The sequence below is a fragment of the Mustela erminea genome, chromosome 3, assembly GCF_009829155.1.
Source record: "Mustela erminea isolate mMusErm1 chromosome 3, mMusErm1.Pri, whole genome shotgun sequence".
Taxonomy (NCBI): domain Eukaryota; kingdom Metazoa; phylum Chordata; class Mammalia; order Carnivora; family Mustelidae; genus Mustela; species Mustela erminea.
In genome coordinates, this window is record NC_045616.1 from 142,062,502 (window position 1) to 142,134,590 (window position 72,089).

At 36.1% G+C, this 72,089-nt stretch overlaps 2 pseudogenes; both read right to left on the bottom strand.

Annotated features, from left to right (window-relative positions):
- Positions 1–5,773: 5,773 nt before the first annotated feature.
- On the bottom strand, positions 5,774–37,513 carry LOC116587262 (annotated as a pseudogene).
- Positions 37,514–68,847: 31,334 nt separating this feature from the next.
- LOC116587342 lies at positions 68,848–69,024 on the bottom strand (annotated as a pseudogene).
- Positions 69,025–72,089: the final 3,065 nt, after the last annotated feature.

Genomic DNA, 72,089 nt, shown 5'->3' on the forward strand with positions numbered 1-72,089 from the left:
TACCTGCAGAGAATAATGAATGAAACAATTCTTAAATGCATGCAAACACCCAATAGACTTTGTTTCTCATGTCTGCTCAAGGGAAGCTATTAACCGGCAAAGAAGTAGATTTAGACTTTTGAAATGGATACCACTAAGCACCTGGTGTTTAGACTCCTTGACTTGATGTCGATTTATTGTTCTTTCAAACTTCTTTGCTATTAACAATACTAAAACATACAGATATGAAAAACATTGATTTAACTATAAACTCTAACTGTATTCTTATGGAGTAAATGACACAAAAATCTACACAATGACTCAAAATTCCTTTCTTGGTAAGAATAAAATATGCCTTTTCAAAGCAAATATTATATGGTAAATGTTTGCTATAAAAAAAATCATTGAATTGCTTCTGACTAAACAGCAGGGCTAACTATTTGAATGGGATCTCAGTTTCTAATATTGTTTCATGTATTTTTTCAAGTATTTTTAATATAAATTCATACATTGAAATCATTGAAATATACCATTAGAGCAAGACATATTCAAATCTTGACATTGCCCACTTACTCTTAGACAACTTGATTTTTGTCTTTGATTCCCCTTTAACCCATCGGTGAAATGGGACAGGAGATTACTACTGGGTATTCTTACAATTAAAAAAAGATAATGAAAAAAAAAGATAATGAATGTAAAACCAGTAATAAGATGTTTATTTTATGGACATCCTATATAAATGCTAGTGGTTGCCATTGTTATTAATTTTGCTATTAAATTAATATAGTTTTACTATCATTATTATTGTTGTTACACATTTGTAAGCATTATACAAATGCTTTATACATTATACATTTCAAAGTCTTTGAAATATTCAGATAATCTTCATCCATAAATTTATATCCTGGTACATTGATTCTTCAAAGTTATTCTAGAAGAGTGGTTAAAAGAATGAATGTTGGAATCAGGCATGTATCTAAATTCCAGTTTCGCTACTTGTTAAGCTCAGTTTTTTCATCTACATTTGCTCAATTCCATGCATTTATACATCTATGGTTACCTCATAGGGTTTTTCTTTTATTTCGTTACCATGGCGGTAAATCTTTCAAGAAGATCAAAAGCAGAGGTGAAGCTCTACTCTTTGGTGAGAAGTCTAGATGCAGAAATATATCACTTCTGCAAATACGACAAAGAGAGGGCTTAATTTTACCAATGGAAATTTTTCATGCAAATGTTCCTCTGAATGTTTGTGTTTCAAGGTCTCCGGGCATAAATGATACATGATGTTACTTATAAAGTGGAGACTGGATTATCAATTGGTGATACCTTTTATTTAGCTAACACAGTTTCTAAACACTTGAAAAATGCCACCATCTTGATTGACTGGAAACTTCTGTCCAGCACCTCTTTTTTTGAGCTCCTCTGCTGGCTCAAAGATCTTTTCCCTTCCTTCCTGGAAATCTTTAGCTTATAAACTACAGTCCATTCACTCTTCTCCATCAAAACCCAGCTGCCATCTCCCTTTTCTCCTCTGCTTCATAAACCTAGGAAGAATTTAACACATTAGCGATAGTGTGATCACAGTTAATATGCAGGCAGCATGCTGATGGTATTCAAAATTAGAATATCTAGTGTTGGCATTACTAAACATTAAAATACTGATGTTAGTGGATGTTAAGATATCAAATACTTCCATACCTGATATGTAACCACAACTTCCAAAACATTACCTGCTTTTTGTTTTGTTTTGTTTTGTTTTTCCTGCTGATGTGGAATTTCACCAGGAAACCCCTCAAGAGTCCCATGATCCTGAAACTAAATGATTAATATTTGGCACCATGGAGGCTCTCCAGAGTTATATGCTAGTACAATGTCTAGTATCTGTGATTGTTCATTTCATTTGCTTTAAGTTGTATCATTTTTACTTTAGATCGAGGAGGAAAATGAGATTGAGAGAGATTATATAAGTTGTAGAGCTTTCATTCAAATCTTGTCAATACTGCATTCCTTATCCTCATCCTACAGCATTTCTTGTCTAGCCTAAAGGACGAAATTTGCTCTAATTAAATATGACATTCTTATTCACAATTTTGTGACTTTTAATTCACAATAAAGATAGGATACATATAAAAATTTAGATGCTCTTTTAAGTATTGTAGTATTTTTATGCAATTGCTTTTGGCTCAGCGGTAGTAGGAAAAGCTTTAGTGAAATGAACAAAATTATTAACATTGAAAGTAGTCCTCTACATATTGAAACTAAAGAACACCTATGTCATTGGAAGAGTTTATGCTATTCCTTAAGAAATATTGTGTTCAAGAGAGATGCTTTGTTTTTGAGAGAGACATAAGCATAAGAAAACAACTTAGCAAACACTTACAAAAATGTTTTTAAAATGAGTGTTTTTAAGTGACTTGATTAACGGTTTTGACTAAGCTTATATTATTTAATAAGCAGCATTGTGTGTGTTTATGTGTGTGTGTGCACAGAGAGCAAGAGAGCAAGAGAAATTTTAAATACAAATAAAAATTTAAATTTATGTGAATTCACATTACCTATCATTTTAAAATATTTTGACATCCGTCACCCTGGGAATAACATACAAATGGAATCTCCCAGCCATGCAAGGAGGGCTCTTCTAAGAAAGTTGGTCATTTAAATTTGACTCTGGTATACTAGTTCTTATGAGACTTTAAAGAAGGTGATGTTGCATCATGAAGAACTTGAAGGTGCTTGTCCTGCTGCATACATCTACCAATTCTTCTTCACTCCTAATAACATGAAGCAGGTAACATAGTCTGGGTTCTTTTTCATGTTTGCCCACTCTTCTCCAGTTGCTTCACACCATATTCATCTTTACAATGTTGTTCCACATTCAACATCTCAAAACTCTGATTTTTTTAAACCTTCCTGACTCTACTTGTCCTTCTTCCTGTGGCTTCCTTCCATCCTTTCATAAATTCTAAAAACTGGAACCTTTGGTGCTTATTAGCTTCTGCCTAGTTACAGTGACACTAACAAGATGAGGTTTTATGAACTGTAAGTGATACGGTGCTCTTGCTAATTGTCTAAGCTCTTTTATCCGTTTGCCATATTCACTCTGCCACCTATATCAAGTTGCTCATAAAATATAGAAACACTAAAAAATATTAATCTTGGAAATTATAGAAAATTGTTTGAAACTGGAAAAATAGATTACAACTATGAGAATAAGATGTCATTTCCCATAGAGAGAAAGTGGGAACGGAGTCTGAGAGCCCTTAAATCTCAAATCTTCAACTGGATCTTTGGTTAATGTTATGAACTGAATTGTGGCCTCACTTCTAAATTCGTATGTCAATGTCCTAACTCTCAGTAACTAAGTATGTGGCTGTATTTGGACATAAGTTTTTTAAAGAAGTAATTAAGTTTAAAATGAGATTATTAAGATGGGTCCTAATCCAATACAACTGGTGCTTTTATTTATTTATTTATGTATTTATTTGACAGACAGAGATCACAAGTAGGCAGAGGCAGGCAGAGAGAGAGGGGGAAGCAGGCTCCACCCCAGGACCCTGGGACCATGACCTGAGCCAAAGGCAGAGGCTTTAACCCACTGAGCCACCCAGGTACCCCCCAACTCGTGCTTTTATAAAAGGAAATTAGGTCACAGGTACCCACAGAGAGATCATGTGAAGATATAAGGAGAAGGTGGCCAACTGATATTATCCGAATGTTTGCATGTCCTCAAGTCTGCAGCCTGGAAGAGAGTCCTCACCATACGGACACCGTGATCTCAGACTTCTGGCTCCCACAACTGTGAGCCCTAAGTTTCTGTTGTTTATGCACTACTCACTCTGGGATATTCCCCTGGAGCAACCCAAACAGACCAAGACTCTATATGAGAGGAAAAAAGTTTTCCTCAACCTTTGTAGAGTCCCTGGCTGGGTATGAAAATATAACTGTCAAAGACTTTAGTAGCAGAAAAGCATCCAAACTTATTTAATGTAAATTTTACCTGACACAGGAGCCTTCATAAGGAAACTAGGTTCCAAGGGCAAGCTGCCCCCAAATGTGCCACTTCGGGGGCACCTGGGTGGCTCAGTGGGTTAAAGCCTCTGCTTTCGACTCAGGTCATGATCCCAGGGTCCTGGGATCGAGCCCCGCATGGGGCTCTCTGCTCAGCAGGGAACCTGCTTCCTCTTCTTTCTCTGCCTGCTTCTCTTCCTACTTGTGATCTCTGTCTGTCAAATAAATAGAAAAAAAAAAAATCTTTAAAAAAAAAAATGTGCTACTTCGGCATACTGAATATTTAAAGTAAAAATTAGTAAGAGCCAGCCTGTGCAAAAAGGACCCTCAGACCCTCCTCGGTCTCCCTTAAAGCAGGAAATAAATGTTTCATTTGAAAGTTACCCTCCCTGTACCCAGAGGTGAAGGGACATCCTTGTCACCAAACATAGGGAATTTAGAGCTGAGAAAGCCATATAAATAACCCTTGTTAGTTTTTATGGATTTACCACCACAGCCCAAAATCTGTTCAGAATTCTGTACTAACTGAAGATTTTCAAGTTTAAGCTTTCTTTGTCCTGTCAATCCCTCACAAATTCATTGTCTCTTTTTCTAAAAATTGTAGAAAATGCCAGCCTTGGTCATTTCTTTGGATCTCAATTTTATTATTGGGCCTCCATGTGCATAAAACTTTGGTTTGTTCCTCCTGTTAATCTGTCTCATTTAAATTTAATCCTCAATTTAGGTGGAAGATCTTGAGGGTGGAGAAGATTTTTTTCCCTACCTTCAAAATGAAAACCTAAAGAAACAGAGCTGAGTATTTTATGCTAGGTCTGTTGACAAGTGGACAGTCTAGGAGGAATATGACAGGTTAAAAAGAAGGAGGTAAGCGTGATGCCCTGGGGAAATTTAGGCAGGTTGGTTTGTTCAGATTCTTCAAGGATTTTATGAGGGCAGGAGGGCATTGGTCTTTGCTGCTTCTGTGATTTTCTCGGTCTCCTTCAGCTTAAAATACTCTATATGCCAAACCGTCATATTTGGGGCTGGCATGTCCTGAGCTTCTCAGCAACAACCACAAGCCTAGGAGAAAGAACTTGGAAGAAACCGACCGTCCTCACACCTCTCAGAGTTCTGGCCTCTAGAATTGTAAGAAATGAAAATTAAGTTGTGTCAGCCCCTTGGTCTGTGTATCATGTGATGGCAGCCCCAGCAAACAAGTCCAGTTAATAAGTGAGCAGTTCGGGTGCATGAGTACCTAGGTGGCTCAGTGGGTCAGCCACTCAGTGGCTCAGACTTTTGCTCTTTAGCCTCTTGCTTATACTATTGCGATAAGCAATTAAAGGCTTGACTGTTACTTTAATTTTGGCTGGGGCCTTGATCCCAGGGTCCTTAGATCAACTCCCCCCCACCCTGCCCCAACATCTGGCTCTCTGCTCAGCAGGGAACCTGCTTCCTTCTCTCTCTCTGCCTGCCTCTCTGCCAACTTGTGATCTCTGCCTGTCAAATAAGTAAATAAAATCTTAAAAAAATAAAATAAATAAATAAGTGAGGAGTCCAGCTTCTGAACATAACACAATATAGGTCCTTTAGGCCCAACCACAGGCAATTACAAGGCTTTCTGTGTGGAATCTCATGGGAGAAAGCCCCCCAAACCGTATATGGTCCTCAGCCGCTGTGGTCTCTGAAGGTAGTGGATGTGCAAGAGTCAGGCCCCACCATGGCCAGCTGAGCTTCCAAACACATCTGCATTCCAGGCTCACACACTGCCATTCGGAGGTCTTCCCCCGGCATGTCTGCCCAGACCTCTTTACAGAGGAGGAGGGGGAAAACTTAAAGGCACTTTGCTCTGTCTCAGGACTTTCTGACTCTCAGTCCTTTTCCCTCTCCCTTCTCCCGGCTCCTGTGGTCCATAAAATGGCAGCCGCTCTTTGTTCAGAGATCCTATGGCAGTGAGACACCCCCCCGCCCCCCGCGTCTGCACTGATGCATCTGGTGCAGCTCTGGGCTGAAAAATCGAACATTACAGCTGTGAACATCATTTGCTCTTTAGCCTCTTGCTTATACTATTGCAATAAGCAATTAAAGGCTTGACTGTTACTTTAATTTTGGCTTGTCGTTTTAATCGACTCTTCCAACAGTGACAGTTCAGCTCTTGACAGTAAGACGTTGAATATAAATGACATGTGGTGACCAAGTTCACATCCCCGCTAAGAGTCAAAATCTGAAAGCAAGAATTGAAGGAAAGCGCCTACCTCCCCCCAACACGTAACGTTCGTACTTCACTTGGAGGTAGTTGCCTTGAAAATTACGAGTCAAATTTAGTTAATTTTCCTGGCTGAAAGTAGTCCATGCAACTCTGCCTGATAATTCAGATGATTAAGCAATTTAGTAAATTTGTTAAGGATTTCAGGAAGCTTACAAAACCTTTAGGAGAGCTGGAAGACCCAATTCAGTAAAAAGATTCCAGGGACAACCACAGACATTCCTAGCAGAAGTGGTCTCGCTAGGAAATGCCATTGCTGCCACAAAGGACTGGATACTGACAGCTTGTCCTGCTGTCTGGGTATTGATTATTGCCGCCAGTCTTGAGAGGGAGAGAGAGAGAGAGAGAGAGAGAGATGTACACTGCTTTTTCACTTCTGTCCCCAGCTCCTTGGTCAAAGTCAAGAGGCAATGTGCATAATAGGTAGTAAAGCACATATCTGAACATTCACAGTATCAGGAGCCATGCATAGTACGCTGAGGACCACAGACTCTGATCCCCGCCCACCACATGTCTCCCTCCTGTCCCCGGAATATCGCTCTGTGGAATAGGAGAGTGAAGATTTTGTGAAAGGTCACATTCTCATGATGTGATTTCTGAAATCTTCTATTTCAGACAAAATTCCTTCCTGATTAACTAGTTGAATAGCTTGAGACCAGGTGATTCTGGGAAGGAGGAACCTATTGCAAGGAGAAGTATGAAACCTCGGGTCAGGTGTTGGAGAAAAAAAAAGCAGCCCAGGGAAGGGAAAGATAGGGAATGGTCAATCCTGGGGCAGGGAAAGCCCGCCTCTGCAGGGCACAGGCACTGCTGCTTTGATTTCGTCCCTGGATCAGAGCACTATTTCTTCAGTTCAGTTGAGGCTCTGTAAGGCGATGAGAAAAAGAAAAATATTTTCTGCTTCTGGAGTGGAAGTATATGAAATCTTACACTTTACACTAGTGTGTCATGATTATTTTACTTTTTTTTTTTTAAGATTTTATTTATTTGACAGAGAGGAATCACAAGTAGGTAGAGAGGCAGGCAGAGAGAGAGAGAGGAGGAAGCAGGCTTCCCACGGAGCAGAGAGCCCGACGTGGGGCTCGATCCCAGGACCCTGGGATCATGACCTGAGCCGAAGGTAAAGGCTTTAACCCACTAAGCCACCCAGGTGCCCTGTCATGATTATTTTACTTAAATTTAATGGCAAAACAGAGGTCAGAGAATGTGCAACATTCTTTGCTGTGTACAGTCATACTTAAAGAAAAACTAACAAAAAATAATTAGGAACAAAATGGCATTCAAAGATATGAAATAAAATGCACTATTTTTATTATTATTAGCATCAATTTAGACAACACTATTGTACAAATCACGCATACACGACTGGGTATATTCATATTCTTAGTAATAACATGATATTTTGCTTCTAACTTTGGCCCAGAAATTGCTCACAGTCAATTACAATTTCTTGAAACCACACCCAATAAAGCTCAACAGAATAAAATGAACACTAATCTATGAATATTGGTCAATTTCTCATGACTTGTCTCATGGAACTCCAAAATTGAGTAAATAGAATAAATATAAAATTGAAGAAATACAACTTGAACATGCCAAAAGCATGGTGAAACTTTAAGAGCACAAACATTTGTATCTTGTTCTTAAAATGTCACTTAATGCAAATGATAATTGCAGTATCGACAAAGAAGACAATGAAATGCCTCCAAAATGATGAGATGCCTTCAAAGTAAAGTTAACCTTATTATGGCTTTAACAAGTAACATTCTTGGAAAGTAAATACAAAAAGGATACCACTGAAAAATTCATTCAGAATAAATCTAAAATGAAAGTGATGAGGGAGCAGGAGGCTGGCTGAGGACAAAGCAAAAGCTGGCGCCTTGCACCCCCTCTTCACCCATTCCCCTCCATATGTGTAGCATTCCTCAGGCACCCCTGACTGCCGTAAAACGGTAAATAGTTAACTTGCAGGGATCGCAATCCTGCAGAACAGGAATCTCCCTTGCCCTACAAGATGTCCTAGAGACCTAAACAGGGAGGTTACCTTATCAATAGCACAAATTTCCAGAGGCAAATAACTCTTGGTTCCTGAAGCCCTAATGTCCCCCTCCCACCATAAACTGGAGGAGACTGGGGTAGAAAGGAATGTAAATGATAGCCAGATCATAATGCCCAACCAAGAATCCCCCATTATCTTGATGTTAGTGCCTGACCTAAAGACGACATTGATCAAGCCATAAGGGCAAGGACTCCCCCCGGCACCTTGTAGACCCTCCCTAGCATGTGAGAACTCTGTCGAAATCTCCCATTCCTTCACCACCTCCCCCCAAACGTGGGGTATATAACATGCCCACCTTCACAACCCGGGGCAGCCGCATCTCTGCCTGCCCACGGGCCCTGTCCCCGTGCTCTAATAAATCACCTTTTGCACCAACGACGTCTCAAGAATTCTTTCTTTAGTCGTGGCTCCAAACCTCCTCACCCCACCGAACCTGACTTAGGTTCTGGGACTTCATCAAAAGGACCTGATAGCAAACTATCAATACATTCACACATATTTAAATGCCTTTATTTATATTCCTATGAAGCATACATACAAAAGAAAATATGTTTATGAGGAGGTGTAAACATCTCAAAAGGGTTAGAAATAAAGATGAGCATGAAAGAGGACAGGGAAAAGGAGAAACATTGTAAGGTATACTGAGTTGCACAAAATTATCTTCATGATCCCCTTTATATTGACATTGTACACCTGAGCAAAAATAGTAATTTAGTCTTATTAATACACTTGCAAAATAATTTTTTATTATGGTTTACTAGAAAAAATAAGTAATAGTTGGGTATTTTGTTTTTAAATTCTGTTCTTTTTGTGAATGTGAGTTTTTTCCATCTGTGGTATTCAAAAATAACACTTTATCTGGATTTTGTGCCTAATAGTATGGGTAATGTTTTCCATATTTTAATTGGATTTATTAACAAATTTCAACTGAATGCATTTTAAAGGTCTTGTTGGCTTTGTTTAATGATTCATGAATGGAGCAATATCCCATCGAACAAACAGAAAGCTCTGCAGAGCTGTACAAAATATAAGATTTTTATAGACAAAAAGAAGGCAGGACAAGGAAGCTACTAGCAAAGAGTGGATTGTTTCAGGCAAGGTCATCTTCCTTCTGGGGACAACAGGGCTCTCTGCCAGGTGTATTATTTCACTAGTGCCAATAAGACAACTCTGGGAGAGGCTGAAAATTCTATTAGGTTAGGTATTAAGTCTTGGCTTGGTGATGGGGCTTAGCACAAAAGACTTAATTTGCAGCCTATTGTTTCGCTCTCTTTTTTTAAAACAGATTTAAAGCACAGAATTTTAAATTACATGTAACACTTGTTGTCAACCTTGTAATGTTATAATTTTATAAGCTATAAGCATATCACTAAGTAATTTTTCATGTAGCTCCGTCTATGCCTATGATTTTTTTGTATAGTCTTAAAAACCATTTAGTACTTATGTGAATATACATAATAGTATGATGAACATTTTTTTTAAAGATTTATTTATTTATTTGACAGACAGTGGTCATAAGCAGGCAGAGAGGCAGGCAGAGACAGAGAGAGAGGGAAGCAGGCTCCCCGCTGAGCAGAGAGCCCGATGTGGGGCTCAATCCCAGGACCCTGGGATCATGACCTGAGCCGAAGGCAGAGTCTTTAACCCAGCTGAGCCACCCAGGCGTTCCCTGATGAACATTTTATTTTTATTACAGTTGATGGATTTGTCTTTTTGGATATCTTAAGAGGATTCAGGATTACTATAATGAAGGGTATAGCTCTTCTGGTAAAAAATGAAAGCACACAAAAAATAATTAATTTCCATCAGAACTAAAAACAAACCAAACAAAAGAAAATGGTAGGGACAGTTAAGACTGTACTGTCTGGGAAAAGGTGGTTTGGAGAATTGATTTTAAGTCTGGAGATGTTAAGGGCAGCTTCCTTCAAATCTCAATTTATTCCCCTAGTCAAAAGGGAAAAAAGAGGAGTTTTTGCTTTAGCCTTAGCCAAAGACATGGATCCTAAACAGATTTCGTTCCACATGTGGAAATAAGAAGGAAAACAATGATGATACACATAGGATTGTGACTTTAAGTTACAAAAAAACGTATTCACTAGTGAAATATAATGTAATGAAACTTCTTAAGTGTTGTCCACTCAGATTGGCCAAAATGATGCCCTTACTTGATAAGCACGTGATGTCTCTGAGAGAAGGGCTGGAACATCTCCTTAGGCTTTTGTCTTTAATGGCAAATCTGAAGTAAAGATCTCTTTACCCAACTGGTTTAAGATTTTTTTTTTTTTTTAGCAAAATAATAATACATTCAGTTCAACCACCTAATTGTATATATTTTCAATGTATTTTAATCCTAACTTATGATTTATTATTATTTCTATATGCGTTTTAAAGGTTCCTAGTAAATAGGCATCACTTTTTCTTATGCTATCATCATTTGCATTTAGTGAATTAGCATCTCAGCTTTTGTTCGGTTCAACAGTTTGAACTCCATGACTCCCTTCCCCTCTGCCCTCACTTGTGTGAACTGTTTGGAAAATAAACTCTTTTCTTAATAATATTTGCTACTAATAAGTTTGCTTCAAAAATATTTGCTAATATTTGCTTTTTCACATAGGGATTTCATTCCCTTATTTCTAGTAGAAGACAAATTGAGACATAGTAACATTTTAAAAGTTTATTTGAGCAAAAATCAGCTCCGATCAGGAAGTGCAAAATCAAAAGGGGTTAGGAGAGTTGTGCCTCTGAGGTGCTCTGGGAGAGATTTAAGGAGAAAAAAGAGAAACAAAGTAAGGAAATTACGGATATAGTTTAAAGCCTAGTTGGCTCTTTGTTATTGGTTGTCCTTAGGATTTGATTTGGTAACCTTGGGGCATTTTGGTCTTAGATGTTGGATTGCTTGTGTAGGCCACCACAGCATTAGAGCAACTACAGGACTCCTTATTTAGTTAATTTAACTTTTTTCAAAATTGAGAAAAGTCATGATTATTCTTTATTAATAATAATTGTAAATATCATTCATTCCAGAAAAAAATTTCCTAATTGAGGTAAAATAAATTGTCTGTAAATAACAAATTAAATTTGTATTCTCTTTTTTTAGAATAATATTATAAAGTGATCTGAAATACACTTCTTAAAAAAATACATTGCATTGAGGTTAAATATTGCAGAAAAGAGAATGCAAATGCAAATCAAATGAGAAAAAGGTGTGCAAACATTCTGACTGTTAAAAATAACATACGGATGCAACTTTAACTCCATTCCATGGCATACATTTAAGATTGTGATGAAACGGTTTTATTTTTAAAATGACTATTTTTTTAATAAGGCAGAAATTGCATGCATTGAAGCTATTTGAACTTCAGTTGAAAATAATCTACAGAACAATATAAAAAATGAGGAAAGGTGCACATTTATATGTTAAAAATAATTTTACAGAAAGGGGAGTAAAGAAAAGGTTAATAAATTGTCTTAGAATAAATAATTTCCAGTGGAATTAATTCATTTTGATAAGAAACATAAACATAAACATAAGGTTTAAACATAAACATAACATAAACATAAACAACCAAGGTTTAAATTATCTTTATTTATAATTTGCCAGAGTAAATATTTCAGTAAAAGTACAGAGCAAATATATCTTAGATCCAAACCCACCATGTTAAAGATGAAGTGAAAAGGATGCTTTAGTAGCATTCTCCAAAGTATTCAGAAATAAAACTATATATATATATATATATGTATTTTATATATATATATATATAGAAGTATATATACCCAGATACAAAGGACCACAGTAAATTACTATGTGGTAAAGTTAAAAGGGATAACTCATACTTCAATACCTCACAAGTGTTCTTCTTTTATTTTAAATGAAAATAAGTATTGAATTAAATGCATAATCACAGATCAGTTTAACTAAAGAAACATAGATATGTGGATATTCTATGAAAAGGGGATTAGATCATTTATTTATATGTAAATACTGGGTTTTAAAGACAATCTTACTGCATAAGGAATATCTTATTGCTATGAAGTGTGTAGACCAACTGGGTCATGTATATTTCTTATTTTATCTTCATGGAAAGAGATAATCCCCTGTGATTTAGAGAAAAGTTCTGACAATTTGAAAGGGCCAAAGAGATAATAAATCATTCAAGGATTATCATGAAATGGTTACTAACATAAAATTAAAGTACTATGCTATGATTATTATTTAAAGAATTTTCAACATAAAAAGATAAGGAAAGAAGAGGAAAAAGAGAAAGAAACCGGGGAGGGAGATAGGGAAGAAAAGGGAAATAAAAGGAACAAAGGAAAAAAGAATAAAGGGGCGTGTACTTCTTGCTGTGGACTGAATCACATGTTTCTCAGATGTATATATTGAAGCTCCAGTCCCGATGTGATAGGATTTGGAGGCATAGACTTTGGAAGATAATGAGATTTACATGAGGTCATAATTATGGCTCCCTCTTGAAGGGATTAGTGCCCTTGTAAAATGAGACACCAAAGAGTTTCTTTCTCTGTCACAAGAGGGCACTGCCAGAGGAGCAGTCATCTGCAAGCCAGAAAGAGATGTCTCACCAGAACCTGACCGAACTGAGAAAATAAATTCCTGTCATTTGTACACCCAGTCTGTCATATTTTATTTTGGCAGTCCAAGCTGACTATGACTTCTTACACAGTGGTTTAAGGATCTAAAATATGAATTGAATGTTGAGACACGATTTGAAAAAGGACTTTTTTTTTCATTTTATTTCTTAAATAATGAACATAATAATATTAACATGCAATAAAAATAGCCCTCAAAGCATCCCTCCAAAACTCATTTTAAAGTGCTTAATATAGAAAAATAATAATGAATTTCAATGAAAATGGAGTAATTAAAGTTAATAGGCATAAAGAAAATGCATAAGGTCTGCAGATAGAACTGAGATGGGGATCTGATGTCAAGAGAGCAAAAATACATTCTTTTTTTTTTTTTTTTTTAAAGATTTTGTTTATTTATTTGAGAGAGAGACAGTGAGAGAGAACATGAGCGAGGAGGTCAGAGGGAGAAGCAGACTCCCCATGGAGCTGGGAGCCCGATGCGGGACTCGATCCCGGGACTCCAGGATCATGACCTGAGCTGAAGGCAGTCGTCCAACCAACTGAGCCATCCAGGTGCCCCGAAAATACATTCTTTATGGTGCTTGAGTTGCACATGTATTATTTCATGTAAAAATGTTTACTTGCTTTCAACATTTCTCATCATAATTGAGCTGAAATATCTGTTTAATTAAGAAGAAAAAATAAATAACATTAAGAAAAAGAAAGTTTTCATTATTCACAGTTAATTAAATTTGAATATAGACAATTTAAACAAATCTATAGATGAGCTGAATTGTTAAATCACAGATACAGAAATTTATATAATGCTAAAATCCGTACTTTCACCAAGTGACTATGAAACACTCACTAAAATTAGCCACATACTGCTGAAGTGTTTATTATATTTTATTATCATTAAGTTTGAGCATGTGTCCTATGACCCAGAAACAGTTCTATTTTGAGATTATATATACATTTTGAGAATGCATATATATATATGTTTATGTGCACTAGAACCTAGAAAAACAGATGTGATTTTAATGAATATTTATGTTTAGTGCAAAGTTTATAGCAATATTATTCATAATAAATATAATAAATGCATGCTAGAAGCTGAAATGCCCAGCTGAAGTAGAACAAACAAAGAAAATATGGGGTATTTATAAAATTAAATATGATAGAGCCATTAAATCAATGTTGTGTAGTTCTATCCAATGCCCTGTATGACTGGAATATATGCTGTTCTCAGAAGATAATATGCACTATACTATAGTCTTAAAAGTTAAAAAAAGGGTATAAAAATTGTTGAAAGTGGTTCTCAAGAAAAGCAAGCAAGTGATTCCCACAGTGTCAGGGAAGCAGATACTTGCGATAAATAAAAATTTGTGTTTCAAAAAGGGTTTCCAAGGGGTGTTGAAAAAACTCTACTTCTCATGCAGAATTTTGGTCACCTTAGTGTTTATTGGCAGTCATTTCTCTTACTAAGCTTGACAATTATGTTTTATTTATGTTGGTAAACAAGCTATATTTCAGAGGAAAAACAATTTTGCAGAAGCTGAAGTCAGAGTATGTATTTCATAATTAGCCCTGTCCAAATTTTATTGGTGCAGACACTTTATATTGATTGTGATATACATTCATGATTTCCCATTACTCACACTTTCAGTATTCATGCTTTTGTTTACTCACTTCCTATATTGACTTTGGTTGGTCCTGTCCATGTTATGTGTTTTGACAAATGGTATATCAATAAATGTTACAGAAAAAGAGGCTTGATAAACACTTGTACATTGGATTTTGGCTTCCTCAAATACTGTCACTACTATACAAGATATGAGCTGGTGAGGCCCCAGAGATGGGAACCAAGATACCCCAGCCAACAGGCCCGCTCACTGCTGAGTCTTCTTGGCCCATTCAGCCCCACTTGATGAGCCAGCTGACTATAGCCACATGAATGCTCCCAGGTAAGCCTGGCAGAACCATTAATTGAACTCAGCCTAAACAGTAGGGCTGTGAAAAAAATAAATTGATGTTTTCATTCACTAAGTTTTAGGAAGGTTGTTTATGTAGCAATAAATAACTGATTCACTATGCAAATAGTTTTCAATATTTTATTATCCTTGGAGTAGAAAATTGACTTTCAGAATAATAGTTAATTCCAATTATCTTAGAAAATAAATTTTATGTGCTTTAAGAAAAATGTAAGCTTGTCAGAATTATCTTCTCTTAGTAGTACTCAAACTTGGTCACTGATTTGAGTCATCTAGGGAAATTTTAAAGTTATTAACATCTCTTACCTTCTCTAGAGATTCTGATTTATGTCTGGAGTGTGGAGAAGGGGCTAGTTTATTTATCTACCAATCTATATTGAACTTCTAAGGCAATTCTAATGTAAAATCAAACATTGAGATATAGATGATTAACAGGAAGAATATATTTAAATTCTAATGTATCCAAAAATAGAACGTTGTTACAATGGAGTATACATAACCAGAAGCAATAGAACAGCACACACACACAAAAGGCTACACTAATTAAAATATCATCTCTAATGATCCTGACATTCTGAAACTCTGTTTGTAATTTTTCATTTGCCTAGATTTGTTTATGTGACCTGTCTCTGCTCAAACAGGGCATGTTTGAAATAGAGCATTATAGAGACTTGGAAATAACACCGTTTTTTTCCCCCTACATAATAAATACCTTTTATATCCCTTAAACATTGAAGGGGTGGCAAGTATTCTATTAAAAAGTTGGTCATAAAGATGATTGTTGTTGAGTCAAGCATGCTGGGACCAATCATGACCGTGTTAATATGCAAAACAGTTGAATTATGAGAGGAAAAAAGCTTTATGAGAGAAAGAACTCTGTGTCAAGTCCTGGGGTTGAAATAGAAAAATCATTTTATAATCAGCATTGCTTATACTATCAGTAAAGAGGAAGTAGGGTCAGAGACTTAACATAGGGTGAATCAAAATAGAAATAGAAAGAAAGCAACAATAAATAGTACAAGATAACTTTCTGAAGTAAAATTAGAATGCTTGCAGCCTTTTTTTTTTTTTTTTTTTTGGTCATAGGTTTCATAGATGGGTCAGTCTGACATAAGGCCAGAGAGCTGAGCACATTTTGAACCCTTGCTAATGAACATATGATCCAGGGGCCAGTAGTACTGGCATAACCTGGGTCCTAATTAGGAATGCAGAGTCCTGGGGAAAAAAACTGAGCTCTACCAGGTCAAGAACTGCATTTTTCAAGATCTTCAGTCAATTCATATTCCTGTTAAGTTTAACAAACAACACTTTAGGTGATAGATTAATTTCCTATTGCAGCCATAAAATATTACTACAAACTTCATGACTTACAAACAACACAAATTTTTTATCTTACAGTTTTGTGGGTTAGAAATCAGACATGAGTTTCACAAGGCTAAAATCAAGGTATCATCAGGACAAGGTCCCTTTCTGATGTCTGTAGGAGGAAATGAGTTTCTTCGCACTGATAGCATCTAGAGATCACCCACACACCTGGACTCATGGCCTGTTCTTCCATTCTCAAAGCCAGCAACGTTGGGTTGTGCTGACCCTCCCATTGTCGTTTATCTCATTCATTGCAGTGGGCACAGGATGTCTGATTGTTAAGATTCATGTAATTAGATTGGACCCACCGGGATAATCTAGGGTAATCTCTACATCTTGAAACCTCCAGCCATAATCACATCTGCAATGTACCCTTTTTATGTAAGAAAATATGTTAGCAGGTTCTGTGGATTAGGGTGTGGACATTTTGGGGGACCGTGACTGCTTACCAAGGGGGCTTTAATAGGGCAAGCTGAAGCTCCCTCACGTGTACTATATGATAAGTGGCTCTAGATTTCTTAGATTGAAAAACTAATCTCCACTATTTGTTTACTGTTATTGTTGCCTTTGATTGTGAGTTTTTGGTCACTACTAGGTATTTTAGGAAGAGCCAGTCTGCCACATTATGGGCTCTATCTAGCACCTTAAGCTTCAGCTTCTGACGACTGAAGATAAACTATAGTGATTATTGTGTATGTTAATTGCAGCCACCTGAGCTCTGATTTTATCAGGATGAAGTTTAGGTTTTAGTTTGAATTATTGCCCATCAGCCTTTTTCAAAACCTCCTGTACTGGGGCACCTGCATGGATCAGTAGGTTAAACATATGCTTTCAGCTCAGGTCCTGAATTCAGGGTCCTGGGATCAAGCCTGGTGTCTTTGGACTCCCTGCTCAGTGGGGAGCCTGTTCCTCCCTCTGCCCTTTCTCCCTGGCTCTTGTGCTCTCTCTCTCTCTCTCAAATAAATAAATAAAATCTTTTTAAAAAATCCTGTATATATTAAAGGCAGTTTTCTAAGACTGTATATATCACCCTTAGTGGTAATTTTTGGGGGGAGGGGAAATATGTACAGTACTGAAGTTGCTTACCTACTAATCCTCTTTGATGTATACAATAACCTCTTGGGTTTTAGAGAAAATTGCTTGAAAATAGATAAGGATGCTATTTCTTATTAATTTTTTGGACTGCCAGTCTGGGTGAAACAATGCCTGCTGCAGAGAAATCCATACAACTTATAGAAATGGAGAAATTAGAAAATTGGGATAGTACCCATATTTGAAATTGGCAAATTTAGGAGTATATCATTATCTTTGATAACATGTGATGGTTTTCTGCTTCAAGAAAGCAATGGATTTTACATTTTATTATAACTAACTTGGCCCAGAATCTATACTATGTGGTCCTCAAAAATAAAATATCTGATACTGACCCATTTGCATTAATTGATAATTTCCTGGAATGCTTAGATTCAGAACAATTATGTGTGTTGGTCTGTGTACAGCAGCATTATGAATGGCATTCACATAGAATTATTAAGACATGTGTTAAAACTGAATAAAAATGAACTGTTTTGAGAACAGTGTTAGTATGTTATGCCTCAGCTATCACAGAGATCAAAAGCCTCAAAATAACACATGGGAAAATTTCTGAACACTCTTTGGTAAATGTTCACCCACCTCATGAGCCTTCTTCTTCCTCTTCTCCTGAAAAATTTCCTAGCCTGGCTTCCTGTTACCCTATCCTCTTGCTTATATCTAGCCTGACTTCCTCCAGACTTCTAGATGCATTGTTGCTTTTTATCCTGTGATAATGCTCTACAACTTGTATAGTAATTGATTTAGTTTAGCTCATATTCTTACAATATTCCAGTGCATCTCTATCATTCAGCCCAGCAATGTGCTGGGACAGGGGGCAGACAAAATCATTTTCTACAAATGAAATATTGCGGAAAAGATTGGGATTGCTAATGCATTGGTTTATATCATATAATTGCTCTCATATATGTGACTGTCAGCTGAAAATACCCTGTCCCTTGGTCTTCTTCTTTAAGATCTCTTTAAGATCCCATAAAGAAAGGAAGAAAGTGACAGTGACATGAATGTTCTCTATTTGATTTTTACGTTGCAAATTTGTCACATTTTAGTTTATTGTTAAATAAGTTAGGCTCAATAACATTTTGCTCAAAAACATTAATTGTGGTCGGGGCTCCTGGGTGGCTCAGTGGGTTGGGGCCTCTCCCTTCCGCTTGGGTCGTGGTCCCAGGGTCCTGGGATCGAGCCCCGCATCGGGCTCTCTGCTCAGTGGGGAGTCTACTTCCTCCTCTCTATCTGCTTGCCTCTCTGCCTACTCGTGATCTCTGTCTGTCAAATGGATGGATAAAATCTGAAAAAACAAACAAACAAAAAAAACCCCAAAACATTAATTCTGGTCTAACTGCATTGAAAAGTTATCAGTGTTATATTACAGATAAAAGCACCGGATGATAGTTGAAACTAATAAATAGACACATGTACTGAAGGTAATAAGAATAGCCAAATTGCCCCCAAGTATTCCTAGAAGGCTGATTTCCTCTTATTCTTAAAGATTTGTTAATATGCATGACACACATTTCAAATTTTATAAAGATCGAAATACCTATAAAGATCATGAATAAACATTCACATTAAGGATTACTGAAGTCTGTTTTATTCTCTGCATGGACGAGACTATTCATAGGTCTGATTAGCAATAGCTCTCTTAGAAATGTCTATTGGAGCTCCTGGGTGGCTCAGTTGGTTAAGCGTCTGACTTTTGATTTCAGCTCAGGTCAAGATCTCACGGTCAAGAGATCAGTCCTGAGATTGAGCGCCATGTCAGGCTATGCGCTCAGAGTGCAGTCGGCTTGAGAAAGTCTCTCTTTCTCTCCCTCTACTCCTCTCTCTGCCCTCGTGCATGCACTCTCTCTCAAAATAAATAAATACAATATTAAATAAAAAGAGAGAAATGCTTATCTTACACATGGAACTATTCTATGTTTCCACTATGTTATCCAACCTCCTGGCTGTAACTCATTAAAAAAGAAAGATGATTGCTCCGATTGGACTTATCAGATGATCTCTCTCTCTCTCTCTTTCTCTGAAATTTAGAAATAGGATGCGGAAGGAGTATCTACATATGACTGAAACTATGGTCGTACAGGCTGATCCTCTTCTATCAAAGGTAGGAGGATTTCTGACAACATTTTAAATCCTTATGCAGGGTATGTACTTAAAGAAGAATATCATCCCCAATCTTGGAATTGGACAAAATAAATTCCTTACCTTGAGTTAATTTCTGTTCCTTATAATTTATGAGTTGCAATCATGGCCAGGCCAACAACCTTTCTTCTTTCTAATTATGAATATTGACAATTTAGTAAGTGACTTGAGGAGTCTAATGAATCCTTGCCACAAGGTAGTATCTATATATTCACAGAAGGCTTAGCACTTGGCTTATCAGGCAGAACACTCATTTGGAGACTTAATGTTTTCTCTGTAAAGTCTTTTGTATAGTGGGAATATTAATGTAGAAACAACTTTTTGTTTTGTTTTGTTTTCTCAACCAAAAGACTTCCCTGTACTTTAGAGACTAAATTACAAGTTCTCTTAGTACCAGAACAGTCCATAAAAAGTAGTAGTCTTAATAAATATTGTTAAAATGAGTAATGGAATAAGTGAGTAAATAAAAGAAGAAATTATGGGACATAGGATTTGGGGTATCTAAGAGAGCTACTAATATAAATTTTCTATGTCCATTTTGTGAACAAATTCAGAAGAAAAACAAAGCTATGTTCATGCCAAAGTGTCATGTTTATGACACTTACCTTACCTACAACCAGCTCCCTGTTACTGGAAAAGCACAGTAATGTTTGCCAAATTTGTGATGCAAATAAATCATTCCATCTATGCAAGATCTGAATGAGCAAGGAATGTGAGTGAATAAAGAGGAAAAAAAAAGGCAGAAGTATTACAGTGTTGGAATTCCCTGTGCCAACAATGAAACATCAGAAAGGGGGAAGAGATATTTTTCATTTTTGTGCACGTTTGGCTAGAATGTTTTCATAAAGCAAGCAGTGCCTGTGGTCTGTTGCCTAGGTGCTCTTAAAAGTCCTAGGACCTATATAATTTGTGATACAGAGTATCAGATGCTCATGAAAATATCTGATTCATACACTCATGGGTGAGAGGGCTCCCCAGAATGTGTCCATTCCATCTATGTCTAATCACACCACTTTTCCAAGCTACAATTCGAATTGATTCATTTGGCCTTTCCTCAGATCTGTACGCTATCCCAGAAACTGCAGGATAATGGATCTAGAGATGAGCATAGCTATGCTACGTTTGACTAGCGACTATAATGTTTTGGATATATAAAGCTAAAGGCTTGGCTTATCTTCTTTCCCTAGCCCCACTATTCTATTTTCAGGGCGTACAATTCTCTAGGTTCTGGAGAATAAACTAGAAAGGGCAAAATCCCAGCTATTGGAAATTTTATTTTAGTGAATGAGAAAGAAGCTTGCGATACAACTGTTAGTGTTAAGGGGTAAAGAGAAAAATAAAATGCAGGAAAAGAACATATCAGAGTGAGAAAAAATTGTAAATACTTTGGACAGATCAAGTTGTGCAGTTCCCAGGGAGAGAATTTTCCAGGCAGTGGAAACAACCAGTCACACGGTGCTATGTATGGTATTTCCTGATTTCCTGATGAGCTAACAGTGTTTCTTAGCCTTTTTTTTTTTTTTCATTACTACCCTGCTAAGGGGTTCCTCTAATAACCCCTGCGAGGAAATTACCATGCTGCATACTCACTATCAATCTGTTAATGGACCATATGTGTATCAGTGACATATACATTTTTTAAAGTACGGTTTTTGTCACCACACCTCCACATCAAGAACCCATTTATGCCTCCTCAGGAACATGATCACTCCGCTAAAGACTGCACTGACAAAGAAACAACAAGAAGAGGAGATCTGCGGGGGAGAGAGAAGGAAGATTAGAGGATGAGCTAAGTGAGGTAACTCAGGGCCATGTCTGGCTCTTCCCATGATTGAAAGGGTGTTGGATTTTACCATGAGTGAAACAAATATACTCAGTGTTTTGAAAAGGAAATCAAAGGGCAACTTGAACAGCTTCCAAAAATGACACATCTTTTGTCTGCCTTCTATCATTTCAGGTGACACCTTGGGATCTCCCTAAAAATCCTCAAGACATAATACTCAAAAAGGTTCAGATGAGAGGCATCTTGGTGGTTCAGTCAGTGAAGTAACTGGTTCCTGGCTCAGGTCGTGACCTCAGAGTCCTGGGATAGAGTCCTGGCATTGAGTCAGGCTCCCTGCTCAGGGGACAGTCGGCTTGTCTCCCTCTCCTTCTGTCCTTCCCCACCCCTTCTCTGGAATGAAACTTTTAAAAAAAGATTCAGATGAGTCAAACCAGATTAATTTCTTATGCGAATGTTGTCATGTTTTGGGTAGTTTAAGCTCATCAACAAAATTTGACAATTTCCTGAAGAGGTTCAACTTAGTTACCTGTTACTGTTGTATTGCTTTTTGGGTCATTTCTGTTTAGAATTAAAGTTAAATATAACCCATATAAATCATACACACGTAAAATCAAGCCCTAATCAAAGGGCAAGGGCATATTTTTTTTCCATGGAGATGGGGAGGGGTTATTTTAGAAAAACTATTTACTCTGCCACAGACATATGAACTTATTTCTTCCTTTAGAAAATTATTATTACCGGGGCACCTGGGTGAATCAGTGGGTTAAGCCGCTGCCTTCGGCTCAGGTCATGATCTCAGGGTCCTAGGATCGAGTCCCACATCGGGCTCTCTGCTCAGCAGGGAGCCTGCTTCCCTCTCTCTCTCTCTGCCTGCCTCTCTGCCTACTTGTGATTTCTCTCTGTCAATTAAATAAATAAAATCTTTAAAAAAAAAAGAAAAGAAAAGAAAAGAAAAGAAAATCATTATTACCAAACTCCTAATATGAAGGGGACTTTTATTAATGTACAAACCATTCATAATAAGGCTTTAGCAACAGTCAATGCCAATGTTTCTAAACTGTCACACTTATTATCAGTGTCATGGGACTGATTTAAATAACAGGTCCCTCCCATCCCAGACCTATGATCAGAATATTTTAGGTGTATTCAGGGCATCTTTAGCAAATCACTGAATAATTATATTATGTCAGCGAATATGATTATCAGTGTTCTAAGTGAAGAAATAAGAGAACACAAACTCATGTCTGGGAAGGAAAATAGAGAAAAGTGAAACATTTAGAGATTGTACGGAGTTAGGGTTTGCTAGGCTTTATGAATGACTAAAAAGAATTGAGCATAAATGACTAAAAGAATTGAGATAATCATCAGGTCTGGACTACATAGAGAATTGATAATAGTAATTGGAAATGTAATAAATAAAAGAGGAAGTTAAGCAATATCATCAGGTCTGGACTACATAGAGAATTGATAATAGTAATTGGAAATGTAATAAATAAAAGAGGAAGTTAAGCAATATGAAAGGGAGATAATTGGTTTCCCTTATTTAAGTTAGATATTTATTCAGGATGGCTGTGATAACAACAACAAAAAATTTCAGATCTTTGTATCTTAATAGGGTGGAATGTTCATTGGTTGTTCACTACATATCTAGTGTTCAATGGGTATCATAGCATCCAATGCTACCCATGTTGAAAGATAATCAACCTTCCTGATTTGTGCAGAACTGAAAGGATTCCCAGAATTCCTGAGTTTCTATTCTAAAACTGGGCAGGTCTCAGACAAACTTAGATAACTGGTGGTCACCCACATTCTACCTGACTATTCTGAAACCAGGGATTCTTTCTTCAGTTCCACTATTTCTTTACTATTGGTGAGTCTTATGGAAACTCCATGGTTGATCCACAGATGAAAAAATACAGACAGCTTAGAGGAGTGGAAAGAAGCTTCATAAGGCAATCCTGAAAGTGACATACATCACATGTCCCTACGTTTTCTTGTCCAGAATTCAGCAACAGTGCCACCAGTTGGTATCGACATTGCTGGGATATATATTCAAGGGAGGTGAACTAATATGAGACTAACATGCATATTAATGAGCCAAGAGGATAAAGACTAAAAAAGAAGCCCTGTTTTATTTAGAAATGAGGAGGTCATTAGTAACTGAAGAAAAGTACTTCATTAGCATGGAAGAGGTAGAAGCCAGAATATAATTTTGGAAAATAATCAAAAGGTTAAGAGGCAGAAGTAGTAAGTGCAGTATACTCTTTCTAGAAAATTTTCTATGGCTAGAAAGAGGCCTGTACCATAAGATCTAGAGAGGAACAAGGCCCAAATGAATGCTACTGTTTATTTACTTATTTATTTATCTTAACTTTAAAATGGCAAAAATTTGGTGGCTTATGTTCTATTATGAGGTACCCAGTAGAAATGAGACAAATGAAGACACATGAAACACAGGATAATGGGGAGATCGAGTTCCCAAAGGATATTGAAAGGGATGAGATTTTGAGCAAATATCAACAAATTCATCTTAGAGAAGAAAAGACAAAGAGCCATCTAGACAATGGAAACAAGCAATAATAATATTTGTAGACTCAATTTGGAGGGAAAGTATCACATATCTCTTCATCAACACCAACTGAAAGTTATTCAGGATACACCATTGTTTTTTCTATGACAAATACATGGTGTAAAGTAAAATATTTAGAAAACTTACAGAAGATCTGAGAGGTTACCATAAACTACTATAAAATTATTTCTGATCTTGACTCCTTTGTAATTACTTGACTCAGAACAATTATTAAAATATGTTGGATTTCTTGAACTAAAGAGAAAACTTGGTTGTGGTAAAAATTAGGAGATCGATCACCTATCTATCTATCTATCTATCTATCTATCATCTATCTCTATTCCTGTTTTTATATATATATATCTAAAATGTGTATATATATAGTGATATATAGAACACATACATATATTTAACATATATATGGAAAAAGATAATAATGACCTATAAAGCAAAGAAAAATAGTTTTACAAATAATTTTGCAGAAAAGAAATATTAAAAAGTGTTCCTTTATAACTAAAGAGGAAGAATTTTAGGAATGAATTATCAACTAAAATTTTAGTAGAATGATTATCTGGATATGTACTTGACCCCAGAAATTTTCCATGTCAATACTCAAAGCAATGAAGTATTAACTATACTCCAACAACAGTGAAGAAGTACTTAGCTGACAGTAGGATAAATGCAAGCATATCAGGCTGAAACGTTGGGTTTTGTAAGCATTCTCAGTAGAATGCCTCTATTCAAACCAGCCTCTTCACAACATTATGCTAAATAATGAGATTTTAGTATAATACTAGATAGGCACCAATATGTTGACCTCTGCATGAGTGGATCTACACAGGTGAAGTATTTTTGCTGAGAGCAGGTTCATAATTGAACTTCAAATGATAGACGATTGACGAAAAGTCAGATTTCACTATTATGAATAAATTTATACAACCAGATTTTTAACATACAGACTCATATTTTAAATAAATATGTATTATTATATATTAAAAGAAATGAAAGGCTTGTCACTGACATACCCTGAATGTTTAATACAATATAGGTAGTTATTGAATGGTTGTTAGACTGACTGATACCTAATTGACAATGGAGAGATAGAAGGGTAGATTGATGCGTTGATGGATGGATGGATGGATGATGGAATTGTCTGGTGTATCAATCCCACTTTATTAAGTAGTGTTAATTCATAACCCAAAGCTAAATTAACATCCGCCATTTTTTCTTTTCTTTTTTTTTTTTTAATTTTTATTTAAACTCCAGCTAGTTGCTATACTGTGCAATATTAGTTTCAGGTGCACAATATAGTAATTCAGTGCTTCCATACAACACCCCGTGCACCCCTTCGTCCCCATCACCCATTTCACCCTCCTCCCACCCCCTCCCCTCTGGTAACCATCGTTGGTTCTCTGTATGTGAGTCTGTTCCTTGGTTTACCTTTCTCTCCTGCCCTTTGCTCCTTTGTTTTGTATCTTAAATTCCACATACAAAGGAATCATATGGTATTTTTCTTTCTTTGACCAATTTCACTTAACTTAATGCTCTCCAGCTCCATTCATGTCATTGCAATGTTGCTACCAACTGTATACGTTAGTACATAAATGCCCACATCACCAGTGATATTACTAGGGTTTTAAATTCTCCACTACCATAGTGTAAATATTCATATTTTTCCTTTTCTTTCTCATGAATTTCTCTTTCTATGGTATTGCTGTCGAAGTCTCGTGTTAGTGGTTCTTTCCATCACTCTTACGTTTTCCTGTTCTCTGAACATCCCCTGAAGCTTGCTAAGCTCTTGGCTGCGGTTTTTAGTTTAGTGCTTCTCTTTCTTCTGCTCTATTGGTTTAATCTTTCCACAAAGTTGCTGGCCTAAAAGAAGCTATTCGTTTTCCACGCTTTTAGCTATGGGTACTTTATGTCTGAAGTTTTGGGTACATTTAAAATAGCTGAACTAAAGAAACCTGTGATTTAGATGGGAAATTGGTTATTTTCCAGGGAAGATATCTACTGAACATAACCAAGAAGCACTTCTCTTTGGTTTTCTCCATTTGTTTTCTTTAATGGTGCCAGCAAAGCAAATTCTTGACATCTCAGCCATTTTAAACTTACAGCAGTTCATCTAGTGAAAGTAATCCAGGATTCCTGTGGGTATACCTGTATGAGCTGCTCTCACCATTAACATTAAATTAAAATTTAGTTACTTCGAATATGAGTTTGTTTTTTCAGGTTGAGTTCTTTAAGAAATGAAATAAAAACACATGCATGACTCAGTTTTATCTGCACTAAGTAGGAGTAACACGTACCATATTATGATTTTTTCTTTGCTTCATTTTTCTATTGTAATCAGATAAAATAATGATATTCCTATCCTTAAAAACGACCAATTCCATGAGATAATAATTTACCTAATGTGTTTGACATTCATAAAATAATAATATTTAGCTTTGAATTAATGAAAGTATAAATTCCTTTTGTTAATAGTAACTAAACATATAGAGGAATTTCTATGTTCTAGACACTATTCTAATCAATTTAGGATTTTTTCATCATTTGATTCTGGTATTTTACTTATAATTTTTTTTAAGATTTTTTATTTATTTATTGACAGAGAGAGATCACAAGTAGGCAGAGAGGCAGGCAGAGAGAGAGAGAGGAGGAAGCAGGCTCCCTGCTGAGCAGAGAGCCCGATGCGGGACTCGATCCCAGGACCCTGAGATCATGACCTGAGCCAAAGGCAGCGGCTTAACCCACTGAGCCACCCTGGCGCCCTACCTATAATATTTTTTTAAAAGTCTTTATTATCACTACCAAACAGATTAAAAAAATAAAAAACCTGCCTTAGTGGGAGAAAAAAATAAAACTATTTGCCCAAGTTTAACACTATTAAACGTAGAGAAAAGATGAGAACTATGAGTGCCTACCTCCAGGACACTCAGTTTTAAGTCCCTATTGAACAGAAATTATCTTGCTTAGAGAAATAAAAAGGAAAAAAAAATAAATGTTATATTTGCCTGGCTAACCCTGATGGAGAATGTGGCACACGTAGACTGGGCAGAAATCTGAGAAAGGTTTAGATTGCATTGCTCGAATGACAGCCTCGTTGATAATTAGTAGGCAGATGACTTAGAAGCACATGGCAACTGTGTTAAAAAATCTACCACACTTTGTGAACAGAACCTTCAACTTGCCAGGAATGCAGTACATTTATTATATTGCTGCTAAGACTGAGGAGAGTACATAAATTATTCAGGGTAGGGAGAGACATTAATTTTTTTGCAATGCAAAAGAGATGATTCACAGAATAGAAGTGATCAGAATTTATTAATATATTTCTCCATTTAAAGTGAATAATTTATTTTATCCTTTCTGGATAAAGCACAGCATTCAAATAAAATAACAGTTAACAAATCTAGCTTTATTTCCTAAATGTTTAAAAATAGAAAATTTGATGATATATGTTACAGTGAATAATTTGCTAATTGAAAAAAATATTTAAGGTTTAATACTTTTTTTTAAATTTTTTACAATTTTTTTGTTAATAATAAATAAACCAGAGAACAAATGGTATGTTCAGAAACATTTTGGATTCTTTCATATATGTTTATAAATATGATAAAATCAGCTTTTTTAATTTACTTCCCTGCTCCTTTTTTGTTCTTATATTTGCATTATTTCACTTATTAGAGTATAAGGGTAAGAGTTTTCATTGTTCTTTTTTTTTTTTCAATTTATTTATTTTCAGAAAAACACTATTCATTATTTTTTCACCACACCCAGTGCTCCATGCAATCCGTGCCCTCTATAATACCCACCACCTGGTACCCCGACCTCCCACCCCCTGTCACTTCAAACCCCTCAGATTGTTTTTCAGAGTCCATAGTCTCTCGTGATTCACCTCCCCTTCCAATTTACCCCAACTCCCTTCTCCTCTCTAACACCCCTTGTCCTCCATGATATTTGTTATGCTCCACAAGTAAGTGAAACCATATGATAATTGACTCTCTCTGCTTGACTTATTTCACTCAGCATAATCTCTTCCAGTCCCGTCCATGTTGCTACAAAAGTTGGGTATTCATCCTTTCTGATGGAGGCATAATACTCCATAGTGTAAAAAAAAAGGATTCCTGTGCGTTTAATGAATTTTCACAGAGCCATCAAAAAATGTGAATCGAGTACCTACTATGTGCCATGAACTATTTTACTGAGTTTATCAGTTGAGGTTTTTTTTTTTTTTTAAGATTTTATTTATTTATTTGACAGACAGAGATCACAAGTAGGTAGAGAGGCAGGCAGAGAGCAAGAAGGAAGCAGGCTCCCTGCTGAGCAGAGAGCCCCATGCAGGACTTGATCCCAGGACCTTGAGATCATGATGAACTGAAGACAGAGGCTTTAACCCACTGAACCACACAGGCGCCCCATCAGTTGAGATTTTAGCAATGGACAAGACTCTGAGTTTACATTCTCATCTGTGGAGATAGTTAAGGACAAAAAAAAAACAGAAATGTAAATAATTCCTCAAGTTCTGACAGTTAAATGTGTTGATCAGAGAATTAAACAAAATGATAGGATGATAAATTTGGAGCAGTCCTCTCTGAGGAAATGCTATTTAGAGCTGGAGATTCTTAAATATGAGCTGGACTGTGACTTGTTTGACCAACAGAAAGTACTAGAACTAATAGTTTTCTAGTTCTGGGCCTATGATTAAGACCCCGTGTGTTCCTTCCACTCCTTCTTGGAATTCTGCCTGTGAGACATAAATGAGAAGTTTGGTTCAGCGTGGTAGAAGATAAAAGATCACTTGGCCGGAGGCAAATAGTGCTCATGGACCCAGACAAGGTCATCCTGGATTAACTGACAGTCAGCTGACCTTATAGAGAAATGAGAAAGTCCAGTCTATGTCAGTAGAACCACCCATCTGACTTGGGGTTGACAGGAAACGTGAATGTGCCCAGTCTGGAGTCAGGAGTCAGGCCCAACTTGCCCATAACCTTGTGAGCGATAATGATTGCTTCATGTGTAAGTCCTCACGTGTGCACGGATATGTACACACATACACCTGCCAGCATATGTTCACACACCACGCAATCCTTACCTTAGAGGCTCTGCCTCCCTAAGACACACCCCCTGATAGTCACACTCAGGCCATTGGAAACTGCAATTTAGGTGAAGGTGGAGGTTACCCCCCTTCTGAATACACGCAACGCACTAAAAACTGAGCCCGCCACCATGCCTAGTGCCTATGAGTCATAAATCCAGGTACTATGTAGTTGAGGAACTCGCCTGAAGTGTAGGTGAGAGATCGCCTTTAGAAAGATGAAAGATTTGGGGCAGAATGCACCTGACCCTTTCATAATTCAGCAGCCTGTCATGCTCTTGATAAATCAGCCCTTGTCTTCCCTGAAAAGTCCGCAGTTTCAGCTGTTCTTGTTGTGGAGTGCTGCTCAAAGAGCTCCTGGGGACCACGTGGTGAATATTGTGGTAGTTTATTTCCCCCAACAATTTCCAAAAGGAGAATTCCTCCCTGTGCACCCCTTCTTTTGAATTCGAAGATCATACTATTACACAAACACTGCATCTTAGGAGTATATATGTGTACGTGTGCTATACATGCTATCATCAGTCAAGTATATTCTAGAGCACTTACATGTATTAAGGAATGAGGAAGGAGACAATGACCCACCCCATTTAATTATATTTTCTGCTGCAACATAGACCTAACTTTTAGGATAGATAATATCAGAATTTCATTCCTAATTAATAGCCTATGTCTTAACCAATAAAATTGTACCTGTAATTTTTTGATTCCCTAAATTGACAGAATTTTCTTCTTAGATAAAAGTGTATCTGGTATGACTTTTTCCTGTCAGGATTACCTCCTGAGACCTCATTTTTATAACCTCAACCAGGTTGACTAATCCTTATATCATTGCACGATCACGATAAATTTACCTCCTATTTTGTCTAATGCACTCTAGGAAATTCTACTGGTTCATATAAATAATAGTTGATTTTTGTTTTTGTTTTTCATATTAACAGAGAACTGTGAAGGATCTGGTGTTACTTTACTTGGAAGCTAGCTCATTAACCTGGCTCTCATTCATGGATATTAGCAGAAGTCATGATACTCCCAGGTCAGAGACAAAAGACTTTCTTATTTATGGCAATAGCAGTAGTAACAGTACCAGTATATTCTCATGCCGGCTCCCAAGCCCGCCCCCCCGAGAAATATGTGAAGAGAGAGTGGTGACAGATGACATGAACACATTGAGTAGATTTTGTTACAGGAGTGCAGAGGCTGCGAAGCCCGATTCAGGCTTCTTTAAAAATGGAGCTGTTATTGTCTTGGTTCACAGGAAATGCCAAAATGAAAGAGCCCCATGGAATTGCAGGTTTGGGAATACGTTTTCAAGGGCAGATGATTGAGCTGCTTCTACAAGTGAAAATTGTACTTTGTAGGGAAAAATACAAGGGGAACAGAAACAAAGGAAACAAGAGTCTTGTATTGAAAGGAGCAAAATATGGATCATTGAAGACAATGAATTATATTAATACACATATATTTGAGTTCAAGAGACCAACTGAAAAATAAAACTGTATTTACTTAATTTAAGGCCTGGAACAGGATTGCTACATTCTCATCTGAGGGTATAATTGCTATTTTGATTTTTGTTACTGACTCTTAATCAATGTTATTTTAAGTTAATTCTTTCTGGAAAAAAAAAATGTTATAGACCTGTGGACTGTGAGGCTAACTCAGGATGTTCATGTCAGAACTACACTGTGTACTACTAGTAAGGGTTGAAACAAAATGCCATGTATATGCTGCTGGTGACAAATATCTTTTTTTTTTTTATTTTATTTATTTATTTGACAGAGAGAGAGAGATCACAAGTAGGCAGAGAGGCAGGCAGAAAGAGAGAGGGGGAAGCAAGCTCCCTGCTGAGCCAAGAGCCCGATGCGGGTCTTGATCCCAGGAACCCAAGATCATGACCCGAGCAGAAGGCAGACGCTTAACCCTCTGAGCCACCCAGGCGCCCCGACAAATATCTTTCTTTAGCACAGACTTTTCATCTGTATTCTGCCTGCACTATATTTTGCATTTCTCCCTAAAACTGAGTGCATCATTGATTTTTCCTTCCACACTTACTCTTCCTCTTTTGTTTCTATATTAGTAAACACACGTGCAATTAGCAAACCATATCACCTAGGTTTTCAAGCCAGAAATGGTGAACTGAGCCTTGATGACTCCTCCCCGTACATCTCACACACCCAGTCATTCACACCTCACATCTCTGCCGTCTATCGACCTCTGCACATCTTCGCTGCCACAAGTCTAGTCCAGGTCACCATGATCTGGATGCCCCCAGTAGTCTTCAAATTTTGTCTCATGGTCTTTGTCCTCTCTAGGGATGCCATCTGTGTCTTCAAATGGCTTCATTTGTCTTTAAGATAAACTTTAATTTTTTTTTTAATACATTATCAGGCCATTCATTTTCTGAGCCTTCACCCACCTCTCTCTGCTTGAAGTTCTATGCTTTAGTCGGATTGTTCTTCAGTTTCCTGTGGTGCTCAGACAGCATTTCACCTCACAGCCTCTCCGAGTACGATTCCCTCCTCCTATATTTCCTCTCTCCCTAAATTAATATCAACTTACTTCTTTCTCTAATCTTAATTTAACCATTATATTTTCTAGTGTCCCTTCATAGACCTCAAGACTTTTAAAATTGGACAATCTATTTCTAACATGCCCTGTATAATATACACTATTCCAAAATTCATATAAATGAATTATTGAGTTCATGTCTTCCTACACAGTAACTTCAGGGAAGGCATAGAGGGAACTTGTCTTGTTCTCTTGTTCACTAAAATCCCCTAAGCACTTAGAAGTCTGTAAGTCAAATTTAGGCAAATCATTGACAAACATATTACAGTTGTTCTTCCGAGAGTACCTGAAATCCATGGGATTGGTTACTCAGAAGGATAATGTTCAAAATGTTCACATACAAATGTATATTTCAACTAAAAATATTCTTTTTAAGGTTAGACCTTCTTTTCTTCTTTTGACATCATGGCAAGTTTTCTGGCTTTCTGATTTTTTTTTTCCTGTGTTTTGCACACTTGAAAACCAGAAATAAATTAGAGAATATTTGTCAAATTTCATGCCTCCTTATCAGCAGCATGTCAGCTGCTTCAGGTGGAAGAGAAAAGAAACATCCACAGGAATAAAATCGGTGAATTCTTCCATTTGCTATTTCTACCAGCAGTAAAATTAATTGTAACTAAGAGGAAAACAGTATGCTAATTACATCCTTTTATTCATCATTGTCAGCTAAATGGTCATTTTCACTTTCTACAGCATTATACTAACCCATTCTAGATCTAACATCTTAAAATCCAACAGATAAAACGATCATTTTTATTTACTAAAGGTTTTATTCTATGTATCATTAGAAATAATTTTCATGAGTTATTTTATTTCAAAGGCCCAACAGAAAGCATGCAATAGATAATAAATCAACAACTGTGTGCTTAGTCCCTACTCAGCCCTGTCCAGGTTCTAGCTGGTGGTCAATCGCAAAGAATAAACTAGATACAAAAATCCATGCTCTCTTGGAGTTTACATTTTAACAAGGGAAATGTAACAAAAGAATAAATCAATTGCATGCTGTGAATATGATAAGGGGTATAGAGAAAAGTAAACCTGGCAATGGGTTTTGGGAGTTGTGACAAAGATTCCCTCCCTAGGGTTGCCTAGGTGGCTCAGTGGGTTAAACCTCTGCCTTCAGCTGAGGTCATGAACTCAGGGTCCTGGGATCGAGCCCCCGAATCGGGCTCTCTGCTCAGCAGGGAGCCTGCTTCCTCCTCTCTCTCTTCCTGCCTCTCTGCCTGCTTGTGATCGCTGTGTATCAAATAAATAAATACAGTTAAAAAAAAAAAAAAAGATTCCCTCCCTAACTAAACTCTGAGTCCTCAGCCTCCCTCAACTCTTCTTAGTTAGGCCCTGATTTTTGGACTTCCATGGTCATCACTGCATTACCCAGTTTTATCAAGACCCTCCTACATCTGTTTAGTCAGAATCATTGACAACTAATGCAGTTCCTCAATCTCCACCTTTCTCCAGGGGATGTCTTTACTCTGACCTGCCTTCAGCAAGAAGCCCATTCGTGAGTTTAGCCAGAATCTTCCCCTTCCTTGGATGTTTCCTTTTAGTAATTTTCCACCCAGATTCTTGAAATGCCCAATTTTCTTTACTGTGTATGGAGTTTAGCCCAATGCCCCCAACAGATACTCTGCTCCTGGGAAGAATGTTGGAAATTTCCTTAACCCTATACAGATACAAGAAATAGAGAATAAATATCACCCTGTAAATCACGTATATGCACTGGTTATATTTTCTTTGTATACTTTTTTTTAACCTTTGTTTTTGGTGTCTTTTTATGAAAAGATATTCTTTAAATCCTTTGAAGTTTATTGGTATTATAATCTATCCACTACCGTTGTGTTTTATTGTTTTTTCTTAAGGAGTTCCTTTGCAACTTTGTGTCATCAGATATTCTGATATAATTCATTCTAAAACATAAAGTATTTATTTTTCATGGTTCACTTGACATACACACAAGGTATATGTTGGGGTCATTTTTATTTTGCCTGAGTCAACTAGGTAGGAATGCAGTAAGTGCAGAAAATGCTAATGAATGTAATACAAAATTAAAAATCAAGTACCAACCCCAATCTTGAGGACTGCCTTTGGCTTCAGTGAATGGAGGCCCTTAACTAGGGTTCTATGTTTAAGGCATGGACAGGAATCAGAATGTAAAATATAGTTTTATACCCAAGTTTTCAGTCCTGTGTTTAGGCAGGTTTATCATCAAGTTTTGGATATAGAACATGTTTTATTTAAGTTTGTTATTTTGACTTGTATTTTATTTTATTTTTTATTTTTTTATTTTTGAAGCTTTCATTTATTTATTTGACACAGAGAGACACAGCAAGAGAGGAAACACAAGCATAGAGAATGTGAGAGGGAGAAGTAGGCTTCCTGCTGAGCAGGGAGCCCCATGCTGGGCTTGATCCTTGACCTGGGGACCATGACCTGAGCCGAAGGCAGATGCTTAGCAACTGAGCCACCCAGGTGCCCCTCTTGACTTCTATTTTAAAATAAACCTGCATTTGTTTTCTTGACCCAGGTCCCACGACTGTTCAGAGCAGGCCTATTGCCTTGTGAATTAGAAAACAAAAAACAAAAGTATGATATGAAAAATGGATAGTTACATTAAAAATCCATGATAAAATCAAAAGTATAAAGTAGTAATTAACTATACAGAAAGGTGATTTAAAATATAAATTGTTTTTATGTAGAAAAAAAAAAGAAATGGTTATTGTGATAAACCTAAGAGAATTTCCCCCATCTGCATATTTCTGTACAATATCAGGGTATGCAGATGTGTGTGTGTGTGTGTGTGTAATTAAGCTTTAGAACAAAGATGGACGATAATGATGGATAAGAAGTGGAACTTCTAGGCCAAAAGCATTGTTCTTTTTCTTTTTTTTTTTTTTAAAGATTTTATGTATTTATTTGACAGACAGAGATCACAAGTAGGCAGAGAGGCAGGCAGAGAGAGAGGGGGTAGAAGCAGGCTCCCTGCTGAGCAGAGAGCCCGATGCGGGGCTCGATCCCAGGACTCTGGGATCATGACCTGAGCCAAAGGCAGAGGCTTTAACCCACTGAGCCACCCAGGCGCCCCCAAAAGCATTGTTCTTAAGAAGTGTGACTCCAACTCTATTATTAACGTTTATTTGTTTCAAAGTTTAGAACCAGTCTAATTAAACCAAGACTAACTTGGCAGTAATCGCCAGAACAATAGAATGTATTATATGATCCAACTGAAACATGTTTTGTTCTATGTTTTTTGGTCTTTGATAGAATCAGTCATGGCCAGATTATTCTAAGGTTTTCTGAATCTAGAATACTTGACCACTTTCCAGGATGATATCAACACATCTTTATGGAATAATATCTTCGTGTCTACTGGATATTTATGCAAAAATCATATCTATTACATTGACCAGAAAGTAAGGCTTACTATTTACTTTAAGTGTCTTTTCAGCTGTTAGTTCTTGAAAGTTGTCTTTATTAGACAAAAGAAATGTAGAAATATTATACATAATAAAATATATATTGTTATACATGGTTTTTTTCCTGACAGATATGACTTGAATTAATTGTATAATCAAATAAACAAGAAAAAAAGTCATAAATACCAGTGACAGATAAGTCGATGAGTTAATTTTTCACATGATTAATAAACTTCCCAAAATTATTGTCATTCATTCTTTAAATATCTCATTTCTGAGAATGCAAAGAAATTATCTACTCACCCAATTAAACACAAATCACGTAGATTAAAATTAATTTGGATCTCTTGAGCTTTATTACTTAAATGTCTGCAGTTGGGCTCAATTTTGAGTGGCTCACTGAAATGTTATCATCCAGTAGTCAAGCTACTGCTCTACACCTTGCATTTCCCTCTGAATTAATTTTATATGGAAACCAAGACAAAAAATACCACAGTAAGTCATGGAATTCATGATGTATATATTTTTTAGTTTCTTTGGGGAGACAATTTAGATTTATTTAAGCTTAAATGAACTACATAAATAATGTAAATTAACTGGCAAACACTGTTTCTAAATGAAACCAGAGAACACATCTACAAAGGCATAAACCACAGGAATGTTTCTCTGGAAAAGTGAGAAGACAGAAATGGAGAGGTGATGAAAGGTAGCTCCAGAAGAGAGCAAGAGGAAAACAAAAAACTGAGGGAGGCATCAGAGCTAACAAGGCCATTTGTGCAGAACCGCTGTAATTCTTGGCCTGCCAAGAAGGCTGTGCTCCCATGTTTGTTTTGTTTTGTGTCGTAGAAAACTTTATTTTAATCTACTATTCATATTTAATTTTAGAAAACTACTAGATAGATGCACTTCCCTCTGAGGTTTAATTTGATCTTTAGTTACCATTTTCCGAGATCTTTTCAGTAGTTTATCCTGTATCTTAAAATGTGCCCTGATGTGTACAGGTAAAGAGAGGCCCTGGAATCTTCCTACAAGACTGGACTGGAGACTGTGACCTGCTGACTCTTCAAACTAGAAACAAACATTTGTTCTGGAATAATAAGATCCTTACTCACATCAATTAAGTCATCAAATCTGTGTAGTTGGACTGTTCTCTCAGGGGTTGGAGATAACCTCGTCTATGAAATCTATTTTGTACTTGCTGTTTGGAAATATATCCTTTTTTTTCTTAAAGATTTAATTTATTTATCTGATAGACAGAGCTCACAAGTAGGCAGAGAGGAAGGCAGAGGGAGAGAAGGAAGCAGGCTTCCCACTGAGCAGAGAGCCTGATGGTTGCTTGATCCCAGGACCCTGGGATCATGACCCGAGCCGAAGGCAGAGGCTTTAACCCCCTGAGCCACCCATTGCCCCATATCTTTTTTTTAAAAGATTTTATTTATTTTAGAGAGAAAGAGTGGGGGGGGGGCAGAGGGAGAGAGAGAATCTCAAGCAGACTCCCTGCTGAGCACAGAGCCTGATGCAATGCTTATTCTCAGGAACCTAAGATTATGACTTGAGCTGAAACCAAGAGTTGGATGCTTAACCAAAGGAGCCACCCAAGCACTCCTGTGTTGATACATAGCTAATGCTTCTTTGGCTTCGACTTCCAGAGTTTCAGATGGAAGATTTTTATAAATGAAAGCACAAGTATCTTTTGTAAAGGGATGTAGGTTCTCTTTTGTTAGCATCCGCTCACCAAGTTCCTTCTCTAGAACTATGTCATAGGGGCACCCGGGTGGCTCAGTTGGTTAAGCAACTGGCTTTGGCTCAGGTCATGATCCTGGGTCCTGGGATCGAGTTCCACATCGGGCTCTCTGCTCAGTAGGGCAGTCTGCTTCTCCCTCTCCCTCTGCCTGCTGCTCTGCCTGCTGGTGCTCCTTCTCTCTCAATATCAAGTAAATAAATAAAATCTTAAAAATAAAATAAAACTACATCATAGCAGAAGTCTCCGGGAACTTCTGGAGCTCTGTACAAATTGAACACTTCTTCTCCTTCGAATGCCGTCTTTGTCACATAGCCCATCATCATGGCATAAAAATGTTCATAAACCTTACTCCTTTCCATTGGATCATGATCTTTGAATGTAAAAAAAAATTGGGGGGCACCTGGGCTGCTGGGTCGGTTAAGCATCTGCCTTCAGCTCAGGTCATGGTCCCAGGGTCCTGGAGTCAAGCGCTGCTTTGGACTCTCTGCTCACTGGGGACCCTGCGTCTCCTTCTCCATCTGCCTGCCACTCTGCCTACTTGTGCTCTCTCTCTCTCTCTCTAAAAAATAAATAGATTTAAGCAAAAAAAAAAAAAAAAAAAAAGTAAGAAATTTAACTTTACACGCCTTGGTCAAAGGGTTATACAGGTCCCAAATGTGTCCGTCCACAAGAGCCAGAATGGACTTTCTGCAATCCCACTCACTTAAATTCATGAAAAAGTGTAAAGAGTTGAAATGTTTTTGTTCATCACAAAGACAGTGCCAGCGTGTTTTCTCAGTGTTTACCTCCAATCTTCTCAGTTGGTGGAATTAGTGATAACTGCCTGTTTATCTCTTTACTAAGGAGATCATTCTGCATTTCTATCAGTTCTGTCAGTGACAGCTGAGAAGTTGGCCATGTTGCTATAAATCTCCAGCCAGCCATCCCAAGCTACCACCAGGGGCTGCCTACCAGCGCCGAAGCCTCCAGACCCCCATGGACGTTGCCTCCTTTGCAATCCCTGTGCTCCCTATATTTTAGTCTCATTAATGAAAATGTCAGTTATTTTCATAAAATTTTTTGTCAAATGACATTTATATGTAAACATGTATATATTTCTTCTTTCTAAAAATGTAAGCATTTTGGAGCTATACATTAATTATTAATTATGAACAGTTCAACTAATGAGAGACTTCAGAGCATCCAGGGATTAATTTTAACTCACGGTTCTTTGACAAGTTACTCTAAAACGAAATGGCTTCTAATTATTTTGAAGTTTTACTTTTTCAGTCACAAGGGATTTACTTTAAAAGCATTTTAAAACCATTTCTGAAAAAAAGCAGCAGCCCAAACACTTTTGGCTCTGTCCCGATATTTCATTAAGGCATAAATATTTCAGTTACCAAATAACAAGTCTCTACAATCTAGGGGATTGATTACATAGAAAATGCTTGATTTGTTTAAAGTGTACTTACAGTTACATAGTAAAAAAAAAATTACAAACCCATTTTTCAGAAGACAGGTCAGATTTTTATTTCTGCTCAAGGTCACTGTCCATATTCTGTTAAAATAAACAATAAATTGAGAGAGATATGTTATTGTCTCATAAACAAGTAACGATTGAAATGAGAAAATACATAAAATTTTTATTTATTTATTTTTTAAAGGTTTTAGTTATTTATTTATTTGACAGAGAGATAGACAGAGAGCACAAGCAGAGGGAACAGCAGAAAGACAGAGAGAAGCAGACTCCTCGCTGAGCGGGCAACTTATCTTGGCGCTTGATCCTAGGATCCTGGCTTGTGACCTGAGCTGAAGGCAGAGGCTTAAATAACTGAGTCACCCCGGTGACCCAATACATAAAATTTTTAAAAACACAATAATCTTCCTTCAAAACTTACTGAATTCAACCACAAATTTTAGTGGAGGAAAATGACTCAGAAAGGGGCCCCCCGGGTGGCTCAGTGCATTGTCTGTCTTCAGCTCAGGTCATGATCCCGGGGTCCTGGATCAAGCCCCGTTTTGGGCTCCTTGCTCAGCAGGAAAGTCTGCCTCTCTCTTTCTCTCTGCTCCTGCCACCACTTGTGTCTCTCTCTCTCACTCACTCTTTCTTTTAAATATATAAAATTAAAAATAATAAAATGACTCAGAAGAAAGACTTTCAGTAGATGAGGGGGAAAAAAGAAAGAAAGGAGTCATATATTAAAGCTAACACAGAAAAATAGGGCAAAATCAGAGAGAGTGGAATATTAAAAAAAGTACACATTATAAACAATTACGTAACAATTTAGAAATAAAATGTTCCATGACTAGGAGACAACTCAATCAAAATTAACACACTAAAAATAAAAAAAATCTAGATTGAACTTTAACTCAAAAATTTCACCAAATCTTTTTCCTCTACAGCTTTCCATTTCTTAGTAGAGAACAACTTCACTAATCTAATTGCTCAGGACAGAGTACTTAGAAATATAATTACTTGGAAATATAAATATAAAAATAAATATAAATATAAATACTTGGAAATATAATTGGTTTTAATGACTCACATGCAATTCTTCAGGAAGTCCCACTACTGTGGCTTGTAAAATATGTTCAAAATTGGAGCGATAATTTGTTTCCTGCGTTACTAAACTGGTCCAAGTCTTAGCCATCTTTCACCAAGATTATTTCTATATCAACTGATTATTCTGTTTCCATCATTTCTCCCCATCTTCACCATCAATCTACCTAAAAACAGCTGCCAGAGTAATAGTCATAAAATGCAAGTCAGTTCCTTGGAATTATAATAAATATAGCATGCTTCCCTATATATAATCAACTGGGGTATATATATATATATATGTATGTATATATATATATATATATACCCCAGTTGATTATAAAGCTCACATGAAAAGATTAATATGAAATAATAGAAAAATCTGAAACCAGAGTAAATAAAATTATCTTAGATTTTTCAGATTAGAAAACATATCATAAACAATTCTAATGACTGCAAACCTGAGAAACAGTAGACAATCCCTATATATTCCCAAGTAAACAGGGGAAATCTTTTGTATGTAATTAAGGTGGCATCTCAAATAGTCGCAGAAAAGGTGAACTTTTTATGAAACAGTATTGGCAAATCTAGATCCTCATTTTGAAAAAGAAAGCTTAATGTACTCGACTACATAAAATATGTTATTCTAGAATAAACATCAAATGAATGCTACCTAAGTGTTAAAAAAATGAAATTATACAAGCAATAGAAGAAACTCTGTGTAGATTTCCTTTGAATCTGGATGGGGGAGAAAATTTTTTAAAAGATAAATACAAAAATAAATAAACATACAATAAAAGGATCAATAGACTGAGCTACATAAAACAATTGTATGGAAAAAATTAGTAAAATATTACTTATGAAAAAATAAATGCAAACTAGAACATATAATTGCAAAGAATATAATAGAAAAAGACCCAAACTCATAAATATGTAAACATAATTTAAATCACTTTGTTGATGTATGTTGTATGATTAACCTATGAAAAGCTATGTATATTTTTAGGACAAATTGTTACCTTTATATCAAAAAAGAAATGTGCAGGGGTGCCTGGGTGTCTCAGTGGGTTAAAGCCTCTGCCTTAGGCTCAGGTCACGATCCCGGGGTCCTGGGATCCAGCCCCACATCAGGCTCTCTGCTCAGCGGGGACCCTGCTTCCCTCCCTCTTTCTCTGCCTGCCTCTCTGCCTACTTGTGATCTCTGTCTGTCAAATAAATGAAATCTTAAAAAAAAATTTTTTTTAAAAGCAATGTGCAATTACATAGATAAATATATGTACTATGTAATTATATAGTGATCTATATACTATGTAATATATATAATATATTATAAAATATATAATATAATTATATAATATATATTATAAAGCAATACAAATATACTATATAGGCTATATTTTTATGTACATAAAATACAATTATTTGTTGTAAGGAAATAAAAAATAAGACATGAATATGTATTTGTGACCTCATTTTTGAAAAAAGAAAATAAATGCACATCATAAGCACAAAGCTAATTAAATTAAATCACTTATCCATAAGAACAACAATGGGATAGTAGGGATTGAGAACAGAATGAGACTTTGATATTTGAATTATGTTAATTATTCCCAAAGTTAAACAATGCAATTAAATCTAAATTACATCAAATAAGAGGGAAAACTAAAATTAAATACTAGCAGAAAAATACAATATCAAATTAATAATAATATGCAGAGAATATATACATCTATGTACACACCAAGAATTAATTATTTCCAGTAACTTTGAATACCATACTCTGAATGTATTTCCTCTATGGGAAAGGTTAACAAGGACTCCAAGTAGACTGAACAGCTAATGTTTGACAATAAAAGGAATCTTGAACTTGGAAGGTATGCTATTAGTGGTGATATTGGTATAGCAATTCTAATTCTATTTTGTATACATTGCAAAAGGAAATAAAATACCTAGATATAGGTGGGAGCTCAGATACTCTATGGAGAAAAGGAGCTATAGACATCAATCAAAATAGAGAAGAAGACTCAGTTTTGGTGGTGGAAGAGTTAGAATTAAAAATAGTCATTTTTAATTCACAGATAAAAAGACAAATGAGTAGAAAACACAGGCCACCAGCAACGCCTAGAAACAATGATACCACTCTAATAGTGAGCAGGTTCAGACCCCAATCAATTTTTCACAAACTGTCTGCAAGCTTCTTTAATAAAAAACTGATTTTGAGTTTGGATAATAAAAAATACACACACACACACACACACACACATACACACTAACTAAGCCTCCAATAATTTTGTTATCAGAAATCAAGAATGTTTTCAAAAACTAATAGACACATATCAAAAAAATCCAAGTAGATGCTCAAGTTATCTAAATATTGCCCCTGGGAGTTTCTTTGGTCTGCCCTGGGCTTCAGTATCCTTTCAGAAACTTCTGTGGCATGGTCTTCCCATTAGCTGTTCAATCTACTTGGAGTCCTTGTTAACCTTCAACCCCCTTGCTCACTTCTAGGCTTGACTCCAATGTCCCTTATCAGTTAAGACTTACTTTAATCCCCCTATTCACAATTTTACATATTCTAATACTTAACGATCCTTTTCAGCAGGATCTGTTTTTTTCCACTGCACTTATAATCTTCTAAAATGCTACGAAAATGAATTAGTTAACCTGATTTGCCCACCTCTCCCCACTGAACCTCCCCCCACACACTAAAATAAATGTTCATTAAAACAGGTATTTTTTTTTTGTCTGTTTTATTCACTGTTATTCATTATTCACTGTAGGCCTCACCTAATATTTAATGCCTGTCTTAAAATACATTCTCAATTGCTATCTGTTCTTGAATAATTTTATCAACTCTAAATCTCCATTTTGTTTATCACATTATAGTCACTTCTATCTGGTCATTTGCTATATGACATAGAAAAGGATCCTTTCCAGAAAACAAATATATGTGTATAGTTTGATACTGAGTTATATATTTCCTTTTCTCACCACTTATTCCTAATAGGCAATCAAATCTTGTCAATCCCTTCCTCTTAATGTCTTTAAATGTGTTATTTTATTTAGTTGCTAACTCCCACCTCCTTAGTTCTGGAAACTCATCAACTCACACCTGTATTACTGAAATAGCCTCACTCTGGCAACCGTACACAAATCTTTTCTGCATCATTCCTTCCTAAATGAGTGTTTAATTTCTGTAATAACAGCTTTCCAAATGTGACTTCCAAACTTAAAAATTATCAATGAGTCTCTAGCCACTTATGAGATAATACTTTCAGTTTAGCTTTCAAAACACTGTAAAATCTGTTTCTACTTATATTTATCTCTTACCCTTGACTCATTCCATACCTTACATTCTGAGTGATTATAGAATATTATTTTGTTATATCTTATTTTAACTAGTTAGTTTTTATTTTTATTTTATGTTTTTGAATTCCAAATGACCAAGGCAAAACTAAAAGGAGACATTTTACAGGCAGACTCCAATTATCAAAAGGGTCTAGAATTACATTGACAGAGAAGAAAGAATCCAAAACTTAAAAACAGGGGTACCTGGGTGGCTCAGTGGGTTAAGCCTCTGACTTTGGCTCAGGTCATGATCTCAGGGTCCTGGGATCGAGTCCTGCATCGGACTCTCTGCTTGGCAGGGAGCCTGCTTCCTCCTCTGTCTCTGCCTGCCTCTCTGCCTACTTGTGATCTCTCTCTGTCAAATAAATAAATAAAATCTTTAAAAACAAACAAAAAAACAACAAGACAAAAAACAAAACAAAAAAACTTCCTAAAAAGAAAACAAAAACAAAACAAAACAAAACAACATCCTGGCTTCTAAACCACTCTATTGGGAATATAATTCAAAATTAATAGGAATTAGAAGAACCTATCAAGGAAAGAGTGGGAAACAGTGCAAAAATGTTGTATTGAGTAGTTGCCTCTCTTTTCTCATACTACTATTTGAGAAGATATCGTAAATATTTTCAAGGACCATCATCTTGGGCACAAAAATGGAAGCACTTAATCATTTTTTTTTCCAGTTGGTCAACAATTCTCCCCATGAATAATTAACTCCCTTGCATTTCTAGATTTCATGGTCCTGTGAAAGGATAGTGTGATATTGTACCAACAATGAAGCTGATTATGATCCCTGCAAAATTCGATGTTGCAGATGGAAAACAAAACAAACCAAAACCAAAAACAAAAAACAGGTAAAACTGAGAGAATCGCGTTGGACTGGATATGACCCATGCTTGCACTACTCAGATATATTCTGTCCTTTCTTTAAATTTAAAGTACATCCCAGTAACATTAAAAATGGTAGCTCCCATATCTTCAAAGACTTAATGCAAGAAGATTCCTGAAACAAGTCATTGTTTTTGTTGCTAGAGCTTATGCAGAGGATCCTTCCTCCCTCCTTTGTCATTTGTTGCATATTTTCCTCACACTTAGGCAGCACTACTTGTCTGGATTGCTCCCTTTGGGTATAACCTAAAGCCTAATCTCCGAGAGTTCTAAGGACAGCGTTGCTTTTTGAGAATGAAGTTGGTGCAATTTCACATTTTATATTACTTATGAGCATAGAAGCATTAAAAAAAAAAGCCACAATTAATTCCATTGGTTTCAGACTGCCCCTACTCTGTAAAAGGAATTCTAGATTATTATGGTATCTGGAGTAAAATCAGTAAAGTATCCCTCTCACCCTCTTTTTACTCCCCCTTCTGGCTGTTCAGTTGCCTAAGAAACACTGAGTGATCAGGTGTTAGTCACAGACACAAGTTCATCAAACACCTAATAGTGTACTTTGTGGAAGACAAGATCAAATCTTATGGACTCTAAAGTTGCTGTGATAATAAGCACATTTTTTTTTTCAATTTCATCATTAAGAGTGTTAGCATTTTTTGGTTCTTGAAACAGCTTTTAATAGATACTAGAGTGACTGCACTGCATATTGCCTGTCGGTTTAGCATCCTGGAGGAGAGACAGGACCCCTGCAGAGATTTTTCTGTAAATTATTGCCTTAGCTAAGCTGTTTGAATGCCATTTAAGCATACTATTAGAATGGATGTTTCTGAAGATATCATGTGTAGTAATACAAGTGCATTCAGAGCTGATGTTTCCATTATAACACTTCCTTTGACATTACAATACTTAATTATTTAGAGGCAAAATTATGTAAAATATCACAGAAATAGATACAACATTTTTTAAGTTCAGGTTGTTAATGTTTTGAGAGGCAGTACAGTTAGTGAAAACAGACTCATTTTAAAAATTGCTGTCAAGTTGCTGTCCCTTTCACCAGGGAAGAGGTCTGATGACATCTATCTTTCACTCTGGAATTATGCTGTATTAAAGGAACTGCGTTGGTTTCTATTCATGCAGGGTTGGTCTATCCCCAGTGGCAATAGCTGAATTAGCCTTTATGAGAGAGAATTCATATTGGTAGGTACATGCACATCCTTTATGTCTGTCATGAGAACCAAATGTTTATGTTTAAAGGATTCTATATTTGTCTTTTTGATTGTTAAAGCCTCTTTAAGGGTGGATAGCTTCTGACAAGTATTAAAGTAAGACACATTGTTGCATCTTATGTTCTCTCCTATATCCATTCATATCACTCCCAAATTGTTGTCCTTGATCTTTCAACCTTGCTACTAACAGCCAAGTCATTGACAGATGCCCAGATCATTGGATTCTGTCAAAAGAAGAGACCACCAGTTCATATCTAAAACTAAACATAGACATACACGCACAAATCATTTCTTACTGGGGTTTTAGAGAGCTAGACTATAAAGGCATGAGCTTTCTGAGCAGAGCAAACGTGTCTTATGTAGGTTTGCAAGATATAACTTGAAGGATCAGTAGTTTTTCAGAGGTAAAGCACATTGATATTAATTGTGGAGGTGTGATTACTCCCATGAATTGGTGAATTGGTTGACATTAGACACATGTTCATCGGTGTGATTCCTTTCCCATTATAACAAGAGCGAAAGCTTCAGTCACTTGGTAGCTTTCCAGAAATATATTAACTGTTTTTGTTTGTTTGTTTGTTTGTTTTCTTGTTTTGGTGGGAAAAATACAAGAATTTAATATATTCCTTAAATCTTCGCTTCTAAACGCTTACTCCTCTCTTCACCCCTTGGATGTGGTTTTGATTCTTATTTTCTCTTTGGAATGTGGGTGTGAGGTAATTTTCATGGGTTTCTGGTGATACTTCTTACAAAACTGTGAGTGAAGGACCTTATAAGCTATGCTAAAAAGTGATTTTTATCCTTCAATTCAAAGGAGAGTATCAGAGGGTTCTATATGTAGATGTATGATTATATTTTATAATTTCTACTCTGCAGAGCAGAGAATAACTTGTCAGATAGCAAGTAGTGAATAAAGATACAATCTGTTTTAATATTAAGAAGAGGGAAGATGTGAATAGACAAACATAGTGGATGAAAGAAAGGAGGTAAGTGGATGAATTTAAGAAATGTTTCAGCTGGAAAAAAGGCAGGGAAGGCAGCGGAGGTGGGTCCAGCCGCTCTGCAGGGGCTGGCGAGGGGAGGTCCAAGCTGTCTACTGGCTGTGGACCATTTGCTTGTGGGCTGCCACCAGCCATTGTCTTTCCACAGGGGCTGGAAGATAACTCCCGCAGGTGGAGAGATTGAGAGGAGCTGGGTATTTACCATAACAGGTGCATTCAACAATGCGCAGGTTTGGGGATGTTTCTGTATTTGGTGAAATGTGTTCTTTAGCCCTTCACCCCACCCCCCACCCCCCAGCAGCCCCCAAGTCTGCACGTTGGTGAGCTTGGGCGGGCCTCCGTTGGATAGGAGGATGATGGAAGTAGGCCCTGGGAGCAAAACCCTCCATTACCAGCTGAGGTGCTGCATTGTCTCCCACTTTCAAAACCACCTCAGTCCTGAGGCCCCCTTACCCACCCTGCCCTCATGTCCCCTGTCTGGTCTCCAGGGGAGGGACCGAGGAGGCCCCAGTGAGCAGGCTCAGGGCACCGGATGAAAGCGGCGCTGGCTCCTCGCTTCCCACCCACGGAGGTGCTAGCGACTGGCAGAGCAGAAAAGAAGCAGGAAAGGTAAAGCCACTATCAGCGCCACCTCTCCGCCACCACGTTTGGGGTTCAAAACTGCCCTTGCAGTAATAGTCCGTTGTGCCCTCCTACTTCTCTTGGCCCTGAAGAGGGATTTCCCAGTTGGCAGGACAATCTGCGTGTAAGGAACAGGGATTCCTTTTCTGGCAGTGATTAAGAGAGGGGAGGGTTGGAGAGACGGTTTATCTCAAAGTAAAAAAGAAGAGGCCAAAAAATAAAGCAAGAGATTCCCCCACTACAATGGGGGGAAAAAAAAAAGTTTCAGGTTGGTTGCTGGTGGGATTTCAGAACTGATTAAAAAGCCTAATGAACCAAATTAACGCCTGGGTGGCTCAGTTGGTTAAGCGGCTGCCTTCGGCTCAGGTCATGATCCCGGAGTTCTGGGATCAAGTCCCACATCGGGCTCCTTGCTCGGCAGGGAGCCTGCTTCTCCCTCTGCCTCTAGCCTGCCACTCTGTCTGCCTGTGCTTGCGCTCTGTATCTCTCTCTCTAACAAATAAATAAAATCTTTAAAAAAAAAAAATGAGCATTTTTTTTTCCATCTGAGATTGGAAAAGTAGAAAGGAGTTGAAAAGGGTAAAAGGAGCAGTAAGAAAGTAAGTTTAATTTTAAACATTGCAGTCATTTTTTTATTTCTGTCATGGTAAATTACCATGAATTTAGTGACTTAAAATAACAGGTATGTATTATCTCACAGTTCTGTAGGTCAGAAGGCTCGGTTGGCTCCACAGTTTTTCTGATCAACATTTCACAAGGCCACGATCAGGGTGTCAGCCAGGCGCTTATCGTAAGATGTTGAAAAGACTCAGCATTCAGATTCGTTCAGGTTGTGGCCCAGTTCTGGACCTAGTAGCTGTGTGAATGATGTCCCCATCTCCTCAGTTCCTGTCAGCCAGAGCTCAGTCTTTGCTCCTGGAGGCTGTCTGCTTTCCTTCTCATGCTTTCCTTATGGCAGCCTCTCCAGCAATGATGAGCCAAATCTCTCCCACCCTTTGGACAACAACCCTCCTGCCATGGCTCTCTCTCTGATTCTCTGCTTTTAAGGACTCATGCAATTACCTTGGATTTGCCCAGATAATCTAGGATAATCCTCCTATTTTAAGGTCAGGTGCAGGCTTTTAACTTATTTCTTATCTATCTGGGCCCTCTGGAAAGAGAAATGACCTCAGTATAATCTCCTTGTGAGCGTGCTACAGATCAGCCTTTCTAGAAAAGATATTGATCTTATTTACCATCAGAAAGACAATGAAGAATTCTACTTATAAAATATTTTTGCAGCATATTCCTTCCATAGGGCGCTTGTTGTAAAAAAAAAAAAAAAAAAAGTGGAATTTGTAGATTTATGGAAATATGGTTCCTGAAATGGCTCCTTTGCATAATCATCCTTTTTTCATATCTTCTTAGAAAGTAGCTTATCTTTTAAATCTGAAAGTAAGCATGTTCCTATATGGGAGAAAAAGGCAATTTGGGAAGCTGTATCTGTGTTATCAGATTTCTTCGATTACACGATGGTTCATCTGTGCCTGGTGTTTGTATTCATTCAGAAATTTACAAAAATTGATGCTGAGTGAGAAGCATTCATTATATTCTGACATAACTGATCAAATCGCTTTTGTTTTGTGTGTGTATGAGTTCACCCAGAAAAGGATCAGTATAAAACCCTGGGGAAGTGGGGCGCCTGGGTAGCTCAGTGGGTTAAAGCCTCTGCCTTCAGCTTGGGTCATGATCCCAGGGTCCTGGGATCCAGCACCACATTGGGCTCTCTGCTCTGTGGGGAGCCTGGTTCCTCCTGCCTGCCTCTCTGCCTACTTGTGATCTCTGTCTGTCAAATAAATAAAAATTAAACAAAACAAAACAAAACAACCCTGGGGGGGGGGAATTCTTATAGAACAGTTGTAGAAAGAGTAATCTATTAAGAATTGGCCAGAGACAGAGAATAGTAAATGATAGTCTGTTTAACTTTTATGGTCAACTTGACTGGGCCACAGAGAACTCAGATATCTGGTTAAACATTATTCTGGGTATCCAGAATATCCTTATAAATCTCTCTTCCTCTCTCTACCTGGAAGCAAATGACTTGAAGTAGGAAAAAAACAAAACAAGAAAAACAATTTACTCAAAAATGCATTGTAAAAGTAACTTAAATATATAATGTTACCTAATATTTACAGAAATTATTTTGGGGGTTTTATTTAACATCTCTTTCATTATACATAACATATTGATTTTGCTTTTCTTTTTAATCCTAATATAGACAGAAAGGATGGAAAGAGAATATTTAAAGTGCGAAATAGTCAATAATGTTAAATGTTACATCAATTTTGGTTCCAAAAGAAAAATGGTAAAGGTGATTAGAGCAGAATGATGGGGTTCTCATGAGGTCAGTGAAAGAAAAGAAAGTGAAAGGGTGAAAATAGTGTAGATAATTCTACTTACAAATTTGGCTTGTCTTTCTTTACTAAACTGCACAACCATCACAGAAGACAATCTCCAACCATTGTCTTTTTTATTCATCACTTTATTCTTAGCACCCAGGAAAAATGTAACACATATTTAAAAATATATATTTTTAACACTGTTTCATTTCCCAGCCATTGGCTATGCACTATCTCATTTGTTGCTCAATGACAATGTCAAACAATCTTACTATGATTCATAAAAGGAAAGTGAATCTCAGGCAACTTTACTCACAAAACTAGTTAATTGTAGTTTGTGGATTGATCTCATATTTTCTTTTTATCTATTTATTAAAACGTTTTCACATGCTAACAAACATTTTTGAGTGGCATATATTGAAAGGTCTCTATTCAAGGGCACCTGGATGGCTCAGTTAAGCTTCTGACTCTTTGCTCAGGTCATGACCTCAGAGTCATAGGATTGAGTCCTAAGTTGGGCTCAGTGCTCAGTGTGGAGTCTGCTTGAGACTTTTTCTCTCCCAATTTATGCACATGCTTTCTCTAAATACATAAGTGAATAGATAAATAAATAAATGAAATCTTGAGACAAAGCTTGTATTCATAAAAGAAATGCATGATAACTGTTGGGAAATTTCAAGTATAGTAAGACAATGATGCAAATGATATATTATCTAATTTCAATATTCTTAGTCCTTTGGTTTTATTTATATATGTATTATATAAATAAATACAAATACTGCATATTATATATATTCAAATTATATTACCTGTCATTTAGCTTCATAAATACCATATTACTTTATCTTACTTACTAGATTAGACATTTTCTACCTGGAAACAAAGGCTTGAAGGAGAAAAAAAAAGGGAACAAAAATAATTTACTCAAAATATAATGCAAAATTAATATGAAATGTACAACATTATTCAATATTTACTAAATTTCTTTTTACATTGTTAAAGGATTGATTAGTAAATACACTTTGCAACCTAGTACTAAAGAATAATTTTCAGAAGAGCATCACTTTATATTTTATCATTACCCAATGCATGTGTAAACTTAAGTGATGGGTCTGAAATGGAATAAAAATGAATCAGAGCATGAGGCAAGTGATGACTTCAAAAGTTAGAGAAACTTATTTCAGAGATCACTGTGGTTGATGGGTGTTTTTTATTAGGAGTTTATGCTATATAATATTGACCTATTTGAAGCATTTAAATAACATAATAATGAAATAGTAACAACAAAAGAAACATGCGCTTTCTTTCTTATAAAACCAGCACTATATTAGAAAGTTGTTAGAAAAATAAAATATCCTTCATCCACACATGCTTCGAAACTAGTAATAAAGGCAATTAAGCTCAGCAATCTTTTGTTCAGTTTCAACTGAGTGCAATAAATTTTGCTAGGCACTCTGAGTAAAAAGCAATGATATACCTTCTCTCCCCAGGAGATCTCATCTTACTGGCGGGGGCGGGGGCGGAAGGATAATAGTGAAAAGAAAACTCTAATGAGTAATGTAGTGGCACAAAGAAATTTCAACAGGGGAACAAGGAAGTTGAATTTAATGCTGAGTTAAATGATTAAGTGTGGAAACAGCTTATGAAGTGACTATTCTGGTACAGGGTCTTTAAAAAATAAGTTGGTACATACTAGGCAGAGATTGACCTGGTGACGTGGACAGACGACAGATATACAGTCTTCTGAGGGTAGATGAATAGAATGAGGATAAAGAACTGGGCAGGTATAGTCTGCATGTCCGGAATGATAGACTGTCTACTGTAGCTTGGGCCTGGTGTGTGTGTGTGTGTGTGTGTGTGTGTATGTGTAGTGTGCATAGCAGTAAAGCAATTTGCTGGGTTTAAAAATTGTGGTCTAGGATTTTTAAAAATATGAATGAAAGACCTGCTGTATCATGTTTGTTAAGTTCTCTGCTATAAATGCCCACAGTGGCTGATTTCAGGCTACTGATGTGATGTCACTAAATACAGAGGCGGAATGAGATGTACCCAGCTGGCTTTATATATGAACTAGTTTCAGGTTGCTGGACGTTTTCAGGTATGTGTGTGCCTGTGGGCATATGTAAGAAGGTTAGAAAGTAAATGGAGAAATGAGACGACATAATATTGAGGACTGGGATCAAGTGCATAGAACACTGTTGGGGTAAAAATTTCAAATCAATTTCTCTATCACATAAAAAAGATTCTGAAGATAACAGTCATAGGTTAATATAGTGGTTTCTACAAGGACTCAGGGCTTATCTCTATGGTCTGTTGTTTTTATAAATTAGCTTCAAAATATAAAAAATATCTCTTGCTCCAAGGAAGTTACTTGAGCTTTATCATCACGACTACTTTGCAGGCTAGGAAAATTAGGAAAGTTTCTTGTTTTACAGGAAAAAGGACTCATGTGGCACTTCTTATAATTTTCTGAAGTCCTATCCACACCTCTATTTCCATCTCATAGTCCAGATCTTAGTCACACTGAATATGTAAATATAAGAAATGTAAGAGAGACTCGCGTGAATCTCATAGACTGGAAAATTGTAGCCTTAAATAAAAATCTCTAAAGAAGACCTCTAAATAAAGGAGATATAGTCAGGCAATTTGCAGTCTCTGCTAGAAGATATTATGGTAGAAAAATAAATTAGAAAACATGTCAGGGTCAGAATTAAACATCAAGACAGGAGAGGTAATATTATTCTATATCTGTAACTATGGGATTTTTACCTTCATTCCTTTTTAGGGTACTGCTTACCTCCGGTGGAAAGAATATTTGATTAGAGATACAGAAACTTTGTTATCTGAAATATGCATGTCTTCTAGGATGACATTAGCAAGGAAATAATGTGATTGCACTTCTGAAGACTATGACAAGTCTAATGTCAGCTCTATCCATCTACAATTGCATTTTGCTTTTGCCCCACCAAAATGAATCTAAGAAATGATGTCCTTAAGATACTCTACTAACTTAGGATGGAACTTGGGAGCTGGAAGTATCATTTCAAAGTAGAACGTAGGGGGTGCACTCGATGGCTCAGTTGGTTAGGTGTTGGACTCTTGATTTTAGGCTCAAGTCATTTATCTCAAGGTTCTGAGATCAAGCCAGGTGTTAGGCTCTGCCCTGGGCATGGAGCCTGCTTAGGATTCTCTCTCTCTCTTTCCTTCTCCTCTACCTTTCCGTCTTGCTCCAAAAAAACCCCTAAATAAATAAATAAATAAACAAAATGTGGAATTTACTATAGAAATTGTGAAATGGCAAGAAGAAGGAAGGAGAAACAACCAAAAAGAAAGATAAGACTTTCAAACTGTGATGGTAGAAAGGAATTCTATGTGTACTTGTGATTACATAACAGTAAAAAATCATCCTTCCAGTTACAAATTTTACTCAAAACATTTATGACATGGCTGTTATAAGTGAGCTCTTATATATGCAGCCTGAAGCCATTGAAGGTATTTGAGGAAAACAGAAAAAAAAAATAGCAAAGTTTAAGTTTCTGCTTAGAAGCTTTATCCTGATGGCAGACTGTATAATTCATGTATTTTGAATAAGTAGACAATGGAGGCATGAAAATTGGTAAGGAATCAAACCCAACAACTCAGGAAGAAAATAACGAGCTGCAAATTAAGGCGAGAGTATTATTGCAAAGGGAAAGATGAAATAAAAAATCTTGTCAAGTTGTATCACTAAGATTTACAAATAATTGGCTGTGGAAATTTGAAGAAAATGTATGTCAGCTTTCCTGTGTGGCTCACTGATAGAACACAGGGCTGCGTGACAAGATAGAGAATGCATTGGGAAGGAAATAGCTGTGGAAGAAAGAGGTACAATCAAATTGAGAAATATTTACTTTTAAGAATTTGCTAAAATCTAAAAGTAGGCATTCTGTAATTACTGGACAGATAAATACAGGTATGGAACTCAGTATAGAAATGCAGATATTTAAAAAGCATCCTGGAAGAATAGAAAATTGTTGGAAGTCAGTACCAAAGAAGCGTATGTCGCAGAGAAGAGAAGGAACAGAACCTGAAAATCGAGGAACTCTTCATTGTAAAGACCAAAGGCAGGGAGCTTGGGTGGCTCAGTCATTTAAGTGTCTGACTCTTGATTTCAGGTCTCATGATCTCAGGGTCATGTCGTTTTGAGCCCTGCTTTAAACATGGAACATGCTTAAGGTTTGTTCTCTCTCTCTCTCTCTCTCCCTCTCCCCCTCTTCACCCCCATCCCCTTCATAAATAAATAAATAAATAAATAAATAAATAAATAAGAGAGAAAGACCAAGGAGCTGCAAAGAGACAGGGAAGAAGCTGTGACGCCACAGTTAAAGGGACAGTTCCCCGGCATAAAGTATTATATTTTGAATGCTCTGCTAATTCTTTCCTTTTTCTCATAAGAAACTTGAGGAAAGATATAAGAAAAACAATGAAAATGATTGACTGTACCAGTACTCTTGATTTCATGCCTCAGAAAATGATTTTAAGAAATAGAGACAATCAGAGGTTCAGAGGAAGGACAAGAGGCTGGAGACCAGGTGCCAGGAGAACTACCTGATGTTCAAAAACAAAAACAAAACACAAGTGCCCGTGTGGTGGCCCACACAGCATCTGTCTCTGCGGTGACTTTCCGTTGACTCTTCCACCTCCTATCAAAAGTTCCAGAGAAGAGATGTGTTGCCCATGTTCACAAGACATGCCTGTTCTGTGACTATGCTCCAAGAGGGAGCTGGAAAAACTGACTTCCTGTAGGGCATTCACAAAAGAGAGATGAGTGACAGTAGAGAGAGGAGGGTATTCCGAGAAAATATGAGTGTTCATGGTATGTTAAGTGCTTATATTATGCCCACACTGAACTAAAGGATTAACGTGTATGTTCTGAGATAATTATCAAAATTTATGTGGTTTTAATATAATCTATGTACAGAAAATGAAACTAATGTTTAGAGAGATTAAGTACTCGAAAGTCACAGAATTTATAAATGGGACAAGAATGAAAATTCACCAAGTCCAGCTCCATATAAATTTGACCAGGTTTAAATTTTTAAACTTTACTACTTCTCCATCTTATTAACTTGCCTCAGATAATTCAGCTACTTAGTGACTAAATGGTGACTAAAAATTGTTAACTACTCTCAGTATCAGGGAGTAGATAATAAAATATTATCTCCTAAGTGCTTAGAAATAATGGGAATAAGAATTAGTGCTCAGGTTGAAATTATGAATTGAACATATAATGCATGGCATGATGAGGTAGCAGGATATTAAGTGATATGTTTCTGTTGTTTCGGAATTTTGGTTGAGATCCTTAAGATTAGAAAAAGCAATGTTACAAGGTTAAGCAATGGTCATAAGTTTATCATCCAATTTAAGAGAATATAAAAGGAAATAAGAATACTGATCAAAAAAGTTTACATGGTGACATTTATTTGGCAGAGGTTGGTTGAATGCTAAGTACTTTTATTCCTTCCTTTTTAGTGGGGATGTGAATGCATGCTTTCTTCCTCCTTGCCTCCAACCAAAAAAGGGAGTGATTTAAAGAGAAGCCATTGGAAACCATGACCTACACCCATCAGACTGTGGTATGCAGAATTGGTTAGTACCAGAGCCCTTCTTGGATCATTCTGTACTTAAGGAACTTAATATGTCCTTACTTAAGGATAAGAGAATGCAGAGAGAGCAACTGCACCTTCCAGATTTTGTCAGGTCTTCTCAAGATTCAGGTGTGGACCTTATGGAGGGTAGCTAAATTTGATTTATCTTGAACATATTCCAACCCAAGTGAATCCAGTGCCAGTGTGAGTCAACCTTGTATCAAAAACCCTGGGGCGCCTGGGTGGCTCAGTAGGTTAAGCCTCTGCCTTCGGTTCAGGTCATGATTGCGGGGTCCTGGGTTCGAGCCCCACATCGGGCTCTCTGCTCAGCAGGGGTCCTGCCCCCCCTTTCTCTCTGCCTGCTTGTGATCTTTCTCTCTCTCTCTGTCAAATAAATAAATAAAATCTTTAAAAAAAAAACAAAAACAAAAAACAAAAACACACAGCTTTAAAAAAAAAAGAAAAAAACACTATTGGGGAGTGGTTAGGAAAAGTGATCAGTAAGAAATCAAACCACTTGTATCAGAAAGAAATGCACTGGAAGGTTCTCAAAAGGCCTTTAAAAAAATTACAGAGCAATCCCATGAAGCAGAACACCTAAAAAAATTACAGAGCAATCCCATGAAGCAGAACACCTAGAAGACTCCGAGATCAGATTTTAACCAGCCTCCTCGCCCCTCCTTTCCTCTACTTCCTGTTACCATTCTAGAATCTAGAGACTAAAAGTACATGAGGAGAAAGAATAAAAGTGAAAGTCCGATAAATATGATAATCCTTTCAGGCCCTGCCCTGTTTTCACTGCAGGCATGAAACTAAGTTCTGGTGAAATTATGTCAGTGTGGAGAAAAAACTTAAACTGAAGAAAAAATTGAGGCTTTATATTATGCCTGATGGTGCTCTTTAGTGTTGGAGAACCATATGGCTTGTTAGTAAATGAAGGTAAGATATAAAACTAAGAGATAAGCCTGAGCTTTTGAGTTAGGGAAAGATGATTTGAAGAACAACTTGAGAGTGAGAACAACAAAAAATAAAGTTGACTTCTGCTAGCTTACTACTCTAGCTTATTCAATAAATCAGCTTTAGATATTAAAAAAACAAAACAAACAAACAAACAAAAACCCTGAAAAAGACAAACTGGGTTTTCAGTCTGTGAAATATGACTGTGCATAAATTGAATTCATAAACATATCTAAAGTGAGACTAGGTCAACAATGGGAAATGGACATGGACATTGGAAAATGGTATTATAAAACATTAGGCCTAAGAAGATGAGAGAAAAGTTGAGAGGGGGCAGGATAATTAAGAAAATAATTAATTAGAAAAATGATTATGATGATGTCTAAATATGATTAAGATGCTTATGTGGGAAGCACTCCACTAAACTTTATGATAGAGTCACTTATTTTAATCCTTTCAAAAGTAACACAAAGTAAATATTATTTCTATTGCACAGAATAAGAAACTAAGTCACAGAGAGATAAGACAACTTGCCCAAGGTCATAGCTAGTTCACGTCATCAGAGATGCATACAAAGCTGTAATCGCTAAATACTTAATTGTTGGAACAAACTACAAGTGTATCAAGTGTAAAAAGAACAGGATAGAGACACTGAATTCATCTTTTAAAAGAAGAATTTACTTTGGCCTTTTGACCAATTGAGTTAAATCAAGCTAACCTAATTTTTCATTTCACTGAGTCTATTGCAAATTAAGTCTGATCTCATTAATGTTGTCTAAGTTGAATGCTTTTGGGGGAAAAAAATAACTCTATTAAGCCATAAAGACACAATTAGTGAAATGTATTAGATGTGATTATAATGTGACGGATTATTTTTATAAGCATACCAAGCTTACAGACTCAAATGAATATTGAACTTTCCACTGTTAACTTTGAAAGAATAAGCCATGTTTTAATGAAGCTTTTCTTGTTGAAACCTCATTTTTTCTCATTTTGAATTTATCTCATAGAAGTTTTCAAGACATATTAAAATTATCTGTATTTAAAGACAAATAATATTAATAAAATTATATTACTTAGTTTGATAAGCCAGCCTTTTCCCATAATGCTTTAGGCACATTTCCAGAAATTAAATCTATTTTCTCACTGGGAAAGCATGTGAAAATTGAAGGCATTTCAACAAGCAATTTGAAGACAAATTTAAAAGGAATATGTGTCAAATAGTGTGAAGAGTGGCGGGATCATCAATAGAAGGTGTGGACTAGTAGGTAATTACTTTGTAAAGAGCATTTACAATATATTTGAAAAATATCAGTCATGGCATTTCATAATTATGTTCAAACAATAATTTACTAATTGAATAATTTCACACATTCTTATGTACTTAGTGATAAGGGATTGATTTGAATCAAAAAATGTCAATATATTAACAGCATTAGACCAAATAATGCTGTTTTGAGTTCACATCTCATATCTATATATAAATAAAATTTTAACTGTAGAAAGTAAGTCATTATGCACTATTATCGTATCTATGGAATTACTTAAAATTACATAAAATTGCCTGAAATTTGGTGAAATATGAGATGTTTACTACCATTTTGTGAATGTTTTATGACCATTTTAAAAAAAGAAAATGATAGGGGCACCCGAGTGGCTCAGTAGTTAAGTGGTCTGCCTTTGGCTCAGGTCAGGATCCCAGAGTCCTGGGATTGAGCCCCACTTCGGGCTCCCTGCTCAGCGGGGAGCCTGCTTCTCCCTCTCCCACTCCCCCTGCCTGTGTTTCCTCTTTCACTGTGTTTCTCTCTGTCAAATAAATAAAAAGAAAGATTAAAAAAAAGTAAAAAAAGAAAGAAAGAAAGAAAGAAAAATGATGCCTAACTGAATGGCAGGCAATGTGTAAAACATCTTCCTTCCTATGGTAAAATGATGGATAAACTTTTCATTTATTTTCTTTCTTTTCCTTCTTTTTCCCATCTTCTTAAATCTTTCCAACATTGTCCAGTATCCCCTATTACTAAAATGACAGCATATTAATTAATGTTCAATATGTGAATAAATATAAAGGGGGTATCATTACTAAGGCGGTAAATATCAGAGGTAGGAGAATTGAGGGCTATTTTTGAGAATAGCTACCACTGCCTAGCCTCTGTCACCCAGGATTCAAGCAATGGATGAAACCCTTCCTTTATGCAAAATACATTCATACCTTTCAAAGGTTTTCAAAAAGCATCTGCTTAAAGTCTGGAGTCTTAAGTTGCCTATTAGGTCCAGGTATGAAGGAGGCTCCCTGGTTCCTTAAGGACTTCTTAAATACTGTTCTACTTGATCTCTACCTATGAAATTAACGCTTCTCATACACACTCAGAAGTAATGACGGGATAGAGGATAACCGCTATAGACATTCTTATTAAAAAATGTGATACTGCTGCTACGAAATGGTTCAGGCCAGTTGGCTTATGGAATTTCCAAAAATTTAACTGTGCTTCATTGTTGTGGTTGAGCAGACTCAAGATAAAAATTTTTAGCAGACTAAAGATTATTGTATTTGATCTAGTGTGCTCCTCATTACGTCACACCACAGTCATGAAAGGTTTTTTGTTTTTGTTTTTTTTTTTTCCTGGTATCTGCGATGTTAATTTTCACTATTTGCTCAAGGAAGAACCTTCTGTGATCTCTCCACTCTAAGAAAATCATTTATTTCTTTTTTGAAATAATAAGTACACAACGAGGTGGCATTATCAGGCAGTGTGAATATTATTCTCCCAAACCTTTGTATATATTGACTGTAGAATCAACTCTCGAAGGAATGTAAAAGAATTATTTCCTAAGTCTAATTTATATTTTTTCTAAATAAAAGTGTTCCCTTGTTCTTCCTAAAAAAAAAAAAAAATGGGAACAATTGGAAGAATAAAGGAGTTGTTGCCCCTTAATTGGTTTTGCTATATAATTAGGCAAATTTTAGAAGTTTCCTGATTAGGTTACAAGTTTCTGGAATCATCGTCCATTGCTTTTGTGTCACCCTTTGGAATCTTCTGCCCTCTGATGATGATGATGATGATGATGATGATGATGATTATTTTAAAGATTTTATTTATTTACTTGACAAAGAAAGAGAAATTGCAAGTAGACAGAGCAGCAGGCAGAGAGAGAGGGGGAAGCAGGCTCCCTGATGAGCAGAGAGTTGGACACAGGGCCAGATCCCAGGACCCTGAGACCAAGACCTGAGCTGAAGGCAGAGCCTTAACCCATGAAGCTACCCAGGGGCCCCTTACCCTCTGATTATTATCCTTCCCTTCCCATGCTTCTTGTTTGTGTGTGCTGCTAAACAGCAATTTCAGCCTGCTTCCTGCCACTATGACTAAGAGGATCCAAAGGACTTTCTTGATTCTATAATGTTTCTGTCTTCCCTAAGTAAATGCTGGTGATGTTTCTGCATATGTGACTCATTTAGGAAGTGTGTGGATCTTCTGGGAATCTTCTTGGAGCCTATGAGTTAGACAAAAGACTCACCTGCAGATTATTCAAGATAAACTGTTTTCCACCTTGACTTTCTACTGAGGGAAAATGTGCTTCTTTTTCTTGGAAGCCCTACTATTTAACTGAATGGATCTATGATGTTTACATTTAAAATCTCTAAGGGTTTTTGTCTTTGACCTCATATTTAGACCATGTTTTTATTGCAGAATCCTGGATGTGAATTTTGCTTGGAAGTCATTTGTTGGAAGTTATTTCTTTATTTTAGTATCAAGTACCTTTGAAGGGGCAGAGGATTTTCAAAATTCTTGAAATTTTATTTAATAGTTTTTTCTTCAATTTGTCTCTTCTCTCACATTTTACTATATGAAGCAAGAAACAGGTGATGTCTTCAAGGCCCCGGTTAAAATATTAGATAGATACAGTTCATTAGGCACATTTGCTGTACTCCATTTAAATGTTATGTCACTGCGTAACAAGAATACTCACTTCTGCCATTTCAGTAGGATAGGTGTCACTGTCCTTTAAGCACTCATCAGCAACTTCCTCAAGTCTAAAATTCCATGCTGTGTTCTAGTCATCTTTACTTTTTTGCAAACACTTTTCTAAAAGTTCTTTGCTTCATCCATGGTGTATTCTAGGCATCTTGATTTTTGCAAACTCTTTTCTAAAAGTTTATTGTTGCATCCCAAATCCACTTCCATATTTTAGGTGTTTGTTGCTGATACCTATTGGTACCAAAATCTATATTGGCTACCTATTACTATATAACAAATTTCCAGAAAATCTTTGTTTTTCACAGTTTGTGTGATATTGGGTTAAGAATCAGGTACAGCTAGCTAAGTGCCTTTGCTGGAGTGCTTTCATATATTTACCTTACTGACAAGTTGCTGCCTGGGGTTGTGGTCTGGAAATTCAGTTGCAGAGGTGGGCAGTGATCTGAGTCCATGTGTATCCATGTGTTTTTGTCAGGACTTGTTTTCTTGCCACATGGGCTTCTTAACTTGGATGCCTCATCACAGGGGGTCTGATTTCCCCTAGGGTAAGTAAGCTAAGAAAGAGAAAGAAAGAAAACATCCAAGGGTGTTTTATGTGCCCTCAAAGAAGGTACAGTTTAATTCCATCCCTTCTTCCATATTCTGTTCATGTTAATAAGTTCACTTCATATTCAAAAAAAGAGAAAGGGTACTCGAAGATGTGTATCATTTAAGGCCTTCCATCTTCCTACCTATCATTTCAACCCTTTCATCTAATTAATTTGCTTTTACTTCATGTGTGGGGAAACATATCCCGAATCACTTTAATGTATTCAGAAACACTGGGAGTTGTCCCTAAAAACAACTAAGTAACAACTACAATATTTCTTTTTTTTTATAATCTTTTTAAAGATTTTATTTATTTATCTAATAGAGAGAGATCATAAGAAGGCAGAGCAGCAGACAGACAGAGAGAGAGGTAAAGCAGGCTCCCCGCTGAGCAGAGAGCCTGATGTGGGGCTCGATCCCAGGACCCTGAGATCATGACCTGAGCCAAAGGCAGAGGCTTAACACACTGAACCACCCAGATGCCCCAAACTACAATATTTTTAAAATTTACCCTGAACCACTTACCAACATAATAAAAATGAAGATATAAATGGGTAATTCAAAACATATGTAAAAGAGTTTTTGGTATCATGTTGCCTCAAATGTGATTTTTATGATCAAATATTGTTAATGTCAGCTGTTTTGTGTACTTTTGAGAATTAAATGAGCTACCTGAAGTAAAGAACATAATATAATACCCACCAACTATTAGAGCTTAATAGATATTAACCATTACTCCTCTATTATTGTTGCTATTCATTTTTTAGAAATGCAGAAAATCTTTTTAAAATAGTTCTTGAAACAGATTTGGTCTTTTTCGTAGGTCTTTTTTTTTTTTTTTCTTTTTCTCCTACAGCCAAATGCTATAAAATAGATGGTTAATAAGTCATGTTTGAATAGGTATTGCCTTCCGGAATTTTTAAAAGGATTTTGTTTATTTATTTTAGAGAGAGAGAGTGAGAGAGATCATGCATGCAAGCAGGGGGAGGGAAAGGGACAAGCAGATTCTGCATTGAGTGCAGAACCCAACACATGGCTTGATCTCATGACCCTGAGATCATGACCTGAGCAGAAATCAAAGGTTGGATGCATAACCAACTGAGCCACCCAGGTGCCCCACCTTCTGAAATGTGAGGTGAATAAATACATTTGACTTATACCTGAATTATTCCAAGTAAAGGACCTGAAGACCTTATAATCTAAATTTTAAAAAAATTATTGAAACATAACATTCAGAGTGTCAATACTAAAAGACACATATGAGGGGTGCTTGGGTGGCTCACTTGGTTACGTGACTGCTTTCAGCTCAGATCATGATCCGAGGGTGCTTGGATGGAGCCCTGCATTGGGCTCCCTGCTCAGTGGGGAGCCTACTTCTCTCTCTCTCCGTGCTGCTCTGCTTGCTTGTGCTCTCTCACTCTGTCAAATAAATAAATAAAATCTTAAAATTTTAAAAAAAAGGACATATTTGAGTATACAGCTTGCTGAATCTTCACAAACTACTGATGTAAACAGTAGTTTACATCAATGATCCAGAAGTCTCTTGAGTTCCTTTTTAGTCTCCATGCCCTATAAGGGTAACAAGTATTCTGATTTCTTAAACTATATACTTGTTTTGATTACTTTTGAATTTTATATAAATTTATATACCTCAGTGTTTATTTTGCTGTCTTGTATTTGTGAGATCTGATCATACTGTTGTCTGTGGTGATAGATAACTCATTTTATATTATATATATGTCATATAATATTTTTTATATATTATATATATAATATAATATATAATTTATATATAATATAACATATATATGTTATATAATATTCCACAATGTGATCATACTGTAATTTATCCCTTTTGTTGTTGTCTGGAATTTTTTTTAGTTTTTGGCTGTTATAAATGATATGATGAACACTTTTACCCATAATTTTTGTAAGCATAGTTTGCACTACTTTTTGGGTGTATGCTAGACATGGAATTGTATATTGCAGATTAAGTGTGTATTATGCTTTAGTAGTTAGTGGCAAAGAGTGTGCGTGTTTGAGCATTTCCACCAGCAGTATATGATTGGTCAGCTTGTTCCTCATCCTTGAAAATCCTTAGTATCATTTCAGTGGACTGGATGTTTGTGTACTCCCAAAATTCAAATGTTGAAACATTTATCCCAGTGTGGCAGCATTTGAATGTGTGACCTTTGAGCCTTATGAATGTATTAGTGCCCTTTTAAGAAGAGGTCAGATCACTATATAACTCTGTTCTACCATGTAAGGACACAACAAAAGTCAGCTGCCTGCTACCACCAGAAAAGGGCTCTTCTGAGGACCCAAACATGTTGGCACCTTGATCTCAGACTTCCAGAACTGTGGGAAATAAATTCTGTTGTTAACAAACCAACGAGGCTGTGGTATTTTGATATAGTTGCCCAAACTATGACAATAATTTGCCATTTTTCATTATATTACCTCATTTCATCGGGAAATAGAATTTGTGTAAGATATAGGCCCATTCTCTTGATGGAAGGAATGTCAAAAATGTGGGTACCTTTAATTTTCCAGAAAACAATTAGAAATAAAGACTTAAGAATGATATCTTAACCACATAATTGACATAGATTATTTGTTTAATCTTAGTAAGCTTATCTTAGATGGTTAGAAAAAAAACCTTAAAATTAGTATGTCATACCTTATATTTACATAATAAATTGACTTTGTGATAACATTATTAATTGAATATGGACACAATTTTGTGATATTCCATCAAACACATAATTTTTTGGACACAGTTTGCTGAGATGACATTCTAAGTTTCTTCTTTGATTTTCAGTTATATTTTAAAAAAAAACTAAAAAGATGCTCAATTTGCATTATATTTATAGTATCACATAAAGTTGAAGTATTGACAGACACATTTTCCCAAAAAAAAGATTTTCTAGGAGTTTAAAAAAAAATAATAATTTAAGGGGAAAATCCAAATATTAATGAATTCTAGTGGAGAAGGAAGGATAATCATGAAATCTTATTTACAAACAATGAAATTTCTATATTTTACTTAAAACTAATACAACACTGTATGTTAACTGGGATTAAAATAAAAACTTAAAAAAATAATGAAATTCCCAATTAAACATTCTTTCTTATCTAATTCTTTCTTATCTTCTTATCTCAGTTTCCAAAATATACCTTAACCCTAAATATTTAATTCTTCAATGTACTTACAAATGATCAATGCAAAAGTATAAATCCACTATTAAATATATTTATAAATGTTAAAAATTTGCAGCATTTCACAGGGAATATATCTGTAGATTTATTACTCAGGGATTTTCTAAACGTTTGAACTTAAAACATATTTAAACCATCCATGAAATCAAGAACGTTGAGATAAGATTCAAAGCTTATCTGGACCATTCTAATGCTACAGAAATACTTTGAATCACTGATTTTGAAAATTAGAATATTTAACCAGTGTATTAATATCTGTTAATAATGAATAAATTGGGACATCTGGGTGACTCAGTCAGTTAAGCATCTGCCTTTGGCTGGGGTCATGGGATCAAGTTCCACATCACGCTCCCTGATAAGCAGGGAGTCTGCTTCTTCCTCTGTCCCTCACCCCACTCACGTGCTCTCTTTCTTTCTCTCTCTCTCTCTCAAATAAATAAATAATATCTTTAAAAAATGAATAAATTACAGAACTGGATTAAAAAAAATTGGTCTTAGCTTCTAAAAGTTCTTTAACTAAGAACATCACATGTGAATTGCCTATTATCCTTAGAAAAGACAGAAACCTCAAGAATACAGCTATAAAGAAATTAGTCACTATATTAATTAAATTAGCTTATACAGTAAAAGTGGATTTCATGAAATATATATAACCATATAATATTATAATATAAATATTACATAATGAGTTTTCTAAGCTAAGAAGAAGTGGGCATAACAATATAAAACCTAGGTATGTTCCTAAAGCTTAGAACTATCTTCATTTGCATACCTAATTGCACTTGATGCTAAACCCAATCAAAATATTTTAGCTAGATTTTAAATTGGACTCCCAAAGATGCTTGACAAAACGTTACACAAATATGGGCAGGTCCTTGAGCAAGGTAAAATAGTCTTTACCAGTGATTTATAGGGAGCCTGCAGAAAATTCAGATTTAGTGTTAGAAATAGCAGTATTTCCTTTCTTCCATCAAAATCAAAGTATAATGTATATTTTAATGTAATTTTTTAAAAATATTTTATTTATTTATTTGACAGACAGAGATCACAAGTAGGCAGAGAGGCAGGCAGAGAGGAGGAAGCAGGCTCCCCGCAGAGCAGAGAGCCCGATGTGGGGCTCGATCCCAGGACCTGAGATCATGACCTGAGCCAAAGGCAGCGGCTTAACCCCCTGAGCCACCCAGGCGCCCCAGTGTAATTTTTTTTTTAATTGAACTGTATATGTTAATAAACAGCCATTTGCTGGTATACCTCAGACACTTTAGGGCCGTTTTCTCTTATGCTTTCATGGTGGCTTTGGAAATATGTTATACCTGACTAACATGAGACATCTTTCTGACTACTCAAAGGCTATTATTAAAAATGTAGCACTGTGGACTTTAGTTTATCCCTCAAACATTGAGCACACATGTTTATAGCATATTTTAAGTCTGTCAACCATATTCTATTATTTTTCACTTTTTTATTTTTGGAAACTCACAAAAGAAAGCCAAATTTAAACCCAGTCAATTGAACCCAGATAAATGGGTAGCATTGGTTTTGATGGTGATGGTTACATTTTTCCAAGGAATAATCCATTTCTTTAGATGAAAAGAGTAATGTTTTTAATTTATAACATTGATTTCTTTAATTCAAGGATATTATATCCCTCCCTCTAAAGTACTAATGAACTTTTAATTACATATTATTAAATTGAACTAACAAGTTTAATAAGTTTAACTAAGTAGTTTAATTTGTTTTAATGATCTCTTAAGTTTATAATGGTATTTTGTAGATATTATAAGAGAAACAAAGTTATAAAATATGACTGCTTTTCTCAAAAAATTTTCAATTTATTTAGGAAGTTCAACTACAGAAAGCATACTAAAGTAATTAAAGAATTTTTTTAGCAAATTGAGGTATTTATATTGTCCTTATAAAAATCTAGATATAAGTTAATAATCCATTTTGATTGTGATAATCACTATATTATTATAACTAGGATGTGAGCTGATTTTGAAAAATAAATTAATGTTGATAATATAAGAGGAATTAGTTAAAAGTTTGGAGAATTAAGAGTAAGAAGAGTACGTTAATAAAATGTGAATTTAAATATTATATTTTTACATATTTTATACATTACAAATATAATTTTGATGTATATAATGTGTTATATATGTAATGAATATTTCATATATATACTATAAATATTGTTTATATAAGAAACAAGGTGAGAAGATTCTTGAAATTTAAAAAATGTAGACAACTTTAGTTTTTAAGTATTTTTGGAACCACTGAAATGCTTTAAGCATGGGATATAAACATACGGGATATAGCAAGTCAGTGACTAAACTGGAGTGGAAAAATGAAGAAAACAGATTTCCAATGTTACTTCGCTAAGTTCATATAGTTAAATAAAATATTCATTGCTTACTTTCATAACTTTGAGCAAATCAAGTCTTTACCTTAGAGTATACATATATGCATGTATTACACATTTTTAAACATCTGTAATTCATTCTAGATTAAAATATAAATGCAGACAAGATGAAAATGCAATAAGATCCAGCCACTTGCAGCAATTCTTTTAATCACTCATCTTGTTTCTCATTTTTCAAATATATATGTGTGTATAACAGAAAGTTACCCATAGTTTTAAGAACACTGCACTGAAAATGTGCTAATAGTTTTAAGTATATTGTTGGAAATGGGAAATTACTTTAAAGCAAATTTTCCGGGACACCTGGGTGGCTCCGTCGGTTAAGCCGCTGCCTTCGACTCTGGCCATGATCCCAGGGTCCTGGGATTGAGTCCTGCATCATCGGGCTCCGTGCTGGGCAGGGAGCCTGCTTCTCTCTCCACCTCCGCCTGCCACTCTGCCTGCTTGTGCACTCTCTATATCTGACAAATAAATAAATAAATAAGATAAAAAAATAATAATAATAAAGCAAATTTTCCTTCTCTACTGTCAGTGATATCTTGAATAACTTCTTCCTCATGCAAATGTGAGTAGATACGGAACTCCTTGCTCCTGACACCATTTTTGTGGTTTGCTGGAGAAGAGACCCGACCCACCAGTTCAATACTCACATATACAGAGCCAGTTGATAGTGAGGAAACATGGAGCTTCAGAGGAATATGGGCAGGAAACTATGGCCACTTTGTCTCTTGGCTTTGAAGGTGGTGCCAGTTAAGGTTTCCTAGAGGGACAAAAACAAAATGCTGTCCAATGAAAACCATGGGGAGAGGGCAAGACTGGCCCTGAGTGATTGCAGTCTTCTGTAATTAGAAGGCCTAGCACTGCCTGATGAAGAAAACTTTCTAGATACATCGATTAAGCTACCCAACATCAATAGTGAGAAAATGGCAGAGAAGGATTTGAACCATAATAACCTGATTAGGACCCTAGCCTTAGCCAGATGTTTGTATTCTACAAAACCTCAGCTGAACTAGTTTTGAAGGAGTCCTCTCCATGCCTCCCTCAAGGCAGATGCATTACCACTCCCCAGTTAATAAGCACATAGTCTTTCTACACAAGCGATAATCTCTGTAAGCAGTAATGGTATTCCCTAGTATCAAAAGACGTATGTCTGAGTTCAGATTTAAGCACATTAGAAAAGGAAAAGAAAAAAAAAATCAGCATTATTTGTTTTAGAATTAAATAAGCCTTCAGGTTTCTTGGAATCTTTAGAAAATGGAGGTAAACTTAATTTGGATATCTTTTATTTGGTTGTAAATAAAAGGTAAACTAACCATTAGCAGAAGAGTCTTTCTTGTGAAAACGAACACAGTGGGTTGGATTGTGTCCTCCACAGAAAGATATGTGCAACTCCCAACTCCCAGAACCTGTGAATGTGCTTTTTTTTTCTTTTTTTTTTTTGGACAAGGAGCTTTACAGATATAAATAAGTTAAAGATCTCAAGATGACATTATCTTAGCTTTAGGTTAGGCCCTAAACCAAGTAACACTTATCTTTGTATGAGGCCCTGAGAGGAGATGTGACTGTAGGAAGATGGAACCAGAGATTCGAATTACTCAGAAGCATGGGAATGCCTGAAGCCAGCAACTGGGAGAGTCAAGAGCTGATTCTCCCCCAGGGAATTTAGAGGAAATGTTACCCTTATGAGACCTTGATTTTGGTCTCTGACTGAACAATTGATGAGAGAAAAAAATTATGCTCTCCTAAGCCCCCCCGTTTATAGTAAGTTTTTCATCAGCTCTAAGAAACCAATACAACTGGATTAAACAAAAATCAGCCATTCTTGACCTTTTAAATATTGATTATAGTAATGAAACAAGGGAAATTCTAGCCTTGTCATCTTTTCATCTCTCATGTGAATATGTAAGTTAAATATTTCAGTATGCTTTTGGCAGTATATCTTTATACTTGACTGGTAACTATGCCAATAACGTGAATGATAACTTGTTTTTTTTTTAATAATTCAATATTTGGAAAACCATATTTTTAAAAAAAAACAAGCACAATAAAAATAGAGTTTATATCTTTGGCTTTCTGGTTATCAAATTTGTATCTTTGGCTTTCTTTCTTTTTTTTTTTTTTAAAGATTTTTATTTATTTATTTGACAGAGAGAGATCACAAGTAGGCAGAGAGGCAGGCAGAGAGAGAGGAGGAAGCAGGCTCCCTGCTGAGCAGAGAGCCCGACGCGGTACTCGATCCCAGGATCCTGAGATCACGACCTGAGCCAAAGGCAGCGGCCTAACCCACTGAGCCACCCAGGCGCCCTATCTTTGGCTTTCTGATTATCAAATGGTCTTTAGTGCTTTTGTTTGTTTTGGATAGGTATTGTTTCATTCTTTAGAGGTTGTATAATTGTGTAATTAAGCACATTGATTTCAGACAGTGTGACTTAATATTCAAGCTCTACCATTGCTAAGTTGTGTGTTCTTGGATGATTTGTTTAACGTCTTATAGGAAAAACTTGCTCATCTCTAAAATGAGCAAAATAATACTTTGGGGAACCCCCATAATTTTTTCCACAGTGGCTATACAAATATGTATTTCTACCAACAGTGTATAAGGGTTGCTTTTTTTCCACATGCTCACCAATGCTTGTTGTTTCTTGTCTTTTTAATTCTAGCTCTGTGACAGGTGTGAAGTGGTAGTTCGTTGTGGTTTTGATTTGTATTTCTCTGATGATTAGTGACGTTGAGGATCTTTTCATGTGTCTATTGGCCATCTGTATGTCTTCTTTGAAAAAAAAAGTATTCAGGGTTCTTTTCCCATTTTAATTAATTAGTTAATTAATTGGTGTTGCGTTGTATAAGTTCTTTATATACCTTGGATAATTTACCCTTTATCAGATATACCATGTACGAGTATCTTCTTCCGTTCACTAGGATTGCCTTTTAGTTTTGTTGATAGTTTCCTTTACTGTGTGAAAGCTTTTGATTTTTGTGTAATCCCAGTAGTTCATTTGTTTTTGCTTTTGCTTTTCTTACCTGAGGATAGAATTACCATATGATCTAGTAATTCTACTACTGGGTGTTTATCCAAGTAAATGAAAACACTGATTTGAAAGGATATACATGGAACTATGTTTATTGAAGCATTATTTATAATAGTCAAGATGTGGTAGCAACCCAGTTGTCCATCAGTAGATGGATGGATAAAACAGAGGTGATAAATATATTCAATGGACTGTTACTGAGCCATTAAAGAAAAGAAATCTTGCCATTTGCAATGACATAGATGGACCTAGAGAGTATAATGTCAAGTGAAATAAGTCAGCCAGAGAAAGACAAATACCATATGATTTCATTCATATATGGAATGTAAGAAACAAAACAAAGGAGCAAAGAAAAAAAGAGAGAAAGAGAAAAAACAGACTTTTTTTTTAACTTTTAAATTGGGTGTAGAGCCCAATTCAGGGCTTGAATTCATGACCTTGAGGTCAAGACCTGAACTGTGATCAAGAGTCAGACACTTAACCGACGAAGCCACCCAGGTGCCCCCCTCAAAACAGACTCTTTTCAATTAGCAATAATAGCGCCTCGGATAAACTTCATTGGCTACGATACTGCCACTGGGCAAAGCTCAAAACAGACTCTTAAAGAGAATAAAATAATGGTTGCCAGAGGGCAGATGGGTGGGAGGAAGGACAAAATAGGTCAAGGGGATTAAGAGTATATTTTTTGTGATGAGCACTGAGAAAAGTATAGAATTGTTGAATTATTATATTGTATACCTGAAGCAAAAGTAGTACTGTGTGTTTATTATACCTCAATAAAATTAATACAATAAATTATTACATATGAAAAAAATAATGAATAAAATGAGCAAAATAATACTACCTATTATATAGAGGTTGTGAAGACTGAATAGTGTAGTACATGTACTTGTGCTCTTTGTTGTTATTAGGATAATAGTTCTTCGGAGAGAACAACGAATGCAGAGATAACACATGAACAGTATTTATAGTGCCGGGCATATTACAACACAGTAAATATTTTTTATTATTACTATTATATCTTTTATTATTATTTTGTTTTCAATTTGATGTTATTTTTCAATTGGAGAAAAATTGAAAATAGCTTATAAGAATGTAATTGACTCTTTAATATCAAAAAGCTTATATAAAGGTAATTATAATGGATTGTCCAAATTTACAGAGATTTATTTTAATGTCTAAAATTTATTACTCTTCCACTAAGTAGTTAATGGTTACTTGAAAATGAATAGGCACTTTATTTGTTAATAGCTTCTTAAATTTAATTACCTCAGAACATCTGTGTAGTTACCTTACATGGCAGGCTACTTAATGTTTGTTAATAAGAAGCAGAAAGATTTAAAATATTTTTATTGTTAAGGCTTTTGTTAGGTTCATTGAAAAGGTCCATGTAATTCATATTTATGTACAGTTGGAATAATTAAGTAATACATATTCTTTAAACATTGCTTACAATGCTCTTTTTTGTTTTTTTCACACAATAGCCTTGTAAAATATTTCATAGAAAATTCAGATATACTTCAAAGTAGTTAAGAGTAGAGGTATAGTTTGCTAACAACTATTTTACTTATAAATGTATCTATCATAATTGGTAATTGCTGACATATTAGAAGTTAGAAGTTTTATTTTTCTTTAAATAAAATTTTTGTTACTTGAATGATAGATTGAATAGTTTTCTCCTCAGTTTTATTTTATTTTATTCATGTGTTGTCTAAAACAAAATACTTGAAACTAAACTCTCATAATTTCAAAGCTTCCTTCACTGAAGTTATTGATTACTTTTGACAACTCCTTTCTAAGTTTCAGGGAATGTAAATCATCATATAATGACCATATACTCTGTGATCTTTTACTACTTCAGATTTTCTAAGACAACATGTTCATTAGCACAGAACTTAATCAGATGAATAGCTTTAATATAATGAAAGATGAATACAATCCTTCTCATTTCAAAAGCTAGTAAGCACTACCAACTTTAAGCTTGAAGTGTCCCACTTGATGTAAGGGTGTGATTCAGCCCATACACTTATCCACACACAAATACACACACACACTCACAGACAACACACAGGAACATTCACTTTAGAGCATGTTCTAAATGACAAAATACAATTTTTCCTTAACTCTACTATTAAAAAAATTTTTACCCTTAAATTAACAATTTATCCTGTTGACTAGCAAGGATTTATTTTTCTTTTTAAGATTTTATTTATCTATTTGAGAGAGAGAGAGCATGAGCAGATGGGAGATGCAAAGGGAGAAGGAGAAGCAGGCTTCCCCTGAGCAGGTTGATCCCAGGACCCTGGGACCACGACCAGAGCAGAAGGCAGATGCTTAGCCGACTTGGCACCGAAGGATCTACTGCTTTTATTTTCCTGAGCTTTCAAAAATCAGTTTTTATATTATTCTAAGGGGATAGTGTATGGTTTTGAGCAGGGATTTTTATCTACCCATGTTTAAATCACACTCTACGTCAGATTATTTCATTATTCTTCATTTTTAAGGCACAAAATCTTATTTTTAATGTTTCACTATATGACCTTACAGCCATTATGTCTCACTAAATTAGGAATTAATTTAATTAAGAAATCAGGGGAAAAGATACATAGTTTTGGTAGACATTGGATCCATAAACTCTGAGCCACCTGGGAAAGTGGTCACTGTGCCAACATGAACAATTGGATTGTCAAATTAAGACCCACATGAATCAGAGAACTCAATTCTAGAATCTAGCCTTTTTAATAATTTTATGCATGCAGTAAATCAAGGGGCAGAGTCAAACAATACGAGATTTGGAACAAACAACAAAACCAAAACAAACAGCAACAAAAACAGGACAGTTACCCAGCTCCTTCTGTTTCAAGGATTTTTGTTTGGAGTAGATGAAACCTCCAAGGGAGCGAGGTGGATAATCTTACACTGCAGAGAACACTTCAGTTTTGAGATGTCTTTATTTTATCTCCCAGAGAGCTGTATAGTTTACATGTCGTTGATGAAAGAGCCATGCCTTATAAATCCATAGATTCCAGGTTTGTGTGCTATAACCAGTACTAAACTAGGATCATTTTGCTCAGAGGAATGCACGGTTAGTAATCTGTTCCTAGAAAATACCGTTAATCTATTTATGGGAAGTTCTATGATCAGTAGGTTTACAAGGAGATTAGACCACATCTACTATATCTCCTGTTGGTTTATTTTCTACTGGAATATTCTCTTAATAATCTGGAGAGAAATGAATCACAGGCCCCCTAGTGTGATTTCTTTCTTTCTTCTGACTCTAAATAAATTGATATGTATTTTATGAATTCGGTTACAGCCTAGACTTAGTTCTTACCTACTTACTAGCCTAATTTATGCTGTCCCTGAATTATATTGGAGGATCTACATTCAATACAGGAATAATTTTTTAGCCAGAAAATGTCTCAGGAGAATGAAATCTGCTGTGTGGACATGAATCTTGCCACAGTTACAAGTTCAGTGGCATCAAATAGTTATAATACCACTGAACACAGAATGGTGCTTGAGGTTTCTCTTCCTAGCACACCTGAATTATTGGGATTTTAGAAATAGCTACACCAAAGGAGGTAAGATTATTCTTGGTTCCATATATGCAAGGTCTCTGACTGGTAGTTTGGAGTTATGTATACTTTGGA